This window comes from Oncorhynchus kisutch, linkage group LG28, assembly GCF_002021735.2.
Source record: "Oncorhynchus kisutch isolate 150728-3 linkage group LG28, Okis_V2, whole genome shotgun sequence".
Taxonomy (NCBI): domain Eukaryota; kingdom Metazoa; phylum Chordata; class Actinopteri; order Salmoniformes; family Salmonidae; genus Oncorhynchus; species Oncorhynchus kisutch.
The window spans coordinates 43,461,942-43,525,743 of record NC_034201.2 but is presented as its reverse complement, the minus strand read 5'-3'; the positions used below and the strand labels follow the sequence as shown (position 1 = coordinate 43,525,743).

The 63,802-nt window shown below is 44.6% G+C and overlaps 3 protein-coding genes across 6 annotated transcripts; 2 read left to right on the top strand and 1 right to left on the bottom strand.

Moving 5' to 3' along the window:
- Positions 1–3,999: 3,999 nt before the first annotated feature.
- zgc:110540 (deoxynucleoside kinase) lies at positions 4,000–11,591 on the bottom strand. The gene is made up of 7 exons (XM_020464593.2): positions 11,020–11,591; positions 9,356–9,471; positions 9,052–9,245; positions 8,779–8,926; positions 8,432–8,547; positions 5,695–5,794; positions 4,000–5,584 (listed from the first exon to the last, which is right to left on the bottom strand). Exons 1-7 carry the CDS (start codon positions 11,111–11,113, stop codon positions 5,558–5,560), a joined length of 795 nt encoding a protein of 264 aa, XP_020320182.1. The 5' UTR covers positions 11,114–11,591; the 3' UTR covers positions 4,000–5,557.
- A 5,079-nt stretch (positions 11,592–16,670) lies between these two features.
- On the top strand, positions 16,671–24,200 carry LOC109873062 (heterogeneous nuclear ribonucleoprotein H-like). 4 transcript variants are annotated; one of them, XM_020464578.2, is made up of 11 exons: positions 16,671–16,827; positions 18,610–18,721; positions 18,827–18,982; positions 19,128–19,271; positions 19,858–19,996; positions 20,995–21,182; positions 21,420–21,526; positions 21,609–21,744; positions 21,876–21,959; positions 22,108–22,203; positions 23,524–24,200. In XM_020464578.2, the coding sequence occupies exons 2-11, from the start codon at positions 18,637–18,639 to the stop codon at positions 23,613–23,615; spliced, it is 1,227 nt and encodes a 408-aa protein (XP_020320167.1). In that variant the 5' UTR covers positions 16,671–16,827; positions 18,610–18,636; the 3' UTR covers positions 23,616–24,200. The 4 variants fall into 4 exon arrangements, with proteins under 4 accessions (XP_020320167.1, XP_020320166.1, XP_020320165.1 ...); XM_020464577.2 differs by having other exon boundaries at positions 16,692–16,827; positions 18,614–18,721; positions 20,995–21,191; XM_020464576.2 differs by having other exon boundaries at positions 16,693–16,827; positions 20,995–21,191.
- Positions 24,201–25,604: 1,404 nt separating this feature from the next.
- On the top strand, positions 25,605–29,802 carry LOC109873076 (proheparin-binding EGF-like growth factor). Its single transcript, XM_020464598.2, has 6 exons — positions 25,605–26,054; positions 27,593–27,799; positions 27,991–28,165; positions 28,403–28,558; positions 28,682–28,769; positions 28,898–29,802. The coding sequence occupies exons 1-5, from the start codon at positions 26,009–26,011 to the stop codon at positions 28,752–28,754; spliced, it is 657 nt and encodes a 218-aa protein (XP_020320187.1). The 5' UTR covers positions 25,605–26,008; the 3' UTR covers positions 28,755–28,769; positions 28,898–29,802.
- The last annotated feature ends 34,000 nt before the right edge of the window (positions 29,803–63,802 follow it).

The following is a 63,802-nucleotide window of genomic DNA, read 5'->3' as shown; positions in this document are numbered from 1 at the left end:
CTCTCCTAACTGACTGTGTGTATTGGTTCCTGACTTCCCTGAAAAGTTGCATATCGCAGGGGCTATTCAATGCTAATGCAGAATGCCACACAATGTTTTTGTGCCTGTCAAGGGTAGTCAAGTCTGGGGTGAACCAAGGGCTATATCTCTTCTTCGTTCTACATTTTCTGAATGGGCATGCTTATTTAAGATGGTGAGGAAAGCACTTTTAAAGAGCAACCAGGCATCCTCTACTGACGGGATGAGGTCAATATCCTTCCAGGATACCCGGGCCAGGTCAATTAGAAAGGCCTGCTCGCTGAAGTGTTTTAGGGAGCGTTTGACAGTGATGAGGGGTGGTCATTTTACCGCAGACCCATTACGGAAGCAGGCAATGAGGAATTGATCGCTGAGATCTTGATTGAAAACAGCAGAGGTGTATTTGGAGGGCAGGTTGGTCAGGATGATATCTATGAGGGTGCCCGTGTTCATTGATAATTTGTGTGAGATTGAGGGCATCAAGCGTGGATTGTATAATGGCTGGGGTGTTAAGCATGTCCCAGTTTAGGAGTATTAATACACACTTGTTCATGTGTGAAATAGGACAAATATAAGCAGGCAATGAGGCAGTGATTGCAGTCATCCTGGTTGAAGAGAGCAGAGGTGTATTTGGAGGGCAGGTTGGTCAGGATGATATCTATGAGGGTGCCCGTGTTTATGGATTTGGGGTTGTTCCTGGTAGGTTCATTGATAATTTGTGTGAGATTGAGGGCATCTAGTTTAGATTGTAGGATGGCCAGGGTGTTAAGCATGTCCCAGTTTAGGTCACCTAACAGTACGAACTCTGAAGATAGATGGGGGGGCAATCAATTCACATATGGTGTCCTGGGCACAGCTGGGGGCTGAGGGGGTCTATAACAAGCAGCAATGGAGAGACTTGTTTCTGGAAAGGTGGATTTTTAAAAGTAGAAGCCCGAATTGTTTGGGCACAGACCTGGATAGCATGACAGAACTGTGCAGTAGATTGCAACTCCACCCCCTTTGGCAGTTCTATCTTATCAGAAAATGTTGTAGTTGGGGGTGGAAATGTCAGGATTTTTGGTGGCCTTCCTAAGCCAGGATTCAGACATGACTAGGAAATCAGGGTTGGCGGAGTGTGCTAAAGCAGTGAATAAAACAAACTTAGGGAGGAGGCTTCTGATGTTAACATCGTTCTACATTTTCTGAATGGGCATGCTTATTTAAGATGGTGAGGAAAGCACTTTTAAAGAGCAACCAGGCATCCTCTACTGACGGGATGAGGTCAATATCCTTCCAGGATACCCGGGCCAGGTCAATTAGAAAGGCCTGCTCGCTGAAGTGTTTTAGGGAGCGTTTGACAGTGATGAGGGGTGGTCATTTTACCGCAGACCCATTACGGAAGCAGGCAATGAGGAATTGATCGCTGAGATCTTGATTGAAAACAGCAGAGGTGTATTTGGAGGGCAGGTTGGTCAGGATGATATCTATGAGGGTGCCCGTGTTCATTGATAATTTGTGTGAGATTGAGGGCATCAAGCGTGGATTGTATAATGGCTGGGGTGTTAAGCATGTCCCAGTTTAGGAGTATTAATACACACTTGTTCATGTGTGAAATAGGACAAATATAAGCAGGCAATGAGGCAGTGATTGCAGTCATCCTGGTTGAAGAGAGCAGAGGTGTATTTGGAGGGCAGGTTGGTCAGGATGATATCTATGAGGGTGCCCGTGTTTATGGATTTGGGGTTGTTCCTGGTAGGTTCATTGATAATTTGTGTGAGATTGAGGGCATCTAGTTTAGATTGTAGGATGGCCAGGGTGTTAAGCATGTCCCAGTTTAGGTCACCTAACAGTACGAACTCTGAAGATAGATGGGGGGGCAATCAATTCACATATGGTGTCCTGGGCACAGCTGGGGGCTGAGGGGGTCTATAACAAGCAGCAATGGAGAGACTTGTTTCTGGAAAGGTGGATTTTTAAAAGTAGAAGCCCGAATTGTTTGGGCACAGACCTGGATAGCATGACAGAACTGTGCAGTAGATTGCAACTCCACCCCCTTTGGCAGTTCTATCTTATCAGAAAATGTTGTAGTTGGGGGTGGAAATGTCAGGATTTTTGGTGGCCTTCCTAAGCCAGGATTCAGACATGACTAGGAAATCAGGGTTGGCGGAGTGTGCTAAAGCAGTGAATAAAACAAACTTAGGGAGGAGGCTTCTGATGTTAACATGCATGAAACCAATGCTTTTACGGTTACAGAAGTCAACAAATGAGAGCGCCTGGAGAATGGGAGTGGTGCTGGGGGCTGCAGGGCCTGGATTAACCTCTACATCACCAGAGGAACAGAGGAGTAGGATAAGGGTACGGCTAAAGGCTATAAGAACTGGTCGTCTAGTGTGTTCCAAAAAACAAGTAAAAGGAGCAGATTTCTGGGCGTGGAAGAATAGATTCAAGGCATAGTGTACAGACAAGGGTATGGTAGTATGTGAGTACAGTAGAGGTAAACCTAGGCATTGAGTGAGGTTTTGTTTCTAGAGGCACCAGTTAAGCCAGGTGAGGTCACCACATGTGTGGGGGGGTGGGACAAATGGTCTAAGGCATATTGGGCAGGGGACTCTACAGTGAAATAAGACAATAATCACTATTCAAAACAGCAATAGACAAGCCATATTGACATTAGGGAGAGGCATGTGTAGCCGAGTGATCATAGGGTCCAATGAGTAGCAATAGGTGAGTCAGGGAGCCGATTCGGTAGTCGATACTATGCTAGGTAAGCTAGAGATCAGAGAGATTCAGACAGCTAGCGGGCCGGGGCTAGCAGATGGGCCTTTGGCGACGTCGCAACGGAAAAGCCTGTTGAAACCACCTCTGACGAATTACGTCAGCAGACCAGTCGTGATGGATCGGCGGGGCTCCGTGTCGGCAGTAAAGGGTCCAGGCAAATTGGCAAAGCCCAAGAATTGGCAGGTGGACCTCTTCGGCTAGCTGGGAGATAACCTATTTCGAGGCTAGCTCAAGGCTAACTGGTGCTTGCTTTGGGACAGAGACATTATCCAAGAGTAGCCACTCGGATTGCAGCTAGCTAGCTGCGATGATCTGGTGTAAAGGTTCAGAGCTTGCGTTAGGAATCCGGAGATATGGTAGACAAAAAGCAGTCCGATATGCTGTGGGTTGATATCGCGCTAAGCAGACTGGCAGGTAATAACTGAACTGAGGCTGGCAGGCAGGCATCCAAGATAACGGTGAAGACCGCTATCAGTGGCTAACTGACTACTGGCTAGCTACTGATGGGGGGTTCCGGTTCTAAAGTATAAAAATAGCAGATCCGTACCACATTGGGTGAGGCGGGTTGCAGGAAAGGATATTCAGTCCGTAGATGGAAAGTGAGATTAAAATATATACAAATAAATGACATTTACACGGAACAGGACACACATCCGACTGCTACGCCATCTTGGATATAAGCAATCTTCCCGCCCCTTTTGGACATAAATTATATACTCACTGATACTTGAAGAATATAACTTAGAAATGCCTCGTGTTTAGCGTACTGTACCACATCAGAAGCCAAAATATAAGCTTGTTTTACTCCAATGTTTGTAAACATTGTTTATTTTCTAACACTTTACAGCCTCAAAACTATAATTTCACTATCTTTAGTGGTCAGTCCATGCATCCATAGCACTGTCTACAAATTTTAGAGTGGTTACACTTGTGACAGAGGTATGAAGAATCCACTGTTGGTTCAACTGCAGACTGCCGCGTAAATTAAGCCAATAGTGATTTAGCATGCACAGCATTATCTGTGCTAGATGGCCACTATAGTATTGAATATCCTCAGTCAAGCCAACTGAAAGCAAAACACCAGTCAGTCCCATGATTTCTACAACAAACAGTTTTCAACATCATACCTGAGGCTAAATGACCAGTCTTATATATATACACATTTAATGACAATATTTTTTATGACGACAATGGTCACTATATATAGCAATGAATATAACATTCACCATTCTTGACCATTTATTTCAGAAACAAATAATGTAACTCCCATCAAACAACAAATTGTAAGTGGTATATTTCATCACAGCATATTACACACAAAAAAAAAAATCTAACCCTTTTTGAACGAAACGACAGACACAGATGTACTGCACATCATGTGGCTGGGTAAGAAAGAGACGTTTAATCTAAAATTGTAATACGTACAACACTTGTGAAGTGAAAGTTCAGTGATTCAATCAGACTAAAAACAGCCATAATGGAGATTCTCAATTGAAAATACTTTTTTAGTCCAGAACTAGGCTTAATCTGTATTTTGGGAAACCGGACCCAGGAGTTTCTGCAGGATGTTACACTGACTGAATTCTTGATTCCGAAAGTTTTGGTACCACCACCATTGTTCATTAGGTGTAAGGTCCTAATGAACAATGGTGGTGGTACCTATTTCGAGGCTAGCTCAAGGCTAACTGGTGCTTGCTTTGGGACAGAGACATTATCCAAGAGTAGCCACTCGGATTGCAGCTAGCTAAACAAACTTTCGGAATCAAGAATTCAGTCAGTGTAACATCCTGCAGAAACTCCTGGGTCCGGTTTCCCAAAATACAGATTAAGCCTAGTTCTGGACAAAAAAAGTATTTTCAATTGAGAATCTCCATTGAAATAACTTTTAGTCAAGGACTAGGCTTAATCTGTGCTTTTATGTAATCACAATATAAATACAAAAGAAAGTAAATTAACTGACTACATTAAAAAATAAAAATAAAGCACACAGCACCTTTCACACATTACATTTAAAATAGATAAAGTTCCACCTAAATCTGGCAACCCTAAAATCATACATTTTCAAGTATACCGACTGTTGTGAGCAGGCAAATACATTTTATTTTCCAAATGCCTGTTAATCTCTAGTCTGAATGACACAAGAAGACCAGTGAGCTGGTGTAGTTGGTAAGGCAGGTGTCCAAACCACCTAGTCCTACTGTTGTATGCAAGCTTTGTTCTACCTCAGCACTAATACACCTGTTCAACTTATCTTCAGCCTCCAGACCAGGGATGGGGAAACTGGCGGCCCCTTTAATATGCCCGCGGATCAAATGTTCTTTTTAGTAACTCAGTCGGAGTTTCAATTTACTGTTGAGTTAGAATAGCATATACCAGAGCAAATTCTACATTTTGTTGTGCAGCAGTTTGTCTTACTGTAATGTCAGTAACTGAATCAGTCAATAAGCCAATGTCAGCTAACAGTTTTAAGATTAGACTAATTTACCACCAGCAAGCTATCTAATCATGGTCAAATTATTAACAGGGGGACCCCCCAAACTGATTTTGTAAGTCACTCAAAGGTCATTAAAAACAGAACACATTTTTCACCACCCGATGGGAAAAAGAGAATTGCATAAAGTTAGAAAATTACCAAATCTTCTCTGACAGTATTATCTAAGGCATGGAGGACCAGTGTAATCTTGGAGGCATGGAAGTTGATATAAACTGTCAGGAATGATGCAGTCTGTAGCATAAGACCAGTGAGCTGGTGCAGTCTAACATTGGTATCCTTTCTAGCTCACAGCATGCTGAGGAATTCTCTGACCTGTGTGGAAACCAGGGATGAAAAAAAAAAAAACATGTAAGCCATAACAAATTCTGATTTGAGGTGAACTAAACAATTTCTTGCTGATACAAGAGCAAACCAACACTAACCTTGTCCAGCACAGCTTCCTGCTTAATTCGATCATTCTTGAAGTCGTCATTAACATCCAGGACCAGGATAGGGATATCTTTCAGGTACTCAAAATCAAGTCTAGAAGTAGGAAACAATATCACACTGTTAACATTCCCAAATTCCTAGTAAATGCCAGCTCTTTGACAAAATAAACCACTTGATCTATGCTGTCAAAATGGGACGAAAGACGCCATGATAGTCTAACACTTAATACCAGCCCAGAAAGAAAAAAAACAAGTGGCATATTGGCTAAAACACACTCAACAAAAACACATGTAAAGTTTTAGTCCCATGTTTCATGAGCTGAAATAAGATCCTAGAAATGTTCCATAAGCACCAAAAGCTTAATGACCTCGAATTAGTTTACATTCTTGTTAGTGAGCATTTCTCCTTTGCCAAGATGATCCATCCACCTGACAGGTGTGGCATATCAAGAAGCTGATTAAAGAGCACGATGATTACACAGGTCCACCTTGTGCTGGGGGCAATAAAATGCCACTAAAATGTGTAGTTGTGTCACAACAATGCCACGGATGTATGAAGTTGAGGGAGGGTGCAAATGGCATGCAGACTGCAGGAATGTCCAGCAAAGCATTGAATGTTCATTTCCTTAGCATCAACTAGTTTTAGAGAATTCGGCAGTATGGCCAACCGGCCTCACAACCGCAGACCATGTGTTGATCTACACACCTACCCCTTTTCAAGGCATCTGTGACCAAACAGATGCCTTGGATTACAGATATGCATGTGAAATCTATACAGTGAATTACAAACAATATTCAGACCCCTTCCTCACGTCAGCAGTTTGCTGATATCAACGTTGTGAACAGAGTGCCCAATGGTGACGGTGGGGTTACAGTATGGGCAGGCATAAACGACGGACAACGAACACAATTGCATTTTATCAATGGCAATTTGAATGCAGAGGCACCGTGAGGAGATCCTCAAGGCCCATTGTTGTGCCATTCATCCGACGACATCACGTTATGTTTCTGCATGATAATGCACAGCCCGATGTCGCAAAGATCTGTACACAATTCACGGAAGCTGAAAATGTCCCAGTTCTTCCATGGCCTGCATACTCACCAGACATGTCACCCATTGACCATGTTTACGATGCTCTGGACCGGCATGTATGACAGCGTGTTCCAGTTCCTGCCAATATCCAGCAACATCGCAGTCATTGAAGAGGAGTGGGACAACATCAAATCAAAGATGAGGGTCGGAGCCGGTGTAGTACGATTCAATCTTAGCCTTGTATTGGCGCTTTGCCGGTTTGATCATTCCGTGGGCATAGCAGGATTTCTTATAAGCTTCCAGATTAGAGTCCCGCACCTTGAAAGCGGCAGCTCTACCCTTTAGCTCAGTGCGAATGTAGCCTGTAATCCATGGCTTCTGGTTGGGGTATGTACGTACATCACACAATAAACAGCCTGATCAACTCGAAGCAAAGGAGATGTGTCGCACTGCATGAAGCTAATGGTGGTCACACCAGATCCTGACTGGTTTTCTGATCTACACACCTACCCCTTTTCAAGACATCTGTGACCAAACAGATGCCTTGGATTACAGATATGCATGTGAAATCTATACAGTGAATTACAAACAATATTCAGACCCCTTCCCCACATTTTGTTACAGCACTTTTCTAAAATTGTATATATATTTTTTGCCTCAATCTAAAAACACCCCATAATTTTTTTGCAGATTAATTACAAAGTTTGGGACCACCAAGACTCTGCCTAGAGCTGGCTGCCCAGCCAAACTGAGCAACCAGGGGAGAAGGGCCTTGATCAGGGAGGTGACCAAGAACCCAATGGTCAATATGACAAAGCTCCCAAGGTCCTCTGGGATGGGAGAACCTTCCAGAAAGACAACCATCTCTGCAGCACTCCACCTATCAGGCCTTTATGGTAGAGTGGCCAGAAGGAAGGCACTCCTCAGTAAAAGGAAACAAGATTCTCTGGTCTGATACCAAAATTCAACTCTTTGGCCTGAATGCAAAGTGTCACGCCTGGAAGAAACCTGGCACCATCCCTACGGTGAAGCATGGTGGTGGCAGCATCATGCTGTGGGGATGTTTAATCTCCCAGCAGGGACTGGGAGATTAGTCAGGATTGAGGGAAGGATGAACGGCGCAAAGTACAGAGATCCTTGAAGAAAACCTGGACCTCAGACTGGGGTGAAGGTTCACCTTCCAACAGGACAACGACCCTAAGCACACAGCCAAGACAACGCAAGAGTGGCTTCAGGACAAGTCTCAATGTCCTTGAGGGGCCCAGCCAGAGCCCAGACTTGAACCCGATCTAAAATCTCTGGAGAGACCTGAAAATAGCTGTGTAGTGACGCTCCCCTTCCAACCTGACAGAGCTTGAGAGGATCTGCAGAGAAGATTGGGAGAAACTCCCCAATAACAGGTGTGCCAATTTTGTAGCATCATTCCCTAAAAAACTTGGCTGTAATCGCTGCCAAAGGTGCTTCAACAAAGTATTGAGTAAAGCATCTGAATACTTACGTAAATATGATCAGTATTTTTAATACATTTGCAAATATAAAAAATCTTGGTCATTATGGGGTTGTGTATGTGTAGATTTTTTTTAAATAATTGAAATTCATTTTAGAATAAGGAGGCTGTAACCTAACACAATGTGGAAAAAGACAAGTGGTCTGAATTCTTTCTGAATGCGCTGTATGTATAAATGGGTGAACACTTACTGAGTACTGCGGTGGTACAGCCAGCACTCGTGCTTATAGTGCAGCTGCTCCAGATATTCAATTGGAATTCCTTGTTCCTCCTCCCGTCCTCGGCGGTGCAGCCTCTGCATACATCTCTGAAAGACAGATTACATTTTTTTGGGGTTCGTTTCTCTACCAGGCCGAAATATATAGACCATGTAAGCACTTAACTAGAATTGAAAATGAAATACTCAAAAGATGAAAATTAAATCCTTAAGCACATGGCTGTGTTAAAAAAAAAATGGTTTTAAATAGAAAGTCATCTAACCACCAAACTGTCTGGAGTTCAAACACTTGTGAACTGAGGATGTAAAGGCTTTACTCACCTGTGGGTCAGCCCGAAGGTAGATCATGGCATCCAGCTCGATTTGAGACTCAAACTGAGAGAGCAGCCAACTGTGCCAGTCTTGGTAAATGGCCCATTCAGTCTCATTCATGTCCCCAGACTCAAATAGGTTTGAGGCAAATATATACCTGGCAAAAGAGCCACAATACAAGTCAGACTCAGTGAAATAAAAACAGTCATACCACTACCACAGGTTCTCAGGTCTTATTCTGATTTTCCAACTAAACCAATGAAACACCAGACGGGTACACACCGGTCACTGTAAACAGAGCGCTCAAAGAACTGGACAGGTTTCTCTGCCTGTTGCAACTTTGCAGAAGAGGGCTGCAGCTGAGCGCGCACACGACTCAGACAGGCGTAACTCTGGAATGTGTAGGACCAGCGGCTAGGTTTGTCATATAGCATCTGCAGCAGGTTGCCTCCACTCTTCTGAGATGTGCTGAGCTCCTGGAACAGAGAACACGTAATGGTCAAGCGGAGGATCAATTGTCCAACATTGTGACTCACATGATAACATTTTACGTGACATTATGTACTGGACATAACATTGTAGTTACCTCATACTCATTGTCAGTGGTTTGAACGTTGCACCACTTCCCAATGGGCTCCGGTATGACCTCCCATTCTTCTGAAGACTTTTCTAAAATGTGCACAAGTGTAGACTTCCCTGCAGCTGCAACACATAGAAACACTTTTCAAGCAGTATCCCAATATAAAGATATTAGGGAAAACAAGACAAACAAATATATATATATATATTATTCTGCCGCCCTAAACCAATCATTGATTCTGCCGCCCTAAACCAATGTATGGCTTTGGGTTCTCGTGAGCTAGCTATGCATGTCTTGATAGCAGAGTGCAAATTATTCTGGTTAACTAGCTTATTTAATAAGTTAGCTAGTTAACCAGAATAATTTGCACTCTGCTATCAAGACATGCATAGCTAGCTCACGAGAACCCAAAGCCATACATTGGTTTAGGGCGGCAGAATCAATGATTGGTTTAGGGCGGCAGAATCAATGATTGGTTTAGGGCGGCAGAATCAATGATTGGTTTAGGGCAGAATAAATGAAAAAAAAATTAAAGGGCAGAGTACAGATACAAAACTTTTAAAACAGGGAAGATGTTTGAACTGAGAATCTTGTAAATAAAACGTTGAGTTACAGTAGTCAGACAAATGTGACAATATCTAGGATTCTTCAGGAGACCAGTTGTGTCAAATGTAACAGCTAGCAACGACATGCTAATCAAAGCAAGCTAGTTAGCGAAGCATTTTGCAACTTCTACTCATGTTGAATTAATATATAAAGCTAGCAAACTAGCTAGCAGTCAAATACACAAGCCCGCTTTATTGAAATGTTAAGTTGAATAAGGTACATATAAAAGGGGGGGACAATTATTCTGCCCCAGATCCTCTTAAGTGATCTTAATTCAAATATAAATTTCTGCTCCCAAGGCAGTAAATTCCACTGTTAAATTAAAGTCACATGTGGTCCTCCCATGTAGTTTATTAGGCTACAGATTAAATACATTAAATTCACAGGGTGGTAAAAGTGCAAGGTAACAGATGAGTTTGATGAGATGAGTTTGATGTTCTTTTCCAATAAATATCGAGGGTTTTGTTCTGGTGACATGATCATGGATACTTGGCTGCCGTTTATCCGCAACCTAAACTCGACCTGGACCCGCGGGCTAGAGCGCGCGTACCAATACTAGGGTGGGCACACTATATAAAACACGTTTTTCGTAAGCAAACCATAAGTAGATATGAAAATGATATTGAAACACATTTAGTTTGTTTAATTAGTCGGTACATGAGAATTTAACTGCACAAGGTAATCACTCACAGCCTTTTGTGCGCAACAAGTAATTTTGATGGAAGCATCTCGTGGGAAAATGCAGTTTTGTTTTTTTTGCGGTTGAGAATATTTGCATTAAAATGTCTAATTGGATGGAAACCTAACTAGTGTAGTTATTAATAAAATGCAGGCAAAGATTGAGAATGTATTGTTTTGGCGCCAATACTTGTTTACAGTGAACAGAATGCAATGTACACTTGCTGTTGATTCGGCAGGATGAGTTGAGTAAAATCAGACCAAACATGTTGGAGTTAAACATCCACATAGGTAGTTAACTAGCTATCTAATTTTAGAAATATATCGATAGCTAGCTCTCAGATTGTGTACGTTAAATGTGTAGCCAGCTGGCTGTGCAAACTCACCAATGTTTCCTTCAATGGATATCTTCTTAGTTCTTTTCTCAAAACTGTTGTCAAAACTTGGACTTGAACATATTCTCTTAGGAGGTGTTGCCATTATAAAGAATGAGATATTGGATAAATATTTTAGCTAATTATGAACTCAAAACCTAGATATAGCCAAGTTACCGAAGTGAGCCCAAGGGACATACAGGAGCAGAGTAGCGCGATAATCAGATCAAATTGAATTCCGCGCCGAGGATATATATGTTACTACTTCCGGGGGTAGCTTCAATACTACATAACCCACAAGACACCGAACTACAAGTATTATTCAAGCTTCGTGTAGTTTGTACGTTCAGTCTTCTGGTGCATTAAAGCCGTGAATATTGAATACACAGAAATTTCTCAATGGAAATGCTCTCCATTGAGTCATGGAGATATCTGTTCAACCCCATGCGTCCCCATACTTCAAAAATCCCCAATTTGGTGGGTCTATAGCTGGTTTATAAAAGGCAAGTTTGATATTTTAGTAGAAAGAATCCAATACCAAGACCTGTATGGCTCACCCTGTACCACAAGGTCGTGTTCAAACCTTGGTTGAGCTCTTGCCCGGCTAGATGGACAGGCATCGCATTAGATCAACCAATGGTGGCGTGCCACGTCATCGACTGTGCTGTCGGGCACACCAGATTGCGATAACATATGATGTGGTAAACTGTGGTAAACTGATGTGGTAAAAATGTGTAAATAAAGTGAAGATGGCTCTGGAGGGGGTGGCTGCCGTCTTATCAGCTCTTAACCGACCATGCTTTTTTGTTTGTTTTTTCGCGCTGTTCGTAATTTGTTTTGTACATAATGTTGCTGCTACCGTCGCTTATGGCCGAAAAGAGCTTCTGGACATCAGAACTGCAATTACTCACCTCAGATAAGACAAAGAGTTTTTCTTCAATGAGTCGGATGGGGAGGAGATACTACAGACACCCGACCAGGCCCAGATCCCAGTCATTCGCTGGAGAAGGAAACTGAGATTTCGCTGGAAAAGTTCAGGGTGCCTTGTGATGATCAGGCGACGAGTGGCTAGTCTGCCTTTGCCTTCTGTCCTGTTAGCTAATGTTCAATCGCTGGAAAATAAATGGGAAGAACTGAAAACACGTGTATCCTACCAACGGGACTTTAAAAACTGTAATATCTTACGTTTCACGAGTTGTGACTGAACGACGACTTTAAGAACATACAGCTGGCAGGTTAAACACACTATCGGCAGGATAGAACAGCAGCCTCTGGTAAGACACGAGGCGGGAGCCTATTCATATAAGTAAATAACAGCTGGTGCACGATATCTAAGGAAGTCTCAAGGTTTTGCTCGCCTGAGGTAGAGTATCTCATGATAAGCTGTAGACCACACTTTCTACCTAGAGAGTTTTCATCTGTATTTTTCGTAGCTGTCTACATACCACCACACACCGATGCTGGCACTAAAACCGCACTCAATGAGCTGTATACGGCCATAAGCAAACAAGAAAACGCTCACCCAAAGGAGGCGCTCCTAGTAGCTGGGGACTTTAATACAGGGACACTTAAATCCGTTTTACCTCATTTCTACCAGCATGTTAAATGTGCAACCAGAGGGGGAAAAAACTCTGGACCACCTTTACTCTCCCCACAGAGACGCATACAAAGCTCTCCCTCGCCCTCCATTTGGCAAATCTGACTATAATTCTATCCTCCTGATTCCTGCTTACAAGCAAAAAATTGAAGCAGGAAGCACCCGTGACTAGATCAATAAAAAAGTGGTCAGATGAAGCAGATGCTAAGCTACAGGACTGTTTTGCTAGCACAGACTGGAATATGTTCTGGGATTCCTCCGATGGCATTGAGGAGTACACCACATCAGTCATTGGCTTCATCAATAAGTGCATCGAAGACGTCATCCCCACAGTGACCGTACGTACATACCCCAACCAGAAGCCATGGATTACAGGCAACATCTGCACTGAGCTAAAGGCTAGAGCTACCACTTTCAAGGAGCAGGACTCTAACCGGAAGCTTATAAGAAATCTCGCTATGCCCTCCGACAAACCGTCAATACAGGACTAAGATCGAGTCGTACCACACCGGCTCTGACGCTCGTCGGATCGGGCAGGGCTTGCAAACCATTAAACACTATAAAGGGAAGCACAGCCGAGTGCTGCTCAGTGACACGAGCCTACCAGACGAGCTAAACTACTTCTATGCTCGATTTGAGGGAAATAACGCTGAAACATGCATGAAAGCACCAGCTGTTCCGGAAGACTGTGTGATCACGCTCTCCGCAGCCGATGTGAGTAAGACCTTTAAACAGGTCAACATTCACAAGGCCGCAGGGATTACCAGGATGTGTACTGCGAGAATGCGCTGACCAACTAGCAAGTGTCTTCACTGACATTTTCAACCTCTCCCTGTCCGAGTCTGTAAGACCACCATAGTCCCTGTGCCCAAGAACACTAAGGTAACCTGCCTAAATAACTACCAACACGTAGCACTCACGTCTGTAGCCATGAAGTGCTTTGAAAGGCTGGTGATGGCTCACATTAACACCATCATCCCAGAAACGATAGACCCACTCCAATTTGCATACTGCCCCAAAAGATCCACAGATGTTGCAATATCTGTTGCACTCCACACCACCCTTTCCCACCTGGACAAAAGGAACACCTATGTGAGAATGCTATTCATTGACTACAGCTCAGCGTTCAACACCATAGTGCCCTCAAAGCTCATCGATAAGCTAAGGACCCTGGGACTAAACACCTCCCTCTGCAACTGGATCCTGGACTTCCTGACAGGCCGCCCCCAGGTGGTGAGGGTAGGTAACAACACATCCGCCACGGTGATCCTCAACACAGGGACCCCTCAGGGGTGCGTGCTCAGCCCCCTCCTGTATTCTCTGTTCACTCATGGCTGCACGGCCAGGCACAACTCCAACACCATCATTAAATTTGCCGATGACACAACAGTGGTAGGCCTGATCAACGACAACGACGAGACAGCCTATAGGAAGGAGATCAGAGACCTGGCCGTGTGGTGCCAGGACAACAACCTCTCTATCAATGTAATCAAGACAAAGGAGATGATTGTGGACTACAGGAAAAAGAGGACTGAGCACGCCCCCATTCTCATTGACGGGGCTGCAGTAGAGCAGGTTGAGAGCTTCAAGTTCCTTGGTGTCCACATCACCAACAAACTAACATGGTCCAAGCACACTAAGACAGCTGTGAAGAGGGCACGACAAAACCTATTCTAAACAGCTTCTACCCCCAAGCCATAAGACTCCTGAACATCTAGTCAAATGGCTACCCAGACTATTTGCAGTGCCCCCCTCCCCTCTTTACACCACTGCTACTCTCTGTTGTCATCTATGTAAAGTCACTTTAATAACTCTACCTACATGTACATATAACCTCAACTAACCGGTGCACCTGCACATTGACTCTGTACCCGGTACCCCTGTATATAGTCTCGCTATTGTTATTTTACTGCTGCTCTTTACTTGTTACTTTTATCTCTTATTCTTATCCATATATTTTTTTAACTGCATTGTTGGTTAGGGGCTCGTAAGTAAGCATTTCACTGTAAGTATTGTTTCACTGTTGTATTTGGCGCATGTGACGAATAACATTTGATGTGATTTGATTTGAAAGGTCAGAAACTGTCAGCTGTGGTCAAATTCACCTACCTTGGTAGCGGAATTTATTGCGGTGTTCACATAGACAATGAAACAAACATCAGGATCGCCCAGGCTAGTGCAGCCTTTGGCCGTCTATGAGATTTGGGAAAGGACAGGCATCAAACTGGAAACAAAACGGTTTACCAGGCAGTCACATTACCGACCCTTACTTATGGCTGCAAATCCTGTCTACCAGTCTACGAATGCTATGCCAGAAAAACTAAGTCACTTTCACCTGAACTGTTTGAGGAAGCTCCTGAGGATCAAGTGGCAGGACAGAATCTCAGACACTGTAGTCCTCAACGGTGCTGACATGATGAGCATTCCCACACTGCTTATGAAAGCACAGCTCAGATGGGTGGGCCCATGTGACCAGGATGTCTGTGTCCATCTCCCTAAGCAGATCATTTCTCAGTCATTTCTCAGGCAATTCATGTGAGATAAATCTATGTGGAAAGCGATTAGACCTCGTTTCATTGGGCGAATTAGTTTTGCATTGCCCAGTGCCCATTGATCCAAAAGTGAAATTCCTACCCACCCGGGGTACTGGAAGATGCAAAATTAACTTGCCCAGTAATTCATGATTCATGATGTAATGAATTAGAAGTCTAAAGTTTCGGCGAAAGCAGTCCCCCTGTTCAAGCCCAACTCCTGCTGGTCCCCACTGCCTATCAGTCTGACCACATACATATATATATATATATATATGTACAGTGGGGAGAACAAGTATTTGATACACTGCCGAAACAGGTGCAGTTAATACAGGTAATGAGTGGAGAACAGGAGGGCTTCTTAAAGAAAAACTAACAGGTCTGTGAGAGCCAGAATTCTTACTGGTTGGTAGGTGATCAAGTACTTATGTCATGCAATAAAATGCAAATTAATTTCTTAAAAATCATACAATGTGATTTTCTGGATTTTTGTTTTAGATTCCGTCTCTCACAGTTGAAGTGTACCTATGATAAAAATGACAGACCTCTACATGCTTTGTAAGTAGGAAAACTTGCAAAATCGGCAGTGCATCAAATACTTGTTCTCCCCACTGTATATATGGAAAACCATCCTATTATTGAGTGGATATAATGTAAAGTGGATTTAACAGGTGACATCAGTAAGGGAGCGTAGCTTTCACCTGGATTCACCTGGTCAGTCTGTGTCATGGAAAGAAAGGGAAGGGAAAGGGGATACCTAGTCAGTTGTACTACTGAATGCATTCATCTGAAATGTGTCTTCTGCATTTAACCCAACCCCTCTGAATCAGAGCATGTGTTCTTAATGATTTGTATACTCAGTGTAAATTAATAAATTGTATTTGTGCATATTTAAACAAATTATGCAATCTTCTGAAGTAATTTGCCAAAGACCTAAACCCAAAGAAAGCAAATGGCATCAGAGGCAAGGAAACGCTTTCTAGGGAAAGAAGGAACCTCCAGAGAAATCAGACATAGTGGGGCCTTGTCATAGAGAAATCATTATATTTGTAGTTAAAAGTAATGTTTTAAATATAAGACTGGTGTTACTATTTCATTGATTTAAAAAAAAACTTTTAACGTGAATGTCTAATTTCACAATCTGTTCATAATCATGGTTATCAACTGCACAGCAGAAATGAAACATAAATCACAGATAATAGATAAATAGTTGTGGTAGCAACTGCAGAGAACTACTTGGGTGTACGAGATTTCACTGCAGATGAGTTCAATGTGTATTGAACAATATTGTCCTGTCCTCCCAGGCAGCCAGCCTGCTGTAGGATCAGATAGGGCCAAGAAGTGGGATAGTGGTGAGGTTTTAATGGGCGTAGTGTTGGTTATTTGGTAGGGCAATTTTTCTTTCCATTTCCCCGTCCTATTTCCCTTCCCTTTTGTGTCACATAGTGTAATTAATTCATACGCCAGGTCTGTAGGCGGAAGCACAGGGCTAGATAAGATAAATAGATTAATAGGGAGTCCTAACACTCCATTACAGTAGTTGGCGGTGTACGCACCTTTCAGTTGGTTGCGATCAGCCAATACAAATTCAAAGAAGAAGAAATTCGCAATCTTTGTTTTGCGGTTCCGCTTTGTAGGATCTCTAGCCCAGACAGGAGCCACGCCGAACACACGACTACAAAAGACATCAAGGTATTTTCATTTTGGCGGTCGCATTCTATTAAAGCCTAAATGTTAGTTAACTCAGGTTTCAAGTATAAGCATTTATAATTTATAATTGCAGACTGATCTCGATTAATGAACGGGTCGCTTGCTAAGCCATGGGAGTCTTGAGGCCTGCGACGTCTTTGTCTGCGTGCGGATAGCATGCTTTGTGTAGCTAGCTAGAAAACGACCCACATTGTTGCTGGTTTTGTAAATGTATAATTCAGGCATATACTCGCTAACTAATAACAGACGTGCAAGATAATTATAAGTCTAAACTCATAATCTAACTAGCTATCTAAGGTTACCTACTCATTAATTAAAATGTTAACTAGCTAGCTAACGTCAGCTAATTACAACCTCACATTGGCTCTTATTTTTTAGGCCAGCCAGAGATTGACATAGGAGCAGCCCATCCAAATAAAATATTACTGTTTAGCTAGCAACTCATATAGCCATGCCATTGGCACAGGAGTTTAATAGACTCTGATGTAAAATATGATGTATTACAGTAAGCCTATCTAGTAACGTTAGCTTAGCTAGGGATTTCCCGGGGTCTGATTTGAAGAAGATGTGGTGAGCTCTGGCTTTACCTCCCAAAATGGCTCCCGCCTGACCCGTTTATTCTCCTTGATAGTCAGCTTTGGTTTCAGCAAAGTCCCACCCTCTTGCGAAATGGACAAACATTTTATACTTTCGAGGAAGCTATATCATGTTCCTTTTTAATATGGCCAGTTATCGTTAAATCTGCAATAGGAGACTTTTGGGCGAATGGACCGAATTCACGTAAGTGTGTTTTGTCAGTCTCATTAAACAAGCGTAAGAAGCGGTAGATGTGTTCAATTTGCGTTATTTCTATGCTTCCTTTTAAATTTAATTTGCGCATGTTTTACAAAATACAGTATGTTTGGTTATGGAAAAGAGATTCAAACAGCGGTTTAGATGGAACAATGATTCTCTACAGTATACTTGTTTTGTCACCATAAACTGTTATAATTTATGATTTTAGCAACCAGGAAATGGCGGGGTGATTTCTGCATAGTGCATCTTTAATAAATGATAGTTACCCATCTAGATGCACTGACTGTATTGCACTGGCATGCTAGATTAAGCTGTGGGTCATTTATTTCTGATCGATGGTTGTGGGCCAGAACTGATACTGGTAATATTATTTGTACAGTGCAAATTGTCCACAATTTAGCACAAAAACACATTTTATTTGTAAATAACAATTACATACATTAATTACACTGCAACACCATAAAAAAATAACGTTTTATTTAACTAGGCAAGTCAGTTAAGAACAAATTATTATTTACAATGACAGCCTCCTGCAGGGACAGGGCCTGTGATTTAAAATAAATACAATATAAATATAGGACAAAACACACATCACAACATAAAGAGAGACCTAAGACAACCATATAGCATGGTAGCAACACAGCATGGTAGCAACACAGCATGGTAGCAGCACAAAACATGGTACAAACTTTATTGGGCACAGACAACAGCACAAAGGCCAAGAAGGTAGAGAAAACAAAGCAGCCACATGATCAAATCTCTTTTATTTTTATTTGTTAGAATACCTGGGAACAGATTTGGCAATGAAACATTTTTATTTGCTGAAAATCCTGGTGATATTTTTTTATACCCAAAACAAACAACTGTCAGAGGGGCATAAACAAATCCCTCGCTGGTATGTTTTGGCCCGAGGGCAGCTTGTTGCCGATCCCTGATGTATAGTAGCTTACTTTGACTGTCTCTCTCAAGCCAGGGCTGACGGATCATAAAATAACCATGGCAGATGGAGAGGGATTTGTGGTGCGTATTCGTGGCCTTCCCTGGTCTTGCGCTGTGGATGAAGTGGCAAGATTTTTCTCTGGTAAAAAAAAACTGTGATACTTATTTTTTTCTCCCCCTAATAAAAACAAAGACTAAGTATATCGTAAGTTTTTCAGGTGACTAAATTGGTGCAATAATATTCCAGATTGTAAAGTTGCAAACAATGGAACAAGCATCCATTTCACCTACACTCGTGAGGGTAGGCCTAGCGGCGAGGCCTTCGTAGAGCTGGAGTCAGAGGACGACCTCAAGATTGCTGTCAAGAAAGACCGAGAGACCCTGGGTCACCGATATGTGGAAGGTATTCATTAATTTGGTTTGTCTTTGGTTTGTTTTCTGATTCAAATCGTATCTTGAATTATGATTATCTTCAAGGTGATTGTGCCAACAGGTTCTGATATGAGATTAGACGCTAAAGAATTCCCGTGTTCTGTCTTCTGTCTCAGTATTCAAGTCGAACAACGTGGAGATGGACTGGGTCATGAAGCACACCGGTCCAAACAGCCCAGAGACTGAGGGGGACGGGCTTGTGAGGCTGCGTGGCCTTCCCTTCGGCTGTAGCAAGGAGGAGATTGTCCAGTTCTTCTTAGGTGTGTTTGTTGCCCTTTGTCCTCCAGTCCAATTAAGATTATCGCCCTCAGTTGATATCAACATAGCTTTGAAAATACACTGCCTGTAGTTCTAGACTTGGCTGAAGGAAAATTCTTATCTTAATGGCCTCTTGCCATTTAATTGGGATCTGATCTGTGATATGACATCACTATGATAGTCCCATCAGACCTAACACTTAATTCAAGCCTAGATGGATACTTCTGTTTTGGATGAATCTTACATTAGTCGTCCACTCAACAATAGCACCACTCTTATTAATTGGTGCAAACAAGCACTAACTTCATTTCTCCCTGCTATTCTATGGCTCCCTTTTTATTATGTTTTATATTCCCAAAAAGAAGTACAAAATACAGTAAGTAAATAAATTATCCAAATGCTGACAGTCATCTGGCACGCTGTTCATAAGGTTCCTCTTTTTCATAGGGTTCTCATGTCTGATGTGTTTTTTTTTCTCGTTTCTTTTCATTTTGTTATTTTTGAAGAAAAAGAGCAACAACTCTGTGAATGGGCATGTGATTTAATATGTCCCCCCCCCTGCTGGGGTTATCTGTCCTTGGGTTGAAGGGTTGGAAATCGTGCCAAATGGGATAACATTGCCGATGGACTTCCAGGGGAGGAGTACGGGGGAGGCCTTCGTGCAGTTTGCTTCACAGGATATAGCTGAAAAGGCTCTAAAGAAACACAAGGAAAGAATAGGGCACAGGTGGGGATGGATGGTTGGCTGGCTAAACTGCTTTTCTTATGGTATTCACCTGTTACCACAATCGTCTTCTGTGGTAATGACACATGCCAAGAACCTGCACATGCTACAAGGACCATTCATACATGTATCCATTTCAGATCATCGCCCCCCCCCCCCAATAGTCTCTTCGAATTCAGAGACGCACCTCGTATTTTTGGGCCAAAACACACTTTAGTGCTGAGTGATTGTCCTGGCCTTGGGTTTTCGATTGACTTCCACTCAAGTGTCAGGAAACACCTTTTGTACTGTAGATGGAGAATTCAGAGTATATATCACTAAACTGGGCCAGAAACTAATCAAATGCTTTTCATCTACATTCCCCCCTCCCCCCCTCCCCTAAATCTAGTTAATTTAGAATTGAATTTAAATGCGTTCTCTAAAAATGCCACCTTGACACCATGGTGTTTTTTTTGCCCAAGATGGTACCAGTTTTCACTCTGCACTAATCCACAGGCCCTCATGGCACACAGATGTAACTGAGACCCAGTCTTCCTTAGGCCATGGATCCTGCAGTCACAAGGAAAGCTTTGATTTTCTGGGGTCAATAATGGCATTTATTTATTAATTGCATAATGGCAACACTGACAGTGTTCTTCTCTATGGTTCTTTTGAGTAACCATAAGAAAAGTTTTTTTTTTAATTTTTTGGATTTCTCAGTGATAGTTTAAAACATCAACAGGAAAATAGCTGTAGCATTCAGTGGCTGTATGTCACTAACCCTAACAAGAGAAACCTCAATGTTCAGTCAGTGAAGGTCACAACTAATTTGAGACATTACTTCTCTTATAGATATTATGATTGACATGCATGGATGTGAGTAACAGGATGCAAATGCTACACTCCTATGTCCTTAGTGCTACCTGATTTTTGGTTTGCTCGTGTACAGTATTCTCCTCAATAGTCGTTTAATAATTTGGTACTATCACCTTGGCCTAATGCTTGTCTGTGTGCCTTTTTAGGTATATTGAGATATTCAAGAGCAGCAATGCAGAGGTGCGGACGAACTACGAGCCCCCACGCAAAACCATGGGCGGCATGCAGAGACCAGGCCCCTACGACCGGCCCGGTGGTGGAGGCGGCCGTGGCTACAACGGCATGAGCCGAGGAGGCTCTTTCGACAGGATGCGTCGTGGGGGCTACGGTGGAGGTGAGGCTGGTGAGATTATAGTTCAGTTCCCTGCCAATCCCTCTTCTTTTTTCTCTCTCTTCACGTTTCTGCTCTGTCTTTGGACATCACCGGTGGATGGTGATGATGGGACACAGCAGCATGGGAAAACGTAACACGTTTTTTTGATGTTAGAATGCATACCGGAGTTCTGTATATTTCTACTGTATTCGTGGGTGGGACTAATCCTAAGCTTTCTAACTCTGTGCACGTCTATAGGTTCAGATCGTTATAGTGACAGTGGTTCAAGTTTTCAGAGTACGACCGGACACTGCGTGCACATGAGGGGTCTTCCTTACCGGGCCACAGAGACTGACATCTACAGTGTGAGTACCAGAACTAGTTACGTAATATACACACTCAAGTCACTGACTTGTAATGCTAATTGTTGCCCCCCCCCCCGTGTAGTTTTTCTCTCCGCTGAACCCAGTGCGTGTGCACATCGAGGTCGGTCCAGACGGGAGGGTGACTGGAGAGGCTGACGTGGAGTTTGCGACACATGAGGATGCTGTGGCCGCCATGTCGAAGGATAAAGCCAACATGCGTGAGTCTGTGTGTGGGTCATCACCACTGTTCCTGTCTGGGTAGTTGCATCCTAAACATTCTGTCTTTTATTTATTTATTTTTATCCAATCAGGATGTTTGCCTTGTTTCACACTGCCCTCTCTTCCTCAGAGCACCGTTATGTTGAGTTGTTCCTCAACTCGACAGCAGGGGGCAGCAATGGTGGCTATGGTGGACAGATGATGGGGGCTATGGGTGAGTTTTTATGGGAAGTAGATGAAGGCATAAAAGTATATTCTGGGCCAACGGGTGTAGTTCTGTGTGCAGAATCAGTTTGGCTTTAATTGGGACATGCACCATATTGTTGTACGGTATTTGACTTGACAGAGTTCATTTTCCACAGCCAACCAATCTTCCTATGGAGGAAGCCAACAGATGAGTACTGGTTATACAGGTGGTTACAGCAGCCAGTCCGGCATGGGGGGGTACAATGATTACAGTAAGTGTCAGCTCTCTGCTGCCTGTCACAGGAGAGTTGTTACTAACATTAAGACAGTTTCTTTCTTAAAAGTATTTTACTTACCATGTCAGATCAGAAAAATTCCTAACCTCTACATTTGGTTTACATGGCCCTATATAGTTCACGATTTGCATCACTAACCAAAATATTACATGAGGTCATATATGCTTGGAAAGTGGAGATGGCAAAGTTAACATTGCTGGAGACACAGTGCCATTGTGGAGACAGCGTCCCATTTAACTAGCAAAAAGATTTGTTGTGGCAAATTTAACTAGGGTTTGGAATTGCCAATGGACCTCACGATAAGATAATCATTGAGATTCTCATGATTCTATATGTATTGTGATTCCATACTGTGAATTTATTGCTCATCGTATGTCTGCTGCAGAGGGATGAGAAAGAAAGCCATGATAGTTTTGATCAGTCATTGTAATAAAAGGGATGGAAACATATTGTCTCCCGATTTAAAAAGATGGAGAACAAGCTACAGAAGGAAAATTACTGGAGTGTTGGTACAGCCAACTAGCGCAAAAATAATATTGCAATATTGTCAATACAATATATCGTAAAATAATATCATTAGGTAACTATCGATTTTTTTTTTTTTTGGTACCCCAATCCCAAAAATTTATGGTAAATAACTGAATTGTTTGCCCCCTAAAATGATTAGCTAGCCAGCTAATATGTTTTAGTTAGCAGTACACTAACCATGTCAACAACATGTCTCCTAAAAAATGACATGGTGTCTCCAATTTTGCCGTTGCTCATCCTTGAGTATCCACGTTCTTTTTTAAATAAAATTTTACCTTTTTTTTTCTCCCCAATTTCGTGGTATCCAATTGTTTAGTAGCTACTATCTTGTCTCATCGCGAAGGTTGAAAGTCATGCGTCCTCCGATACACAACCCAACCAAGCCGCACTGCTTCTTAACACAGCGTGCATCCAGCCGCACCAATGTGTCGGAGGAATGTGTCACAGTGGCAACCTTGGTTAGCGCGCACTGCGCCCGGCCCGCCACAGGAGTCGCTGGTGCGTGACGAGACAAGGATATTCCTACCGGCCTAACCCGGACCACGCTAGGCCAATTGTGCGTCGCACCACGGACCTCCCGGTCGCGGCCGGTTACGACAGCCTGGGCGCGAACCCAGAGTCTCTTGTGGCACAGCTGGCGCTGTACCGCGCCCTTAACCACTGCGCCACCCGGGAGGTATCCACTTTCTATGTATATATTTGTGTCGTTTGTATTGGAGAAGGTAAGTCTGCGTCGGTAATAATGCTGCTATTTCTATTTCCTGTTAGGTAATCAGAGCGGGATGAGCAGCAGTTACTATGGCAGCAGTCGTGGCTCCGTGGGCATGAATGGCAGCATGGGAGCGGGATGGGGCATGTAGGGGTTCCGGGGGGGGCAGCTGGAAAACTAGGTTCTTCGCTGTTGGCAAAGTATGTTATATTTGTTTTTTTGCAAGTGTTACAGATTCTGTACAGACTGGAGTGGCTCAACTCTAATGTATGAAAGATGAGGGGAGGGCATGTTTTTACCCAAGCCTTTCTTAACCTTAACTTAACTCACCGGAGTCAGTATGCTGTTTTTTAGTTTTTTTTGTATTGTGAATCTGAGACCTCATGGGGTGATGGATTTCGGTTCCGCCCTAGTTATACCTGTAGTTAAAGCCTGAATGACTGGATTCTGTGTGAAGCAACGTGTGCTTTTGTAAATATGGTAATCATGACTGCTCCTCCAAGAAACATTTTCAGATCCTTTTTCATAGTTCCTATAAACTTGCGTTGAGCCGGAGGGATTTTTATAATGTTAAAGAGCATGTTGAAATAGCCTCTTTTTTTTTTTTTTTCAACAGGATATTCTTTTTGGTTGACTCAACTGCTAAATGTTTTAAACCTTGTCATAGTTGTCTCATCCCCTCTCACTGTCTTGGTTTTGATTTTATTGGGCATCGTTAATAAACTTGTTAACATATTTTCTCTTGTCATTCCTTTTTAAAGCAATATATTTTGGGGCATTCACCACAAGCCTGTTTCCCAGACACCTAAAGGCTATTCCTGGTATAAAAAGAATGCTCATTGACATTCTGTTAGTTCCTACTACCCCATTCTAACACTTGGTGGCACTGTTGACCTATTTAGCGAATACTTGTGCTTCGTTTTAAAATGATAATAATTCTTAGCTAGGCGAGTCGGCCACATTCTTATTTACAAAATAGCCTCCAACACTCTACTCAACAAACTGGATGCAGTCTATCACAGTGCCATCCGTTTTGTCACCAAAGCCCCATACACTACCCACCACTGCGACTTGTACGCTCTCCTTGGCTGGCCCTCGCTTCATGCTCGTCGCCAAATCCACTAGCTACAGGTTAACTACAAGTCTCTGCTAGGTAAAGCCCTGCCTTATCTCGGCACGCTGGTCACCATAGCAGCACACGCTCCAGCAGGTGTATTACACTGGTCACCCCCAGGACCAATACCTCCTTTGGCTGCCTCTCCTTCCAGTTCCAATGACTGGAACGAACTGCAAAAATCTCTCAAACTGGACACGCTTATCTCCCTCACCAGCTTTAAGCACCAGCTGTCAGAGCAGCTCACAGATCACTGCACCTGTACATAACCCAAGAATGACCTCATCCCCTACTGTATTTATGTATTATGCTGCTTACACCCCAGTAGTTCTACTTTGCACATTCACCTACTGCAAATCTACAATTCCAGTGTTTATAATTGCTATATTATATTTACTTTGCCACCGTGGCCTTTTTATTGCCTTTACCTCCCTTTATTTCACCTCATTTGCTCACATCGTATATAGCCTTGTTTTTGTACTGTATTATTGACTGTATGTTTTACTCCATGTGTAACTCTGTCTGTGTTGCACTGCTTTGCTTTATCTTTATCTTGGCCAGGTCGCAGTTGTAAATGAGACCTTGTTCTCAACTAGCTTACCTGGTTTTAAATCAAGGTGAAATATAAATGTACAATGACGTCGTAACCCGGACTGCGCTGGGCCAATTGTGCGCTGCAAAATACCTCTTTGCGGCACACTTCTGGTAATAGCCCCCTAACCTACATTAGGCGCGCCGGTACTGGTCGACAACGTGCCTGTCCATATGCGCGCGTTAGGCTAAATACCGTCCGTTTTATTTATTTGACCTATTCTATCAACTTACGTTCTCGGACAAATCAAAGGTTTTTATAATAAAATAATTATAGTGATCACTTGAGATTTGTAAATTGAAAGTCTAAAAAACGGACATGTTCTAGCACGTGCATGAATAGGTAGGTATGTGTGCATGAATAGGTAGGTATATACTGAAGGCTTCCTTTTATTAGAGGATAGGCAGGTACAATTGGATAACAGGGTGTATAAAACCTGCCGTCGTCCCTGGCTTGCTGCTGGACTGATCATCACACTGGAGGCTACGGAATGTCAAAAATAATGACATTAGGATGTCCTCTCATTGAATACTAGGCATAGCCAATATATTATCTGCCATGAAATTCACACTACAGTATAGGTTCTGCCTCTATTGAAAGGTGTGGCCATGAATCATTGGGAGGCAACATACATAATTGTACCAGTAGGAAACAGTTCTTTTCCAACTGTGCGCCCAAAGCAGTAGACTGGGATACAGAGGTCACAAGCAGAGAAGCAGCGACACCTTTAGCTTACTGGACACGTTTAACTCGGAATAGATCGTACCGTGGAATTTATATCAAAAGGATTTACGCCTCGTTCTGAGTGTATTTTCGCTAACTCAAAAGAAAAACAGCGATGAATATTTATCTCAGATTTGCAATTTGTATCGTTTATGGATCAGGTGAGTGAGTCGGGACCAATGACTGGTCTGCACTTAAAACCAAATCATGACAATGTTGCAGCGATTTGTTTATAGGGGTATATTATATAGGCTCGCCCAGCCGTTCTAACAATGTATAGAATAATGATATCTTTAGGAATATATAATATGCAATATATTAACATTTATAGCATGTTTTAAGATGTATAGCCTAATATGGCAAACTATTTAAAGTGTCAATGAACTGTAGTCAGAGCATGTTTCCCCTCTCTCTCTCGTGCTATCGCTCGGGGTGAACTGTAGTCAGAGCATGTTTCCTCTCTCTCTCTCGTGCTATCGCTCGGGATGAACTGTAGTCAGAGCATGTTTCCTCTCTCTCGTGCTATCGCTCGGGATGAACTGTAGTCAGAGCATGTTTCCTCTCTCTCTCGTGCTATCGCTCGGGATGAACTGTAGTCAGAGCATGTTTCCTCTCTCTCTCTCGTGCTATCGCTCGGGATGAACTGTAGTCAGAGCATGTTTCCTCTCTCTCTCTCGTGCTATCGCTCGGGATGAACTGTAGTCAGAGCATGTTTCCTCTCTCTCTCTCGTGCTATCGCTCGGGATGAACTGTAGTCAGAGCATGTTTCCTCTCTCTCTCTCGTGCTATCGCTCGGGAGGAACTGTAGTCAGAGCATGTTTCCTCTCTCTCTCTCGTGCTATCGCTCGGGATGAACTGTAGTCAGAGCATGTTTCCTCTCTCTCTCTCGTGCTATCGCTCGGGATGAACTGTAGTCAGAGCATGTTTCCTCTCTCTCTCGTGCTATCGCTCGGGAGGAACTGTAGTCAGAGCATGTTTCCTCTCTCTCTCTCGTGCTATCGCTCGGGAGGAATTGTAGTCAGAGCATGTTTCCTCTCTCTCTCTCGTGCTATCGCTCGGGAGGAACTGTAGTCAGAGCATGTTTCCTCTCTCTCTCTCGTGCTATCGCTCGGGAGGAATTGTAGTCAGAGCATGTTTCCTCTCTCTCTCTCTCTCGTGCTATCGCTCGGGAGGAACTGTAGTCAGAGCATGTTTCCTCTCTCTCTCGTGCTATCGCTCGGGATGAACTGTAGTCAGAGCATGTTTCCTCTCTCTCTCGTGCTATCGCTCGGGATGAACTGTAGTCAGAGCATGTTTCCTCTCTCTCTCTCGTGCTATCGCTCGGGATGAACTGTAGTCAGAGCATGTTTCCTCTCTCTCTCGTGCTATCGCTCGGGATGAACTGTAGTCAGAGCATGTTTCCTCTCTCTCTCTCGTGCTATCGCTCGGGAGGAACTGTAGTCAGAGCATGTTTCCTCTCTCTCTCGTGCTATCGCTCGGGATGAACTGTAGTCAGAGCATGTTTCCTCTCTCTCTCGTGCTATCGCTCGGGATGAACTGTAGTCAGAGCATGTTTCCTCTCTCTCTCTCGTGCTATCGCTCGGGATGAACTGTAGTCAGAGCATGTTTCCTCTCTCTCTCTCGTGCTATCGCTCGGGAGGAATTGTCCTACTTTGTGTGGCTGCATTCAAACTCATGTAAATAAAGTTTGTGTCTCCAGTGTCTTTCAGGATATCAAGTGGTACCTCTGCCAATACCATTGACAGGCACGGGGATAAGTCTCCTGTCCAATTAGCTGTGGTCAGTATCCTCCACAATGATAAGGAAATAAGAGACAACCAGCTAGAATATGACGAGGAGGAATACTATTATGAACATGGTGATGAGGACTATCTGTCTGGGGATTATGAAATGGAGTTTCCAAAAGGTACAGTAGTTTACCAGTAGTTTATTTCTAGGTATTCATCAGCCCCTCCATTCTAGAACGTTTTCAAAGATTCACATTTTGCATATAGAATGTTTAAAAAAGAACCTATTTATACAATGTATCTTATATCTCTGAATCCCAATTATCTGTTGGTAATAAATGTATTGTTCCGATCTTCCTCTCATCTCCAGTGGCATTTTCCACCAAGCCGAAAGATCTGCCCGTGGCTCCTTACACAGTCAGGACAAGGGAGGGAAAGAGAAAAGGAAAGGGTAAGAAGAGGAACCCCTGTCTGAGGAAGTATAAAGACTACTGCATTCATGGGGTCTGCCAATACCTGAGAGAACTACGAGAGCCATCCTGCATGTGAGCCCCGTCCTCTCATTCAGCACCATATCCGTATTTTGTTAGACACTTATTGTGTGTATGTGTGTATGTATGTGTGTGTGTGTGTATGTATGTGTGTGTGTATGTGTGTGTGTGTATGTGTGTGTGTGTATGTGTGTGTGTGTGTGTGTGTGTGTGTGTATGTGTGTGTGTGTGTATGTGTGTGTGTGTGTGTGTCTCCAAACTCAAGTCACTGTTTACTGTATTTCTTTGTAGATGTTTGATTGGATACTCTGGTGAGCGGTGTCACCTTTTCACCCTGCCAGTCACAAAGGAAGCAGAAGGCTACAACAGGACAATAGCACTGGCTGTGGTGGCAGTGGTTGTGTCCTTTCTGTGTCTGACAGTCATCGCCATATTAATGGCCATCAGGTCAGTGTGCCTCAGAGCTTGTTTTTCTGTCTTTTGGAAAGGTTTGAGATGTTTCAGGATCACCAACTTGCCTCTGTCCTGTCCACGAATAACACATATTGTTTTCCTCCTTTGTCATATCAGGTATCATAAGCAAGGTCAATACAACCTTGAAAATGAGGAGAAGGTCAAGCTTGAGGCGGTCGCATATCCTTGAGAATTTAGTGACAGAGTGAGTGTCTTTCTATTGCATAATGATTCATGACCCCGTACTGTTTTTTGTTGTTGTTGTCTGAGGCATTGTCATAAAGTTATGTAAATAGGTGGTTGCTTATTGTTTCTCCATGTGCTCTATTCCAGCTAGGAGGATGACAATTCTACCTCAGTTCATTTTAAGATAAAGTTCATCCCCAAGAGGAACCTGTGGCGATGTAGGGGGAGATGGATTATGTTTACCACGTAGGACACCTGCCCGGCATGGTCTGACAGACCTCCTGAAAGACAGTCCGGAGAGCAAACCATGATTATATGCGTGGGCCATTTCCCAATTGGAACAGGAATCTCCATTAACTAATTGGGGCACACTAACTTGACTGAAGTCATTTTTACATGACACGGAGGAATTAAAACAGACCGAGGAGAGAATTTAGGGAATTTAGATTGTTGTCAGTTGGTGTCACTACCAACGTGACGCTCATCCCTCAAGCTATCTGACGTACAGTATGACAATAGGGAATTTATTGTGGGCTCTCAGCTGTGTTTCATTTATTTGTAGAAAAGGGTGCAAAGGGTGCCTATGTTCCATTTGGTCTTTTTATGTGGTTTTTACCAGAATTTCCATTGTAGTATTGGTGTATTGTATCAATCAATCCTTTAAATACTGTATTTATTTCATACTTAAGCGGTACTTATTCAGATTTGTACTTGCTTTTATTAATGTTCAGAGTGCACTGGCAGTTTGTTTGTATGCTTCTGTATTCTGTCCAATTTATGTTAATATGTATTTATAGTGTAAAACAACATGCTGCTCATGTTTTGATCTAACATTTTTGGTTATACCAAAATAATAAACCTAAAAAATAAAAAATGCAGAAGAAATTCTGAAGGTGAAAGAGCATTCATTATGTACTTCCTTCTATTTCACTGATTGATAGAGTGAGGATTGTACCATCGATGATGCTAGAAATGAAACCCAAAAAATAGAGGAATAAGGACACACACACACACACACACACACACACACAGAGGAAGTGAAAGGGAATGAGGGTTCAAATGAAATCAAGTTTGATGTAAACTGCAATTTGATGAAACATCAACTTGAGAAATGTTTTCAGAATGAAAATGGCAAAAAAATAAAACACAGCTTTTCACAGTCAAATTTACAGGTAGTTTTGTTTTCTTTACTGATGATGAAGTTTTATGGGGTTTGCAAAACACTGTTTTTACCTACACTCTTTCTGTTCCGATCATGTTTACCAGTCACTGGAGATACTCTGGGAACATTGTGTGCTATGATAATAGAGAGTTTGTGTGGTTTAACCACTGGCGCCATTTCGGTTGACGGTCAGTAAACCCCCGAGGAAGCACTTCCTGCAGTGGTAAAACAAATCTCTCCATTTAGGTATGATATCACAAATCAAATCAAATCAAATGTATTTATATAGCCCTTCGTACATCAGTTGATATCTCAAAGTGCTGTACAGAATACCCAGCCTAAAACCCCAAACAGCAAGCAATGCAGGTGTAGAAGCACGGTGGCTAAGGAAAAACTCCCTAGAAAGGCCAAAACCTTGGAAAGAAACCTAGAGAGGAACCAGGCTATGTGGGGTGGCCAGTCCTCTTCTGGCTGTGCCGGGTGGAGATTATAACAGAACATGGCCAAGATGTTCAAATGTTCATAAATGACCAGCATAGTCAAATAATCATGCTTGGTAAATAGTATAGGTATAGAGGATAGCTGACTGCTAAACAAAGTCCAAGATGTCAGTGGAATGACCAGCTTCCCTATTCCCTAATAATTTGGCAGGTGCTTATGTTTGTCCTATTTCACACATGTAAAAGTGTGCATTAATACGCCTAAACTGGGACATGCTTAACACCCCGGCCATCCTACAATCCAAGCTTGATGCCCTCAATCTCACACAAATTATCAATGAACCAACCAGGTACAACTCCAAATCTGTAAACACGGGCACCCTCATTGATGTCATCCTAACCAACTCGCCCTCCAAATACACCTCTGCTGTTTTCAATCAAGATCTCAGCGATCACTGCCTCATTGCCTACATCCGTAATGGGTCTGCGACCAAACGACCTCCACCCATCACTGTCAAACACTCCCTGAAACACTTCTGCGAGCAGGCCTTTCTAATCGACCTGGCCGGGGTATCCTGGAATGACATTGACCTCATCCCGTCAGTAGATGATGCCTGGCTATTCTTTAAAAGTGCCTTCTTCACCATCTTAAATAAGCATGCCCCATTCAAAAAATGTAGAACTAGGAATAGATATAGTCCTTGGTTCACTCCAGACCTGTCTGCCCTTGACCAGCACAAAAACATCCTGTGGCGTTCTGCATTAGCATCGAAAAACCCCCATGATATGCAACTTTTCAGGGAAGTTAGGAACAAATATACACAGGCAGTTAGGAAAGCTAAGGCTCAAACAGAAATTTGCATCCTGTAGTACTAACTCAAAAAAGTTCTGGGACACTGTAAAGTCCATGGAGAATAAGAGCACCTCCTCCCAGCTGCCCACTGCTCTGAGGCTAGGAAACACTGTCACCACCGATAAATCCACTATAATTGAGAATTTCAATAAGCATTTCTCTACGGCTGGCCATGCTTTCCACCTGGCTACCCCTACCCCGGTCAACTGCCCGGCACCCTCCACAGCAACCTGCCAAAGCCCCCACCATTTCTCCTTTACCCAAATCCAGATAGCTGATGTTCTGAAAGAGCGGCAAAATCTGGACCCCTATAAATCAGCCGGGCTAGACAATCTGGACACTCTCTTTCTAAAATGATCTGCCGAAATTGTTGCAACCCCCATTACTAGCCTGTTCAACCTCTCTTCCGTATAGTCTGAGATTCCCAAAGATTGGAAAGCTGCCGCGCTCATCCCCCTCTTCAAAGGGGGAGACACTCTAGACCCAAACTGTTACAGACCTATATCTATCCTACCCTGCCTTTCTAAGGTCTTCGAAAGCCAAGTCAACAAACAGATCACCGACTATTTCGAATCCCACCGTACCTTCTCCGCTATGCAATCTGGTTTCAGAGCTGGTCATGGGTGCACCTCAGCCACACGCTCAAGGTCCTAAATGACATCATAACCACCATCGATAAGAGACAATACTGTGCAGCTGTATTCATTGACCTGGCCAAGACTTTCAACTCTGTCAATCACCACATTCTTATTAGCAGACTCGACAGCCTTGGTTTCTCAAATGATTGCCTCGCCTGGTTTACCAACTACTTCTCTGATAGAGTTCAGTGTGTCAAATCGGAGGGCCTGTTGTCCGGACATCTAGCAGGCTCAATGGGGGTGCCACAGGGTTCAATCCTTGGGCTGACTCTCTTCTCTGTATACATCAATGATGTTGCTCTTGCTGCTGGTGAGTCTCTGATCCACCTCTACGCAGACGACACCATTCTGTATACCTCTGGCCCCTCTTTGGACACTGTGTTAACTAACCTCCAGACGAGCTTCAATGCCATACAACTCTCCTTCCGTGGCCTCCAACTGCTCTTAAACGCAAGTAAAACTAAATGCATGCTATTCAACCGATTCACTATTTGCAATCATTTCAAATACTTACTTTAGCTGTGAAAAACTTTAGCTTGCCTGTTGCAATAGAAAAGTCCCAAAATTGTCAACCCCACCAACCTCAAAAAGGCCATCAATGTCAAATAAGAATTTGTTCTTAACTGACTCGCCTAGCTAAATAAAGGTTAAATAAATAAATAAAAAATAGTATGTGAACTCAGGTCTGATGTTGACACAATGTTGTCTTATTTGTTCATGTAGGCCTTTGCAGAGCTGCAATCGAGAGAAAAAAGAAATGGCACACAACAAAAGGTGAAACTGGCAGATCTTCAGATCGACCCGCTCACTGGCATGAAGAAACATGCCAACCTGACACGTGCAGAAATCAAAACCCTTCCGGACAACAATACCCACATGTATGAAGGAGGATGCGTGTGAGTAACAGTCTCTTGTCTGATTACTGTATTTATTCACCAAGAGAACTTCCCATGAAGTTACTTGTTTATGTTGCTGTCACTTAAGATCTTCAGTAGCACAATTATGCTGACCTAAATGTAATCTCATCCTGTCCAAAGATCGGAGAGCAAGTGTCACGTCACAATTTCGAAACATAAGCCTGGTTGTCAGGGGAAACCCATGACACGTAGAGACCGGATGTAGTAAGATCTGAATGAAATTCCCACCACCGTCATGACATCAACCAGTCACCCTCCGTGCCTCTTTTACGCTGTTGCTACACTCTGTTTATTATCTATGCATAGTAACTTAAACTCTACCTACGTACATATTGCCTCAAGTACCTCAATTAACCGGTCCCCCGCACATTGGCTCTGTACCGGTACCCCCTGTATATAGTCTCCACATTGACTCTGTACCGGTACCCCCTGTATATAGCTTCCACATTGACTCTGTACCGGTACCCCCTGTATATAGTCTCCACATTGACTCTGTACCGGTACCCCCTGTATATAGCCTCCACATTGACTCTGTACCGGTACCCCCTGTATATAGCCTCCACATTGACTCGGTACCGGTACCCCCTGTATATAGCCTCCACATTGACTCTGTACCGGTACCCCCTGTATATAGCCTCCACATTGACTCTGTACCGGTACCTCCCTGTATATAGCCTCCACATTGACTCTGTACCGGTACCCCCTGTATATAGCCTCCACATTGACTCTGTACCGGTACCCCCTGTATATAGCCTCCACATTGACTCTGTACGGTACCTCCCTGTATATAGCCTCCACATTGACTCTGTACCGGTACCCCCCTGTATATAGCCTCCACATTGACTCTGTACCGGTACCCCCTGTATATAGCCTCCACATTGACTCTGTACCGGTACCCCCTGTATATAGTCTCCACATTGACTCTGTACCGGTACCCCCTGTATATAGCCTCCACTATGACTCTGTACCAGTACCCCCTGTATATAGCCTCCACATTGACTCTGTACTGGTACCTCCCTGTATATAGCCTCCACATTGACTCTGTACCGGTACCTCCCTGTATATAGCCTCCACATTGACTCTGTACCAGTACCCCCTGTGGTTAAGGGCTTGTAAGTAAGCATTTCACTGTAAAGTCTACACTAGTTGTATTTGGCGCATGTGACAAATAAAATTTGATTTCCTTTGAACCCTCATTCCCTTTCACTTCCTCTGTGTGTGTGTGTGGATAAATGTCTGTATCCTTCAATTTGTCTCAATTCCCCCTACTTAGACAATGTCCTTTGTTGAGTCTTGCACAGTTAGTGTACTGTTATACAAGAACACCTCAGTTTATCATTGGGCTACATCGTGCCCAAATTTGACTGGAATTCAATGCTCTTATTAATGCCTTTTGCTAGCATGGCAAGGGTTAACGTTTGGTTTACAATGTTTTCTTGTAACATTGTTTTAGTGTTTTTTAAATGTGACTTCTTGTGAAGTCTTCTCCCCTCACACCCTGATTTCATGCTTTCCCTCTCCTCCTCCTTTTCCCTCTCCTCTCCTCCTCTTTCCCCCTCCCTCTCCTCCTCTTTCCCTCTCCTTTTTCCCTCTCCTCCTCTTTCCCTCTTCTTTTTCCCTCTCCTCCTCTTTTTCCCTCTCCTCTCCTCCTCTTTTTCCCTCTCCTCTCTCCTCTTTTCCCTCTCCTCTCCTCCTCTTTCCCCCTCCCTCTCCTCCTCTTTTCCCCTCTCCTCTCTCCTCTTTCACTCTCCTTTTTCCCTCTCCTCTCCTCCTCTTTCCCCCTCCCTCTCCTCCTCTTTTTCCCTCTCCCTCTCCTGTTTTCCCTCTCCTCTCCTCCTCTTTCCCCCTCCCTCTCCTCCTCTTTTTCCCTCTCCCTCTCCTGTTTTCCCTCTCCTCTCCTCCTCTTTCCCCCTCCCTCTCCTCCTCTTTTTCCCTCTCCTCTCTCCTCTTTTTCCCTCTCCTCTCTCCTCTTTCCCTCTCCTTTTTCCCTCTCCTCTCTCCTCTTTCCCCCTCCCTCTCCTCCTCTTTTCCGTCTTCTCTTGATTTTATTTTCCCCTCCCCCTCTCCTCTTTCCCTCTCCCTCTCTCCTCTTTCCCTCTCCCTCTCCCTCTCTCATCTTTCCCTCTCCTCTCTCATCTTTCCCTCTCCTCTCTCTCAGGTTCATCTTGCCGTCTAAAGAAGATATCAACACACAGCTGACTGACAAACAGGACGGTGAATGAGATCATTAAGAAACTTGAGGTGCGCAGTAATATTGGCACAGATACGAGTGCACAAAGATCCATACACTGTTAAATATTATGAAGATTCAATCCTTGATATCTCTCCCACTTAGCTTTGTAGGGTTCTGAGTTGTGTTGGTAATGAGAATATTGCTCAGGCGAACACCTAGCTACGTTTTACAGCATCAGATCCCTTGACTTTTTCCACATTTTGTTACATTACAGTCGTATTCTAAATGGATTTTAAAAAACAAAGAATCTATCTACACACAATACCCCATATTGACAAAGCGAAAACAGTTTTTGTTTGACATTTTTGCACCTTACATAAGTATTCAGACCCTTTGCTATTAGACTTGAAATTGAGCTCAGCTGCATCCTGTTTCCATTGATCATCCTTGAGATGTTTCTTCAACTTGATTGTAGTCCACCTGTTGTAAATTCAATTGATTGAACATGATTTAGAAAGGCACAGACCTGTCTATATATAAGGTCCCACGGTTGACAGTGCATGTCAGAGCAAATACCAAGCTGTGAGGTCTAAGGAATTGTGTCGAGGCACAGATCTGGGGAAGGGAACCAAAAAATGTCTGCAGCATTGATGGTCCCCAATAACACAGTAGCCTCATAATTATTTTATGTAAGAAGTTTGGAACCACCAACACTCTTCCTAGAGCTGGCCGCCCAGCCAAACTGAGCAATCAGGGGAGAAGGGCCTTGGTCAGGGAGGTCACTCTGACAGAGCTTCAGAGTTCATCTGTGGAGATGGTAAAACCTTCCAGAAGGACAACCATATCTGCAGCACTCCACCAATCAGGCATTTATGGTAGAATGGCCAGACGGAATCCACTCCTCCGTAAAAGGCACAAGACAGCCTGCTTGGAGTTTGCAAAAAGGCACCTAAAGGACTCTCAGACCATGAGAAACAAGATTATCTGGTCCGTAGGAAACCAATATTGAACTCTTTGGCCTGAATGCAAAGCGTCACATCTGGAGGAACCCTGGCACCATCCCTACGGTGAAGCATGGTGGTGGCGGCATCATGCTGTGGGGATGTTTTTCAGTGGCAGGGACTGGGAGACTAGTCAGGATCGAGGGAAAGATGAACGGAGAAAAGTATAGAGAGATCCTTAATGAAAATACATTCCAAAGTGCTCCGGACCTCAGACTGGGGCGAAGGTTCACCTTCCAACAGGACAACGACCCTAAGCACACAGCCAAGACTCTGAATGTCCTTGAGTGGCCCAGCCAGAGCCCGGACTTGAACCCGATCTGACCTCCCTGGAGAGCTGTTCAGCGACGCTCCCCATCCAACCCGACGGGGCTTGAGAGGATCTGCAGAGAAGAATGGGAGAAACTCCCCAAATACAGGTGTACCAAGCTTGTAGCGTCACACCCAAGAAGACTCGAGGCTGTAATTGCTGCCAAAGGTGCTTCAACAGAGTACTGAGTAAAGGGTCTGAATACTTATGGAAATGTGATATATCTTTTATATTTTTTTATATATACATTTGCAAAATTTTCTGAAAACCTGTTTTTGCTTTGTCATTATGGGGAACTGTGTGTAGATTGATGAGGGGGAAAAAACAATTGAATCCATTTTAGAATAAGGCTGTTTTATGTAATTTAACTAGGCGAGTCAGTTAAGAACAAATTCTTATTTTCAGTGACAGCCTAGGAACAGTGGGTTAACAGGGGGCAGAACGACAGATTTTCACCTTGTCAGCTCGGGGATTCGATCTTGCAACCTTTCGGTTACAAGTCCAATGCACTAGCCACTAGGCTACCTGCCTCTAGCCACTAGGCTACCTGCCTCTAGCCACTAGGCTACCTGCCTCTAGCCACTAGGCTACCTGCCTCTAGCCACTAGGCTACCTGCCTCTAGCCACTAGGCTACCTGCCGCCCCATACACTGTAACGTAACAAAATGTGTTAACAGTCAAGGGGTCTGAATACTTTGCCGAATGCACTGTACAGTATATAGTGTCAACGTACACAACATAATGCACTGTACAGTATATAGTGTCAACGTACACAACATAATGCACTGTACAGTATATAGTGTCAACGTACACAACATAATGCACTGTACAGTATATAGTGTCAACGTACACAACATAATGCACTGTACAGTATATAGTGTCAACGTACACAACATAATGCACTGTACAGTATATAGTGTCAACATACACAACATATACCAGCGAATGCACTGTACAGTATATAGTGTCAACGTACACAACACATACCAACGAATGCACTGTACAGTATATAGTGTCAACGTACACAACATAATGCACGGTACAGTATATAGTGTCAACGTACACAACACATACCAACGAATGCACTGTACAGTATATAGTGTCAACGTACACAACACATACCAACGAATGCACTGTACAGTATATAGTGTCAACGTACACAACACATACCAACGAATGCACTGTACAGTATATAGTGTCAACGTACACAACACATACCAACGAATGCACTGTACAGTATATAGTGTCAACGTACACAACATAATGCACTGTACAGTATATAGTGTCAACGTACACAACACATACCAACGAATGCACTGTACAGTATATAGTGTCAACGTACACAACATAATGCACTGTACAGTATATAGTGTCAACGTACACAACACATACCAACGAATGCACTGTACAGTATATAGTGTCAACGTACACAACATAATGCACTGTACAGTATATAGTGTCAACGTACACAACACATACCAACGAATGCACTGTACAGTATATAGTGTCAACGTACACAACATATACCAGCGAATGCACTGTACAGTAAAACTGGGTTATCAGGCCATGAAGGAAGTGACTGAGAAAACCAGCTCTCTATCGCAGCAGAATGCATGGAATTCTCTCCTCTATGTGTGTGTAGAGTCTCTGTTGCATCTTTAATGGGAATTCCAAGAGCTCTTCTTTACTCATGTTCCAGCAGAAACACATTTTAATAGAATATTTCTCTATTTCTGAAGTACATACTAATGCACTCCTTATTATACTGACCCCAAAAATATATTAAAAACTTGAGACATCTGTGGCTTTGTGTTATGTGACCAAACGTCACATTTTAAAGTGGCCTTTTATTGTCCCCAGCACAAGGTGCCCCTGTGTAATGATCATGCTGTTTAATCAGCTTCTTGATATGTCACACCTGTCAGGTGGTTGGATTATCTTGGCAAAGGAGAAATGCTCACAAACAGGGATGTAGACAAATTTGTGCACAACATTTTAGAGAAATAAGCTTTTTGTGATTGATTTTATTTTATTTCATGAAAAATGGGACCGTTTCATATTTCCGTTCAGTGTAGAAATGTAATTAACAATCTAACTAACATGGAATGTATTATCCCAACAACAACTAGTGTCAAATACGTGATTGAACGACTGGTGTGAGATGACGGTATGACTGTTCCACCCTGACCTGTCAAGAACGTGGCCTGTGGGGACAAAGCTCCCATACACCTCCACCCTATACCGTAGGAAATATTGGTCACAAAGAATGGCGTCAGCTGGCATTTTTGAACAAATGCTTTTCACTGTACCAGTCCTTTGTCCGCTATCGACCAGAACAGCAGTTCCTAGTTTCCCTGGAAACAAGGATTTCATTGGGTTCAGTGGGATTTCACTATGTTATATTAATCAACAGCTGTTTCTGGGCCGTCATTTATAAACATATATTTTAAACTAAATTACAGCGTGCGCCATTTTGGAAGATACTGCACACGCGAAAAAAAATATTTGTAAACTTGGGACTTGTTTCCCGTAGAAAATCGGACATGTCGTAAAACTGTGCGCACGTGAACCAGCGTTATAACTCCACCTTTTATGGGGACAATAACGCCCTTATTTGCTCTATACTTTGTATGTATTGGAATTAGGCCAAGATTGGGCCAGGGTTTTAGGCCAGGGTTCCTCCAACTGGTGGCCCGCGGGTGGTTTTATCTGCCCCCCCCCCCCCCCCCCCCCACCAAATTTTATGAGCAACATTTTATTTTTTCATAGTTGGACATAAAATACTGTAAAAACACACAAGGAAATCAGCTCCAAGTGATTTTAACTTAGGACATATGTTCTCAAGTATTCCCATGCATAATGGAAAGACAAATGTAAAGCAAGGTTTGAAATTATTATGTTTTAGTCAAATATTATATCGTTTTTGGGATTCTTGTGGTCAATTTGCAGTCTGCAAATGATATGTAATTATGTACCGGCAGCCCCTAAACATGGCGCCCAAAAAACAAACGGCCAGCGCTTTTAATATAGTTGACGATCCCTGCATTTAGGTTATCGAAAATAAATGGAAATTGCGAACGGGATCAAATGTCTTTGGAGGTGTTAGCAGAATGTTTTCTTGGGACATTTGCTGTATCTGACCGTTTCTGAAAGTCAAAAACATTGTTGTGGACCTGTAAATAGATTTGTTTCAATTGTACTGTATCGAAATAATTATAGCCTATCAAATAGGCCCAATTAACTGAGAGATGTGCATGGTTGTTGTATGGGAATATGAACCCATCATGGCCAGAAAAGGTGAGGATTTTATTCTGCAATGGTTATGCTATATGTATTATTTCTTATGTTTGTAAATGACAAACGTCAATGGGAAAGGTGAACCGTCTGTTCTATTGTTAAACTATGCTTCGGATCGCATAGAGCAAAAATACTTAAAATAGCTTATCTGTTTACTACTGTGAAGTGGGTCCAATTAAATGAGAGATGGGAGGAATGGTATGTAGCCTGTGCTAACTAGTTGTGCCTATAGGCTATTTCGTGACACGGGTAGCCTATGACATCATCACAGTCAGAAAAGGCGGGGAATTTATTCTGCAACGTTCATGGAAATGAAATAAATAATGGGAAATAAATGCATACTTCTAATTATTTTAGAATGCAAAGATAAAAAAATAAAAAATAAACTATTCTCACTAACAGCAAATGATTGCATCTTGTCATTATATTTAGCTGCCTGTTTTTAGGTTTTGAATAAAAGTGTCATCATATAAACCCTACTACTATTCTACTTTTGCCTTCTTGCAAATACAGTACTTCAACCACTAGAAACTGCGAACGCATGGTCTGATGTTTGAGGGAGGATAGGCACATTCTCACCTCAAATGTAGGTTTTTATGAAGGCCAACTTTTGCGTGAGAACTGGCCCGCACATGTTTTGGGGGCAAATGTTGTACGTACACAAGGTTTATAAACGAGGCCCCAGGTCTAAAAACAAGACTCGTTTCCTGATGGAGATCATGCCATGGATTGGTTTGGTGCCACTTGTTGTTGGATCAGTTGACCCCTTTCCACTCTTCAATATAACATGAGTACAAAACTGAATATAAACATATTTAAATAAAACATACAGAAATATATTTCAGGGAAGGGATGTTGTGTCAGGTGTGTGCTCTTACAAGGGGCCTACTAGCTACTGTGGGTGAGTGCTATGCAAACAAAGGGAAGTCTAATTTCTGTGAACACCTGGGAGGTCCTGCTCGAAACAATTGAGCCTGTTTCACTCCACACAGACCTCCTGTGCCCCAGGAAAGGAGCAGGATGATACAGGGACCTGTCTGGGTGTAAAAATATCTAATGCTCTGATTATAACTGTGGTTTTGGCATCATTTGTGTGTTGATGTCACTGCTCCTCAATGCTGGCGGTGTGACTCTCCCACAGACAGGATATGATGCACAGACAATTACCCAACTCTCATCTCTGTTTCAGGAAGCTCCTTTCATCTAGTTGTTGGGTGGGATAGAGCAGAAAAGAGCAGTGTACTCATTTTCCTGCAGACCACAATCTTTACTGTATGTTGAAAGTGCAAAAGGTCAGCACTAGATGCAGGTTTGGACAGATAATCTCAGAATCAGCACTAGATGCAGGTTTGGACAGATAATGCCAGAATCAGTACTAGACGCAGGTTTGGACAGATAATCCCAGAATCAGCACTAGACGCAGGTTTGGACAGATAATCCCAGAATCAGCACTAGACGCAGGTTTGGACAGATAATCCCAGAATCAGCACTAGATGCAGGTTTGGACAGATAATCTCAGAATCAGCACTAGATGCAGGTTTGGACAGATAATCCCAGAATCAGCACTAGACCAGGTTTGGACAGATAATCCCAGAGTCAACACGACACAGGTTTGGACAGATAATCCCAGAATCAGCACTAGGCGCAAATTTGGACAGATAATCACAGAGTCAACACGACACAGGTTTGGACAGATAATCCCAGAATCAGCACTAGACGCAGGTTTGGACAGATAATCCCAGAATCAGCACTAGATGCAGGTTTGGACAGATAATCTCAGAATCAGCACTAGACGCAGGTTTGGACAGATAATCCCAGAATCAGCACTAGATGCAGGTTTGGACAGATAATCTCAGAATCAGCACTAGATGCAGGTTTGGACAGATAATCCCAGAATCAGCACTAGACCAGGTTTGGACAGATAATCCCAGAGTCAACACGACACAGGTTTGGACAGATAATCCCAGAATCAGCACTAGATGCAGGTTTGGACAGATAATCCCAGAATCAGCACTAGACGCAGGTTTGGAGTTGGCACTAGACACAGGCTTGGACAGATAATCCCAGAAATGCAAGCAAGTCACTGGGAGTGTATAGCACTATCATTACACGCGAAAGCCATATTTTAGGTGTGTTGTTTACAGAAAGAATTTACTTCTGAATTCTTGTCACTAACCACTGTTTACAAAAACCCTTATTTATGAATTCTTGTGTCACGTATCTGCAGTAAAATAGATGGTTGTGACTAAGGCCCATACTTAAACTCCAGGGTACAGTATGCCTGTACAGCAGTGGGGTTGTAGAGTTTATTAGTACTAATGGAGATATTTCTCATTGAGACCAGATGAGTGAAACTGAAACCCATGGTTGTGTTGCGGGTTGGGAGAGGCTTATTGTTGACTGTATGTATGGTTGCTGGCCAGTCCCCCGGTTCCTGAGTTCTGTCTGGGTCTTGTCCTGTGTTGGGGTGTAATCCCAGACTAGCCCATGACATCACCCTGGTCAACAATATGTCTTGTGGCTCTGGAGCACCGCTCAGGGTTTCCCTCTGACGGGACTGGGATAGTGCCATTGGTCAGGTCATAGACTCAGTCACCAACCAGCCATACAAACTGCCATGTCAAACAGATGTTATTTTCCTCTTTTGCCAGCCAGTTCCCGTTGGCTCTAGCCTCCCCTGTATTCCACGGTTACTGTGGCTACAACAACAAATTGCCCCGTTGTCAGCTGAAAGACTGCAAATGGCAGGTCGCATTTACAGGTCGCCTTCGACTTTTAGTCTTCTTCATTTGATGTAAGTGGTGGGTTGGTTACCAGAAACAAGGATACCCCTTCCTGTATAACCCCTTCCTGTATAACCCCTTCCTGTATGCCCCCTTCCTGTATACCACCTTCCTGTATAACCCCTTCCTGTATGCCCTCTTCCTGTATAACCCCTTCCTGTATAACCCCTTCCTGTATGCCCCCTTCCTGTATAACCCCTTCCTGTATAACCCCTTCCTGTATGCCCCCTTCCTGTATACCACCTTCCTGTATAACCCCTTCCTGTATAACCCCTTCCTGTATAACCCCTTCCTGTATAACCCCTTCCTGTTTACCCCTTCATGTTTACCCCTTCCTGTTTACCCCTTCCTGTATGCCCCCTTCCTGTATACCACCTTCCTGTATAACCCCTTCCTGTATAACCCCTTCCTGTTTACCACCTTCCTGTATAACCCCTTCCTGTATACCCCCTTCCTGTATGCCCCCTTCCTGTTTACCCCCTTCCTGTATACCACCTTCCTGTATACCCCCTTCCTGTTTGCCCCCTTCCTGTATGCCCCCTTCCTGTATACCCCCTTCCTGTTTACCCCCTTCCTGTATACCCCCTTCCTGTATACCCCCTTCCTGTTTGCCCCCTTCCTGTATGCCCCCTTCCTGTATACCCCCTTCCTGTTTACCCCCTTCCCGTATAACCCCTTCCTGTTTACCCCCTTCCTGTATGCCCCCTTCCTGTATACCCCCTTCCTGTATGCCCCCTTCCTGTATGCCCCCTTCCTGTATACCCCCTTCCTGTTTACCCCCTTCCTGTATACCCCCTTCCTGTATACCCCCTTCCTGTATGCCCCCTTCCTGTATGCCCCCTTCCTGTATACCCCCTTCCTGTTTACCCCCTTCCTGTATACCCCCTTCCTGTATACCCCCTTCCTGTATGCCCCCTTCCTGTATGCCCCCTTCCTGTTTACCCCCTTCCTGTATACCCCCTTCCTGTATGCCCCCTTCCTGTATGCCCCCTTCCTGTATACCCCCTTCCTGTATGCCCCCTTCCTTCTTGTAAAGACCAAGTGCTTCCCACTGCCAGTGAATGAAACCCAACTCAAACTCTGAGTCACATTACTATTTGGGATGTCATATTTTGTTTTCACGCCTGCGTACAGAGAGACCACATAGCTGGGACAGTGTATTTAGATCCACCCTGGAGTTAACTTTTGTTCGTGCGTGACCTCATCTCTCTGGTGGCCCTTGAATGCTCGGGAGGGGTTCCACTGGTAATTAATGAGGTGACATGATGTCAACAGAATCCCAATTGGTCCCTCTCGTGATAGCCATCCGTGAGTGATGCCTGCGGTAATGACAATGACATTAGGTATGGGGTCTTCAACGAGCCACTGTCATTGGCCACTGTACAGACTGTCGTTGTACTTTATCTGTGGTGTGTGGTGGGGGCAGATGACATGTCTTTTAAGCACATGTCTGGTCCTTCTCTTTTTCAACAGCTTGTTGTTTACAACATCAACAGGAGCTAATGAGGTGATGTATATTATGAATAGCCCTGGGGGTTGGGAGGGTGGGGAGATGTTGGTGGATCGGTTTCATGGCACGGGTGTCACTCTGAAATATCTCTACAAGGAACCATGATGACCTCTCCTCTGACATCAGGACAAATTTAGCTCTGTTAACTCATGCTGTTCAAAGGACCAATGTGTGTTGTTTTCTGCACTGGTTGTCCATATGAAATGATGCTGACTCAGCTCCACAAGGTACTTCACATCCAGTTGAATGGAGAATAGAGTTTTTGGAGGGAACCTCTGATTACAGTTGATTCTTAAATCCTTACCGTGTACAGTGTGTTCCTTACCGTGTACAGTGTGTTCCTTACCGTGTACAGTGTGTTCCTTACAGTGTACAGTGTGTTCCTTACCGTGTACAGTGTGTTCCTTACCGTGTACAGTGTGTTCCTTACCGTGTACAGTGTGTTCCTTACCGTGTACAGTGTGTTCCTTACCGTGTACAGTGTGTTCCTTACCGTGTACAGTGTGTTCCTTACCGTGTACAGCCTTACCGTGTGCAGTGTGTTCCTTACCGTGTGCAGTGTGTTCCTTACCGTGTACAGTGTGTTCCTTACCGTGTACAGTGTGATCCTTACCGTGTACAGTGTGTTCCTTACCGTGTACAGTGTGTTCCTTACCGTGTACAGTGTGTTCCTTACCGTGTACAGTGTGTTCCTTACCGTGTACAGTGTGTTCCTTACGTGTACAGTGTGTTCCTTACAGTGTACAGTGTGTTCCTTACCGTGTACAGTGTGTTCCTTACCGTGTACAGTGCATTCCTTACCGTGTACAGTGTGTTCCTTACCGTGTACAGTGTGTTCCTTACCGTGTACAGTGTGATCCTTACCGTGTACAGTGTGATCCTTACCATGTACAGTGTGTTCCTTACCGTGTACAGTGCATTCTTACCGTGTACAGTGTGTTCCTTACCGTGTACAGTGTGTTCCTTACCGTGTACAGTGTGTTCCTTACCGTGTACAGCCTTACCGTGTGCAGTGTGTTCCTTACCGTGTGCAGTGTGTTCCTTACCGTGTACAGTGTGTTCCTTACCGTGTACAGTGTGATCCTTACCGTGTACAGTGTGTTCCTTACCGTGTACAGTGTGTTCCTTACCGTGTACAGTGTGTTCCTTACCGTGTACAGTGTGTTCCTTACCGTGTACAGTGCGATCCTTACCGTGTACAGTGTGTTCCTTACCGTGTACAGTGTGTTCATTACCGTGTACAGTGTGTTCCTTACCGTGTACAGTGCGATCCTTACCGTGTACAGTGCGATCCTTACCGTGTACAGTGTGTTCCTTACCGTGTACAGTGTGTTCCTTACCGTGTACAGTGTGTTCCTTACCGTGTACAGTGTGTTCCTTACCGTATACAGTGCGTTCCTTACCGTGTACAGTGCGACCCTTACCGTGTACAGTGTGTTCCTTACCGTGTACAGTGTGTTCCTTACCGTGTACAGTGTGTTCCTTACCGTGTAGTGTACAGTGTGTTCCTTACCGTGTACAGTGTGTTCCTTACCGTGTACAGTGTGTTCCTTACCGTGTACAGTGTGATCCTTACCATGTACAGTGTGTTCCTTACCGTGTACAGTGTGTTCCTTACCGTGTACAGTGTGTTCCTTACCGTGTACAGTGCTATCCTTACCGTGTACAGTGTGTTCCTTACCGTGTACAGTGTCATCCTTACCGTGTACAGTGTGTTCCTTACCGTGTACAGTGTGTTCCTTACCGTGTACAGTGTGTTCCTTACCGTGTACAGTGTGATCCTTACCGTGTACAGTGTGTTCCTTACCGTGTACAGTGCTATCCTTACCGTGTACAGTGCGATCCTTACCGTGTACAGTGCGATCCTTACCGTGTACAGTGCGATCCTTACCGTGTACAGTGTGTTCCTTACCGTGTACAGTGTGTTCCTTACCGTGTACAGTGCAATCCTTACCGTGTACAGTGTGTTCCTTACCGTGTACAGTGCATTCCTTACCGTGTATAGTGTGTTCCTTACCGTGTACAGTGCGATCCTTGCCGTGTACAGTGTGTTCCTTACCGTGTACAGTGCGATCCTTACCGTGTACAGTGTGTTCCTTACTGTGTACAGTGTGTACCTTACTGTGTACAGTGTGTTCCTTACTGTGTACAGTGTGATCCTTACCGTGTACAGTGTGTTCCTTACCGTGTACAGTGTGTTCCTTACCGTGTACAGTGCATTCCTTACCGTGTACAGTGTGATCCTTACCGTGTACAGTTTGTTCCTTACCGTGTACAGTGTGTTCCTTACCGTGTACAGTGTGTTCCTTACCGTGTACAGTGTGTTCCTTACCGTGTACAGTGTGTTCCTTACGTGTACAGTGTGTTCCTTACAGTGTACAGTGTGTTCCTTACCGTGTACAGTGTGTTCCTTACCGTGTACAGTGCATTCCTTACCGTGTACAGTGTGTTCCTTACCGTGTACAGTGTGTTCCTTACCGTGTACAGTGTGATCCTTACCGTGTACAGTGTGATCCTTACCATGTACAGTGTGTTCCTTACCGTGTACAGTGCATTCCTTACCGTGTACAGTGTGTTCCTTACCGTGTACAGTGTGTTCCTTACCGTGTACAGTGTGTTCCTTACCGTGTACAGCCTTACCGTGTGCAGTGTGTTCCTTACCGTGTGCAGTGTGTTCCTTACCGTGTACAGTGTGTTCCTTACCGTGTACAGTGTGATCCTTACCGTGTACAGTGTGTTCCTTACCGTGTACAGTGCGATCCTTACCGTGTACAGTGCGATCCTTACCGTGTACAGTGTGTTCCTTACCGTGTACAGTGTGTTCCTTACCGTGTACAGTGTGTTCCTTACCGTGTACAGTGTGTTCCTTACCGTATACAGTGCGTTCCTTACCGTGTACAGTGCGACCCTTACCGTGTACAGTGTGTTCCTTACCGTGTACAGTGTGTTCCTTACCGTGTACAGTGTGTTCCTTACCGTGTACAGTGTGTTCCTTACCGTGTACAGTGTGTTCCTTACCGTGTACAGTGTGTTCCTTACCGTGTACAGTGTGTTCCTTACCGTGTACAGTGTGTTCCTTACCGTGTACAGTGTGATCCTTACCATGTACAGTGTGTTCCTTACCGTGTACAGTGTGTTCCTTACCGTGTACAGTGTGTTCCTTACCGTGTACAGTGCTATCCTTACCGTGTACAGTGTGTTCCTTACCGTGTACAGTGTCATCCTTACCGTGTACAGTGTGTTCCTTACCGTGTACAGTGTGTTCCTTACCGTGTACAGTGTGTTCCTTACCGTGTACAGTGTGATCCTTACCGTGTACAGTGTGTTCCTTACCGTGTACAGTGCTATCCTTACCGTGTACAGTGCGATCCTTACCGTGTACAGTGCGATCCTTACCGTGTACAGTGCGATCCTTACCGTGTACAGTGTGTTCCTTACCGTGTACAGTGTGTTCCTTACCGTGTACAGTGCAATCCTTACCGTGTACAGTGTGTTCCTTACCGTGTACAGTGCATTCCTTACCGTGTACAGTGTGTTCCTTACCGTGTACAGTGCGATCCTTGCCGTGTACAGTGTGTTCCTTACCGTGTACAGTGCGATCCTTACCGTGTACAGTGTGTTCCTTACTGTGTACAGTGTGTACCTTACTGTGTACAGTGTGTTCCTTACTGTGTACAGTGTGATCCTTACCTTGTACAGTGTGTTCCTTACCGTGTACAGTGTGTTCCTTACCGTGTACAGTGCATTCCTTACCGTGTACAGTGTGATCCTTACCGTGTACAGTTTGTTCCTTACCGTGTACAGTGCATTCCTTACTGTGTACAGTGCATTCCTTACCGTGTACAGTGTGTTCCTTACCGTGTACAGTGCATTCCTTACCGTGTACACTGTGTTCCTTACCGTGTACAGTGCGATCCTTACCGTGTACAGTGCGATCCTTACCGTGTACAGTGCGATCCTTACCGTGTACAGTGTGATCCTTACCCGTGTACAGTGCTATCCTTACCGTGTACAGTGCGATCCTTACTGTGTACAGTGCGATCCTTACCGTGTACAGTGCGATCCTTACCGCGTACAGTGCCATCCTTACCTTGTACAGTGTGTTCCTTACCGTGTACAGTGTTGTCCTTACCACGTACAGTGCGATCCTTACCGTGTACAGTGCGATCCTTACCGTGTACAGTGCTATCCTTACCGTGTACAGTGCGATCCTTACCGTGTACAGTGCTATCCTTACCGTGTACAGTGCGATCCTTACCGTGTACAGTGCGATCCTTACCGTGTACAGTGTGTTCCTTACCGCGTACAGTGTGATCCTTACCGCGTACAGTGTGTTCCTTACCGTGTACAGTGCGATCCTTACCGTGTACAGTGTGTTCCTTACCGTGTACAGTGCGATCCTTACCGTGTACAGTGTGTTCCTTACCGTGTACAGTGCGATCCTTACCGTGTACAGTGCGATCCTTACCGTGTACAGTGCGATCCTTACCGTGTACAGTGCGATCCTTACCGTGTACAGTGCTATCCTTACCGTGTACAGTGCGATCCTTACCGTGTACAGTGCGATCCTTACCGTGTACAGTGTGTTCCTTACCGCGTACAGTGTGATCCTTACCGCGTACAGTGTGTTCCTTACCGTGTACAGTGCGATCCTTACCGTGTACAGTGTGTTCCTTACCGTGTACAGTGTGATCCTTACCGCGTACAGTGCGATCCTTACCGCGTACAGTGCGATCCTTACCGCGTACAGTGCGATCCTTACTGCGTACAGTGCGATCCTTACCGCGTACAGTGCGATCCTTACCGCGTACAGTGTGATCCTTACCGTGTACAGTGTGATCCTTACAGCGTACAGTGCGATCCTTACCTTGTACAGTGCGATCTTTACCGTGTACAGTGTGATCCTTACCTTGTACAGTGTGTTCCTTACCGTGTACAGTGCATTCCTTACCGTGTACACTGTGTTCCTTACCGTGTACAGTGCTATCCTTACCGTGTACAGTGCGATCCTTACCGTGTACAGTGCGATCCTTACCGTGTACAGTGTGATCCTTACCCGTGTACAGTGCTATCCTTACCGTGTACAGTGCGATCCTTACTGTGTACAGTGCGATCCTTACCGTGTACAGTGCGATCCTTACCGCGTACAGTGCCATCCTTACCTTGTACAGTGTGTTCCTTACCGTGTACAGTGTGTTCCTTACCACGTACAGTGCGATCCTTACCGTGTACAGTGCGATCCTTACCGTGTACAGTGCGATCCTTACCGTGTACAGTGCGATCCTTACCGTGTACAGTGCTATCCTTACCGTGTACAGTGCGATCCTTACCGTGTACAGTGCGATCCTTACCGTGTACAGTGTGTTCCTTACCGCGTACAGTGTGATCCTTACCGCGTACAGTGTGTTCCTTACCGTGTACAGTGCGATCCTTACCGTGTACAGTGTGTTCCTTACCGTGTACAGTGCGATCCTTACCGTGTACAGTGCGATCCTTACCGTGTACAGTGCGATCCTTACCGTGTACAGTGCTATCCTTACCGTGTACAGTGCGATCCTTACCGTGTACAGTGCGATCCTTACCGTGTACAGTGTGTTCCTTACCGCGTACAGTGTGATCCTTACCGCGTACAGTGTGTTCCTTACCGTGTACAGTGCGATCCTTACCGTGTACAGTGTGTTCCTTACCGTGTACAGTGCGATCCTTACCGCGTACAGTGCGATCCTTACCGCATACAGTGCGATCCTTACCGCGTACAGTGTGATCCTTACCGTGTACAGTGTGATCCTTACAGCGTACAGTGCGATCCTTACCTTGTACAGTGCGATCTTTACCGTGTACAGTGTGATCCTTACCTTGTACAGTGTGATCCTTACCTTGTACAGTGCGATCCTGAAAGTATTCACACCCTTTTGACTTTTTCCACATTTTGTTACAGACTGAATTTCAAATGGATTACATTGAGATTGTGTCACTGGCCTACACCACAATAGCCCATAATGTCAAAGTGGAATTATGTTTAAACCCAAACATACAATTATCTATAAGGTCCCTCAGACGAGCAGTACATTTCAAACAGATGCAACCACCAAGACCACAGAGGATTGGTAGATGGGTAAAAATAAATAAATAGCAGACATTGAATATCCCTTTGAGCACGGTGAAGTTATTGATTACACTTTGGTTGGTGTATTAATACTCCCAGTCACTACAAAGAAACAGGTGTCCTTCCGAGAGGAAGAAAACCGCTCAGGGATTTCACAATGAGGCCAATGGTGACATTAAAACAGTTACAGAATTATTATTTTTTGTAGTTACTCCACAATAATGACCTAAGAAGAAGAAACATATTCCAAAACATGCATCCTGTTTGCAATAAGGCACTTAAGTAAAACTGCAAAAAATGTAGCAAAGAAACTAACTTTATGTCCTGAATACAAAGCGTTACGTTTGGGGCAAATCCAACACAACACATCACTGATTACCACTCTTCATATTTTCAAGCATGGTGGTGACTGCATCATGTTATGGGTATGCTTGTCATCGGCAAATACTAGGGAGTTTAGGATAAAAAGAAGCAGAATATAGTTAAGTACAAGCAAAATCCTAGAGGAAAGCCTGGTTCAGTCTGCTTTCCAACAGACATTGGGAGACAAATTCACTTTTTAGCAGGACAATAACCTAAAACACAAGGCCAAATATACACTGGAGTTGCTTACCAATTCAAAGTAGTTCCCTCCAGAAGCTATAGTCTCCACCCAACTCTGTGGATGTGATGTGCAGTGGGGTCTGAAATTAAGACCCTTGATAAAGATGAGTGGAAATGACTGTGTAAAATAAATCATTAAACTACTGAGCTATATTGTATGCTTCAAAACAATTGGAAAAGTATATTATTTTATATTAATACAGAGATATGTTGTTTAAGAATACTTATTTTTCTCAAAAAGGTAAAGAATTCTTGACACCCCTGTTTTTAATACCTTTCAATACCTCACCGTGCGAGGATAACAGCGCTGAGCCTTTTTCTAAAATGTTTTATGAGTTGGAGAACACATTGGTAGGAATCTTAGAGAATTCCCTCATGCAGAATCCTCCCAGTCCCTGAACGACGACACGGATAATATAAAGCTGGCTGGGTTTTGCCTGCATCGGCAGGACAGAGCAGCTACGTCTGGCAAGACGAGGAGCGGATGCATGCATGTGTCAATTTCTCAATAACAACTGGTACGCAATGTCTAATATTAAAGAAGTCTCAAGGTATTGCTCGCCTGGTGTAGAGTACCTTGTGATAAGCTGTAGACCACACTATCTACCAAGATAGTTCTTATCTATATTATTAGTAGCCGTGTATTTACTACCACAAACCGATGCTGGCACTAAGACTGCACTCAACGAGCTGTGTAAGGCCATGCATAATATATATTATAAAGGTGGTCTAGAGTTTTTTTCCTCGGGTTGCACATGTGACACTCTGGTAAAAATTGGGTAAAAACGTATTTAAGTTTCCCTGCATTAAAGTCCCCGACCACTAGGAGCGCTTCTGGATGAGCATTTTCTTGTTTGCTTAGGGTTTTATATATATATACCTACATGTTTCAAGTAGACCACCATAGTCCCTGTGCCCAAGAAACCGAAGGTAACCTGCCTAAATGATTACTGCCCCGTAGCACTCACGTCGGGAGCCATGAAATCTGGTCATGGCTCAAATCAACACCATCATCCCGGAAACCCTAGACCCACTCCAATTCGCATACTGCCACAACAGATCCACAGATGACGCAATCTCAATCGCACTCCAAACTGCCCTTCCCCACCTGGACAAAAGGAATATGAGAATGCTGTTCATTGACTACAGCTCAGTGTTCAACACCATAGTGCCCACGAAGCTCATTGCTAGGACCCTGGGACTAAACACCTCCCTCTGCAACTGGATCTGGGAATTCCTGACAGGTGGTGAGGGTAGGCAACAACACATCTGCAACGCTGATCCTCAAAACTGGGGCCCCTCAGGGGTGCGTGCTAAGTCCCCTCCTGTACTCCCTGTTCACCCACAACTGAGTGGCCAAGCACGACTCCAACACCATCATTAAGTTTGCTGATCACCGACAACGATGAGACAGACTATAGGGAGGAGGCCAGAGACCTGGCAGTGTGGTGCCAGGACAACAACCTCTCCCTCAATGTGAGCAAGACAAACGAACTGATCATGGATACAGGAAAAGGAGGGCCGAACAGGCCCCCATTAACATTGATGGGGCTGTAGTGGAGCAGGTCGAGAGTTTCAAGTTCCTTGGTGTCCACCTCACCAACTAACTATCATCGTCCAAACGCACCAAGACAGTCGTGAAGAGGACATGACAACACCTTTTCCTCCCCAGGAGACTCAAAAAGTTCTACAGCTGCACCATCTAGAGCATCCTGACCGGTTGCATCACCGCCTGGTATGGCAACTGCTCGGCATCTAACCATAAGGTGCTACAGAGGGTAGTGCGTACAGCCCAGTACATCACTGGGGCGAAGCTTAATGCCATCCAGGACCTATATACTTGGCAGTGTCAGAGGAAGGCCCAAAAAATTGTCAAAGACTCCAGTCACCAAAGTCATAGCCTTGTTTTCTCTGCTACCGCACGGCAAGCGGTACTGAAGCACCAAGTCTAGAACCAAAAGGCTCCTTAACAGATTTATTACCCCAAAGACTGCTGAACAATTAATCAAATGGCCACCCAGACTATTTACATCTTAACTCTATTTCTTGAAGTGCATTGTTGGTTAAGGGCTTGTAAGTAATCATTTCATGGTAATGTTTCACGGTAATACCTGTTGTATTCAGCGCATGTGACAAATAAAAATTTGATTTAGATTTGTATTTATTTTTATACTTCATCTGTGCTTATGGACTGCCCTTTTCAATTCAAACCACAGGTTTTCAATGGGTTTCAAGTCCAGAAACTGAGATGGCCTAGTCCAGAGACTGAGATGGCCAAGTCCAGAGACTGAGATGGCCAAGTCCAGAGACTGAGATGGCCAAGTCCAGAGACTGAGATGACCAAGTCCAGAGACTGAGATGGCCAAGTCCTGAGACTGAGATGGCCAAGTCCAGAGACTGAGATGGCCAAGTCCAGAGACTGAGATGGCCAAGTCCAGAGACTGAGATGGCCAAGTCCAGAGACTGAGATGACCAAGTCCAGAGACCAAGTCCAGAGACCAAGTCCAGAGACCAAGTCCAGAGACTGAGATGGCCAAGTCCAGAGACTGAGATGACCAAGTCCAGAGACTGAGATGGCCAAGTCCTGAGACTGAGATGGCCAAGTCCAGAGACTGAGATGGCCAAGTCCAGAGACTGAGATGGCCAAGTCCAGAGACTGAGATGGCCAAGTCCAGAGACTGAGATGACCAAGTCCAGAGACCAAGTCCAGAGACTGAGATGGCCAAGTCCAGAGACTGAGATGGCCAAGTCCAGAGACTGAGATGGCCAAGTCCAGAGACTGAGATGACCAAGTCCAGAGACAAAGTCCAGAGACTGAGATGGCCAAGTCCAGAGACTGAGATGGCCAAGTCCAGAGACTGAGATGACCAAGTCCAGAGACTGAGATGGCCAAGTCCAGAGACTGAGATGGCCAAGTCCAGAGACTGAGATGACCAAGTCCAGAGACTGAGATGGCCATGTCCAGAGACTGAGATGGCCAAGTCCAGAGACTGAGATGACCAAGTCCAGAGACTGAGATGACCAAGTCCAGAGACTGAGATGACCAAGTCCAGAGACTGGGATGGCCAAGTCCTGAGACTGAGATGGCCAAGTCCAGAGACTGAGATGGCCAAGTCCAGAGACTGAGATGGCCAAGTCCAGAGACTGAGATGACCAAGTCCAGAGACCAAGTCCAGAGACTGAGATGGCCAAGTCCAGAGACTGAGATGGCCAAGACCAGAGACTGAGATGACCAAGTCCAGAGACTGAGATGGCCAAGTCCAGAGACTGAGATGACCAAGTCCAGAGACTGAGATGGCCAAGTCCAGAGACTGAGATGACCAAGTCCAGAGACTGAGATGGCCAAGTCCAGAAACTGAGATGGCCAAGTCCAGAGACTGAGATGGCCAAGTCCAGAGACTGAGATGGCCAAGTCCAGAGACTGAGATGGCCAAGTCCAGAAACTGAGATGGCCAAGTCCAGAGACTGAGATGACCAAGTCCAGAGACTGAGATGACCAAGTCCAGAGACTGAGATGGCCAAGTCCAGAGACTGAGATGACCAAGTCCAGAGACTGAGATGGCCAAGTCCAGAGACTGAGATGACCAAGTCCAGAGACTGAGATGACCAAGTCCAGAGACTGAGATGGCCAAGTCCAGAGACTGAGATGGCCAAGTCCAGAGACTGAGATGGCCAAGTCAAGAGACTGAGATGGCCAAGTCCAGAGACTGAGATGGCCAAGTCCAGAGACTGAGATGGCCATTGCAAAATATTAAAGTCTGCATCATTAATGGTCCAGCACCATATTTTACAGTAGGTATGGGATTATTTTCTGCTCATGCATTCTCATGTTGATGCCAAACCCACCACTGTGGCCAAAGAGCTCTATTTCATATCATCTGACCAAAGCACCATTTCCAATCCAATGCTGTTTAGCAAACGCCAGGCTTCACATTTGTTGGATGACATGAAAATAGAGCTCTTTGGTGGGTTTGGCATCAACATGAGAATGCATGAGCAGGAAAGAATCCCATACATACTGTAAAATATGGTGGTGGATCTTTGATGTTATGGGGGCTATTTTGATTCCACTGTTCTCGAGGCCCTTGTTAATGTCAACAGCATCCTAAACTTGACTCAGAACCAGGATATTCTTGCCAGAAACCCATTTGCCTCTGCCAGGAAGCTCAAACTTGGCCACAAGTGGATTATCCAGCAAGACAATTGGTTTGAATTTAAAAGGGCAGTCTTAAGCACAGTCAAAGGATATCAAGGACCTGGAAGAATCTGGAAGGATTCTGTATGGAGGAATAACTCCATAAAGCATTAAATAAAAGGCTCAGTGCCGTTATCTTCTCAAGGTGAGGTATTGAAAGGTATTGAAAACAGGGGTGTCAATCATTTTTACTCATATTTTTTCGATGTTTTTTTTTTTTAAATGACTTGTTAAACAAAATCTCTTTGAGAAATTGTATTGGTGTAAAATAATATAATTTCCTAAAAAGTTTGAGTAAACAATATACTCCTAGTTCAGTATTTGAATGATCTATTTTATACAGTAATTGTTTGCTCATCTTTATCAAGGGCGTCCATAATTTCGTGCCCTACCGTGTATGTCGTTGAGTTCAGTCAGCAATATGAAATGGAAACATTTGTTTATTGTTTTGTTGTTTGAATGGGATATGAGTCATCGGTAAATGTCAAGGAATCATTGGTCAGCATTTTCCCTCATCATGACTTCAGAATAGACTCCTCTGCCTCCGATGTAGGAACCTAAAAATGACAACGGGGCCATTTGTTTTGCAGTGTGTCTCTGCAGTCTTTCTGCCTTGTCATTTGGTGGCCTGGCTGAAGTCACTAGAGCTGGTTGTCACATACATGAGAGGATCCATTCACTGTACAATGATGACTAACTGACCTGACAGCCACCCACAGAAATGCCAGAGGATCTCACTGACTCTTCCAGTATAGTTTCCATAAGCTGAACATTAGATGAGGGTATATGGACTCCGTGACACTACCGTTTAGAGGTCGACAGGGCTTCCTTTAGGATTGTGCGTTAAATGGGATGGCCCATGAGGCATCATTAGCTAAGTTTAGTTTTTGACCGTAACATGACTATGTGAGATTGCTTTGGTAGGAAACGGTGGAGGATGATTTGTTTAGTGTGCTATTTTTGTACCCGTGTGTGTGTCTGCAGGTTATTTTGTGTAGTGAGGACGGTCTGTAGCCCACTGATTGTGGTGTGAGTGTGGCTGCTCTTTGCAGCAAGCCAGTGGGTTCAGGACTGGGGCTAATGTCAGCCACTGAGTTGTTAGGCATTCTGGATTCTAAAAAGACCACTTGGTCTGTACTTGTATGTTAGTGTCTTTGACATTAGTCAGTGTGGGAGGGAAACATTCAGGTTGTAACTGATCATCATCTGACTGTGTAGACCTGTGTGTAAATTATTTCATTACATCTGTGGTTATTCTGTATATTTGAATGTACTACAGTTGTTGGCTGTGTATGAATCATATTACCTACACTGTAGTGTACACAATCCCTATTCACATTGGGACATGGGGTGGCAGAGCCTAACAGATCAACAGTGATGACCGGTACAAGTACAGGTCAGTATCAGTTACTGCTGATGGAAGAGCAGATGTCTAATCTGGTGGGATTTTGATCTCCAGGGCTCTAGAAAGAGACATATTTTCACTGGTTCCACATCCTACTGTATCTTTTAAATCATAATATCATAGCTCTAAAAATAGAGAGGGTTTTCATTCAAATCCCCTGTTTCTGTTTCCCATAACAAGGTGTCAGAATGAGAGGCATAGGGGGAGACCTTATCAGTTGCTGTCTTTAAGGCTCATAATCTGTCCCGCTGTTATTGTAAAAGACTCATAGCTGTATTAACAGGTGTCCGTCTGGCCCGTCACAAACATACTGTAAGAAAGACCAACGTATGACTGGGCGTAACCATAGAGGACTGTTTATCATATTTCCCCCATTACCATAACATCATCTCAGAGCCAATGACAACATCGTGCCACGGTACTTTCTGTCATCATCACCTTGTTGAATGATTCACCGTGTTGCTGCTGTGTTAGTGAACTGGCTGGACAGACAGGGTGCTAAAATGCCATTGTCCTATCAATAGAGAATGGAGAAAAGCATTTGTTGTGCTGATATCAGGATATGTTATATCCTTCCTGTTTGGCCCTGTCCGGGGGTGTCCTCGGATGGGGCCACAGTGTCTCCTGACCCCTCCTGTCTCAGCCTCCAGTATTTATGCTGCAGTAGTTTATGTGTCGGGGGGCTGGGGTCAGTTTGTTATATCTGGAGTACTTCTCCTGTCCTATTCGGTGTCCTGTGTGAATCTAAGTGTGCGTTCTCTAATTCTCTCCTTCTCTCTCTCAAAAAGCATTTGTTGTGCTGATATCAAGCTCCTCCCCTAAGAATAAACAAAAGGCTCAACATTCCCTGCATTCCAATCTGGTCAGAGGGCATGTATGTCAGAGGGCATGTATGTCAGAGGGCATGTGTGTCAGAGGGCATGTATGTCAGAGGGCATGTGTGTCAGAGGGCATGTATGTCAGAGGGCATGTGTGTCAGAGGGCATGTATGTCAGAGGGCATGTATGTCAGAGGGCATGTATGTCAGAGGGCATGTATGTCAGAGGGCATGTATGTCAGAGGGCATGTGTGTCAGAGGGCATGTATGTCAGAGGGCATGTATGTCAGAGGGCATGTGTGTCAGAGGGCATGTGTGTCAGAGGGCATGTATGTCAGAGGGCATGTATGTCATGTATGTCAGAGGGCATGTATGTCAGAGGGCATGTATGTCAGAGGGCATGTATGTCAGAGGGCATGTGTGTCAGAGGGCATGTGTGTCAGAGGGCATGTGTGTCAGAGGGCATGTATGTCAGAGGGCATGTATGTCAGAGGGCATGTATGTCAGAGGGCATGTATGTCATAGGGCATGTATGTCAGAGGGCATGTGTGTCAGAGGGCATGTATGTCAGAGGGCATGTATGTCAGAGGGCATGTATGTCAGAGGGCATGTATGTCAGAGGGCATGTATGTCAGAGGGCATGTATGTCAGAGGGCATGTGTGTCAGAGGGCATGTATGTCAGAGGGCATGTGTGTCAGAGGGCATGTATGTCAGAGGGCATGTGTGTGTGAGAGGGTACGTTTGTGTCAGAGGGTACGTGTGTGTCAGAGGGTACGTGTGTGTCAGAGGGTACGTGTGTGCCAGAGGGTACGTGTGTGTCAGAGGGTACGTGTGTGTCAGAGGGTACGTGTGTGTCAGAGGGTACGTGTGTGAGAGAGGGTACGTGTGTGTGAGAGGTAGAGGTCGACCGATTATGATTTTTTCAACGCCGATACCGATACCGATTATTGGAGGAACAAAAAAAGCCAATACCGATTAATCAGACTATTTAATAAAAATAAAAAATGTAATAATGACAATTACAACAATACTGAATGAACACTTATTTTAACTTAATATAATACACCAATAAAAATACATTTAGCCTCAAATAAATAATGAAACATGTTCAATTTGGTTTAAATAATGCAAAAACACAGTGTTGGAGAAGTAAAAGTGCAATATGTGCCATGTAAAAAAGCTAACGTTTAAGTTCCTTGCTCAGAACATGAGAACATATGAAAGCTGGTGGTTCCTTTTAACATGAGACTTCAATATTCCCAGGTAAGAGATTTTAGGTTGTAGTTAATATAGTATTTATAGGACTATTTCTCTCTAAACCATTTGTATTTCATATACCGTTGACTATTGGATGTTCTTATAGGCACTATAGTATTGCCAGTGTAACAGTATAGCTTCCGTACCTCTGCTCGCTCCTACCTGGGCTCGAACCAGGAACACATCGACAACAGCCACACTCGAAGCAGCGTTACCCATGCAGAGCAAGGGGAACAACTACTCCAAGTCTCAGAGCAAGTGACGTTTTAAACGCTATTAGCGCGCACCCCGCTAACTAGCTAGCCATTTCACATCGGTTACACCAGCCATTAGGCTGATAGGCTTGAAGTCATAAACAGCGCTGTGCTTGCGAAGAGCTGCTGGCAAAACGCACAAAAGTACTGTTTGAATGAATGCTTACGAGCCTGCTGCTGCCTACCATCGCTCAGTCAGACTGCTCTATCAAATCATAGACTTAATTATAACATAATAGCACACAGAAATACGAGCCTTTGGTCATTAATATGGTCAAATCCGGAAACTATCATTTCGAAAAGAAAACGTTTATAATTTCAGTGAAATACGGAACCGTTCTGTATTTTATCTAACGGGTGGCATCCCTCAGTCTAAATATTCCTGTTACGTTGCACAACCTTCAATGTTATGTCATAATTACGTAAAATTCTCGCAAATTAGTTTGCAATGAGCCAGGCTGCCCAAACTGTTGCATATACCCTGACTCTGTGTGCAATGAACGTAAGAGAAGTGACACAGTGTCACCTGGTTAATATTGCCTGCTAACCTGGATTTCTTTTAGCTATACTTCTGTGTATTGATTTTAAGAAAGACATTGGTGTTCATGGTTAGGTACAGTCGTCCAACGATTGTGCTTTTTTCACAAATGCGCTTTTGTTAAATCATCCCCCAGCGTTGCATCGATTATATGCAACGCAGGACACGCTAGATAAACTAGTAATATCATCAACCATGTGAAGTTATAACTAGTGATTATGATTGATTTATAATTTTTTATAAGATAAGTTCAGAGGATACGTGTGTGTTAGAGGGTACGTGTGTTAGAGGGTACGTGTGTTAGAGGGTACGTGTGTGTCAGAGAGGGTACGAGTGTTAGAGAGGGTATGTGTATTAGAGGGTACGAGTGTTAGAGAGGGTACGAGTGTTAGAGAGGGTACGTGTGTGTCAGAGGGTACGTGTGTGTCAGAGGGTACGTGTGTTAGAGAGGGTACGTGTGTGTCAGAGGGTACGAGTGTTAGAGAGGGTACGTGTGTTAGAGGGTATGTGTGTTAGAGAGGGTACGAGTGTTAGAGAGGGTACGTGTGTTAGAGAGGGTATGTGTGTTAGAGGGTACGTGTGTTAGAGAGGGTACGAGTGTTAGAGAGGGTACGTGTGTTAGAGGGTACGAGTGTTAGAGAGGGTACGAGTGTTAGAGAGGGTACGAGTGTTAGAGAGGGTACGAGTGTTAGAGAGGGTACGTGTGTTAGAGAGGGTACGAGTGTTAGAGAGGGTACGTGTGTTAGAGGGTACGAGTGTTAGAGAGGGTACGAGTGTTAGAGAGGGTACGTGTGTTAGAGGGTACGAGTGTTAGAGAGGGTACGAGTGTTAGAGAGGGTACGTGTGTTAGAGGGTACGAGTGTTAGAGAGGGTACGAGAGTTAGAGAGGGTACATGTGTCAGAGAGGGTACGTGTGTTAGAGAGGGTACGTGTGTCAGAGAGGGTATGTGTGTTAGAGAGGGTATGTGTGTTAGAGAGGGTATGTGTGTCAGAGAGGGTACGTGTGTCAGAGAGGGTATGTGTGTTAGAGAGGGTACACAATGACCCTTACGTATGGGTCTTAAGTTGTATCCTTTCCCTTGTCAACACATCACACTATTCTCTGGAAGAGGCCCATATGTTTCTGTGGAGCAGCACTGACTAGGTGGTAGTAGCACCCTTTGTTGTTACTTGACTGGCTGTAGGCCTATAAGTTCATATAAACAGAAACGATGTGCCCGGTCAGTGTGGAGTTCAGTTTTAAAACATGAATCCTAAACCGTCAGTGAGAGATGCTGTAAATCCTTTTATGGCGGTGAGTCTGCATCGGGGCTTGGGCTGATCTTGGCAGGCTGGTAGACTACGAGTCCAACTGGCTCTGTCACTGGGTGTTTCACTACCAGCCTCTCTGACTCACCAGGTGTCCGTGGCACGTCCTGTCCCTACATGTCCCGAGACACTCCTTAAACCTGGCCGGTCATCCACAACCTCTCCCAATCGTTTACAATGAAGGAATTTAGAACTTCGGCTCACTCACTAATCTTTGCTCGCTCCATCGACAAATGGATCTCCGCACCTTCCTATTCTGGGCCAGGTCCCAGGCTGAGTCCCAGGTTGTGTAGGTCATCCTCCCACTGGGTGTACCATCTGGCTCTCAGTCCTCCTCTTGGGACCAGTTGGGGGATGGCTCCTTAAGCATTATGACAGGCTCCAGAGCTGGGTGGTAGTTTTGAGGCTCGGTCCAGGGAGGAGCCAGGGGGCTGGTCCATCTTTTGCCGTATTGTGGAGTTTAGGGATGTGGTCACGCCATGTGATGCCCAGTATGCCGCAGAGGCACTTGGAGTCAAAGGCGTCCAGACGACGTGTGAGGTCCAGGGTGAAGGTCCTGATCCGTACGTCAGGATGGATGACGTGTGAGGTCCAGGGTGAAGGTCCATGTATCTGATCTGTAGGTCAGGATGGATGACGTGTGAGGTCCAGGGTGAAGGTCCTGATTCATACGTCGGGATGGATGAAGTGTGAGGTCCAGGGTGAAGGTCCTGATCCATACGCCAGGATGGATGATGTGTGAGGTCCAGGGTGAAGGTCCTGATCCATACGTCAGGATGGACGACGTGTGAGGTCCAGGGTGAAGGTCCATGTATCTGATCTGTAGGTCAGGATGGATGACGTGTGAGGTCCAGGGTGAAGGTCCATGTATCTGATCTGTAGGTCAGGATGGATGACGTGTGAGGTCCAGGGTGAAGGTCCTGATCTGTACGTCAGGATGGATGATGTGTGAGGTCCAGGGTGAAGGTCCTGATCCATACGTCAGGATGGACGACGTGTGAGGTCCAGGGTGAAGGTCCTGATCCATTCGTCGGGATGGATGAAGTGTGAGGTCCAGGGTGAAGGTCCTGATCCGTACGTCAGGATGGACGACGTGTGATGTCCAGGGTGAAGGTCCTGATCCATACGTCAGGATGGACGACGTGTGAGGTCCAGGGTGAAGGTCCATATATCTGATCTATACGTCAGGATGGATGATGTGTGAGGTCCAGGGTGAAGGTCCTGATCCATACGTCAGGATGGATGACGTGTGAGGTCCAGGGTGAAGGTCCTGATCCATACGTCAGGATGGATGATGTGTGAGGTCCAGGGTGAAGGTCCTGATCCATACGTCAGGATGGATGAAGTGTGAGGTCCAGGGTGAAGGTCCTGATCTGTAGGTCAGGATGGATGATGTGTGAGGTCCAGGGTGAAGGTCCTGATCCATACGTCGGGATGGATGAAGTGTGAGGTCCAGGGTGAAGGTCCTGATCTGTAGGTCAGGATGGATGACGTGTGAGGTCCAGGGTGAAGGTCCTGATCTGTAGGTCAGGATGGATGATGTGTGAGGTCCAGGGTGAAGGTCCATGTATCTCATCCGTACGGCAGGAAGGACGACGTGTGAGGTCCAGGGTGAAGGTCCATGTATCTGATCCGTACGGCAGGAAGGACGACGTGTGAGGTCCAGGGTGAAGGTCCATGTATCTGATCTGTACGCCAGGATGGAGATGACCAGGCTATTGTATGTGCAGAGTTTTTATTTTTCAGAGAGAGGATTATGTTGTTTCCAGATGATGTTTAGGCTGGCAATGGTTGAGGTCCAATACGTAGGTGAATGTCAGCTCTGCTCCTGCAGTCAGTTGTTAATGTACTTCTAAGGTAGCAGTACTTAGGAACAACGTGGTGGGGGTCCACAGCAGGGCTGGTTGGAAGTCGCTAATAGACTGGACCTTAGTTTGGTCCCAGCTGATCATGAGGCCCAGTGGGTGGGTCTCCTCCTCCATGATCATGAGGCCCAGTGGGTGGGTCTCCTCCTCCATGATCATGAGGCCCAGTGGGTGGGTCTCCTCCTCCATGATCATGAGGCCCAGTGGGTGGGTCTCCTCCTCCATGATCATGAGGCCCTTTGGGTGGGTCTCCTCCTCCATGATCATGAGGCCCAGTGGGTGGGTCTCCTCCTCCATGATCATGAGGCCCAGTGGGTGGGTCTCCTCATGTCCAAGAGCTCTGTCAAGATGGCCAAATAGTCAGGTGGTTCAGGTGGTTCAGGTGGTCCAGTTGGTTCAGGTGTTCAGGTTGTTCAGGTGGTCCAGGTGGTTCAGGTGGTCCAGGTGGTCCAGGTGGTTCAGGTGGTCCAGTTGGTTCAGGTGGTCCAGTTGGTTCAGGTGGTTCAGATGGTCCAGTTGGTTCAGGTGGTCCAGTTGGTTCAGGTGGTCCAGTTGGTTCAGGTGGTCCAGATGGTCCAGGTGGTTCAGGTGGTCCAGTTGGTTCAGGTGGTCCAGTTGGTTCAGGTGGTCCAGATGGTTCAGGTGGTTCAGATGGTTCAGGTGGTTCAGATGGTTCAGGTGGTCCAGGTGGTTCAGGTGGATCAGGTGGTCCAGGTGGTTTCAGGTGGCCCAGGTGGTTCAGGTGGTTCAGGTGGTCCAGGTGGTTTCAGGTGGCCCAGGTGGTCCAGGTGGTTCAGGTGGTCCAGGTGGTTCAGGTGGTCCAGTTGGTTCAGGTGGTCCAGATGATTCAGGTGGTTCAGATGGTTCAGGTGGTCCTGGTGGTTCAGGTGGATCAGGTGGTCCAGGTGGTTCAGGTGGTTTCAGGTGGCCCAGGTGGTTCTGGTGGATCAGGTGGTCCAGGTGGTTCAGGTGGTTTCAGGTGGCCCAGGTGGTTCAGGTGGTTCAGGTGGGTATATAGAATAAGTATTCATGGAGATGACCTCACGGATGGGAGTGCTTTGAGTATAAATAAAGATTTAAATAGGTTGGCCTCTCGATTTCATTTTTTCCTGGAAATCCAATTTAGGATATGTCTCTCTGTACGCAGGTCTCTTTGCGTGGGTATGTGCACGTACATGTATCCATTTCTGCTATTCCCCAGTATTCAGATGATATCACTTGTCTTTCTCTGGAAAAAAAGAAAGGGAAATTATGTCATGATGATCAAACAAGTTGTTGACAGAACTTGTCCTCTTTCCTCTGTCCCCTGTCCTCTGTCCCCTGTCCTCTATCCTCTGTCCTCTATCCTCTGTCCTCTATCCTCTGTCCTCTGTCCTCTGTCCTCTTTCCTCTGTCCTCTGTCCTCTGTCCTCTGTCCTCTGTCCTCTGTCCTCTGTCCTCTCTCCTCTTTCCTCTGTCCCCTGTCCTCTTTCCTCTGTCCCCTGTCCTCTATCCTCTGTCCTCTGTCCTCTGTCCTCTCCACAACAAAAGGAGACATACCCGGAGCGCAGTGTAAAGGAGGAATGTGGACAATGCCCAGTCACATAGAACCAACATCACACACTCATTGACAAACACAC

Coding starts and splice junctions, on each gene's coding strand:
- zgc:110540 (XM_020464593.2), bottom strand. CDS start 11,113: ATGGCAACACCTCCTAAGAGAATATGTTCAAGTCCAAGTTTTGACAAC. Junction 9,246..9,355: donor CCACTGACAATGAGTATGAG/GTAACTACAATG, acceptor TCTCTGTTCCAG/GAGCTCAGCACATCTCAGAA. Junction 5,585..5,694: donor AGGAAGCTGTGCTGGACAAG/GTTAGTGTTGGT, acceptor GTTTCCACACAG/GTCAGAGAATTCCTCAGCAT.
- LOC109873062 (XM_020464577.2), top strand. CDS start 18,637: ATGGCAGATGGAGAGGGATTTGTGGTGCGTATTCGTGGCCTTCCCTGG. Junction 18,722..18,826: donor AGTGGCAAGATTTTTCTCTG/GTAAAAAAAAAC, acceptor ATAATATTCCAG/ATTGTAAAGTTGCAAACAAT. Junction 19,997..20,994: donor AAGGAAAGAATAGGGCACAG/GTGGGGATGGAT, acceptor GTGCCTTTTTAG/GTATATTGAGATATTCAAGA.
- LOC109873076 (XM_020464598.2), top strand. CDS start 26,009: ATGAATATTTATCTCAGATTTGCAATTTGTATCGTTTATGGATCAG. Junction 27,800..27,990: donor TGAAATGGAGTTTCCAAAAG/GTACAGTAGTTT, acceptor TCTCATCTCCAG/TGGCATTTTCCACCAAGCCG. Junction 28,559..28,681: donor GCCATATTAATGGCCATCAG/GTCAGTGTGCCT, acceptor TTGTCATATCAG/GTATCATAAGCAAGGTCAAT.